Source organism: Pinus tabuliformis, chromosome 9 (genome assembly GCF_031772625.1).
Source record: "Pinus tabuliformis cultivar Carrire ecotype Pingquan chromosome 9, CPIR1, whole genome shotgun sequence".
NCBI classification, from domain to species: domain Eukaryota; kingdom Viridiplantae; phylum Streptophyta; class Pinopsida; order Pinales; family Pinaceae; genus Pinus; species Pinus tabuliformis.
The window spans coordinates 421,166,168-421,238,256 of NC_142307.1; the positions used below are offsets into that span (position 1 = coordinate 421,166,168).

At 40.7% G+C, this 72,089-nt stretch overlaps 5 protein-coding genes across 5 annotated transcripts; 1 reads left to right on the plus strand and 4 right to left on the minus strand.

The window, feature by feature from the left end:
* Window positions 1-9,358: 9,358 nt before the first annotated feature.
* LOC149148938 (uncharacterized) lies at window positions 9,359-10,171 on the minus strand. The gene has a single exon (XM_089442323.1). It carries the CDS (start codon window positions 10,169-10,171, stop codon window positions 9,359-9,361), a length of 813 nt encoding a protein of 270 aa, XP_089298449.1.
* Window positions 10,172-33,063: 22,892 nt separating this feature from the next.
* On the minus strand, window positions 33,064-36,588 carry LOC149148939 (uncharacterized). Its single transcript, XM_089442324.1, has one exon. The coding sequence runs from the start codon at window positions 36,586-36,588 to the stop codon at window positions 33,064-33,066; it is 3,525 nt and encodes a 1,174-aa protein (XP_089298450.1).
* A 114-nt stretch (window positions 36,589-36,702) lies between these two features.
* On the minus strand, window positions 36,703-37,275 carry LOC149148940 (uncharacterized). The gene has a single exon (XM_089442325.1). It carries the CDS (start codon window positions 37,273-37,275, stop codon window positions 36,703-36,705), a length of 573 nt encoding a protein of 190 aa, XP_089298451.1.
* Window positions 37,276-44,606: 7,331 nt separating this feature from the next.
* Window positions 44,607-44,951, minus strand: LOC149148941 (uncharacterized). Its single transcript, XM_089442326.1, has one exon. The coding sequence runs from the start codon at window positions 44,949-44,951 to the stop codon at window positions 44,607-44,609; it is 345 nt and encodes a 114-aa protein (XP_089298452.1).
* A 6,127-nt stretch (window positions 44,952-51,078) lies between these two features.
* Window positions 51,079-51,678, plus strand: LOC149148942 (uncharacterized). The gene has a single exon (XM_089442327.1). It carries the CDS (start codon window positions 51,079-51,081, stop codon window positions 51,676-51,678), a length of 600 nt encoding a protein of 199 aa, XP_089298453.1.
* The last annotated feature ends 20,411 nt before the right edge of the window (window positions 51,679-72,089 follow it).

The window sequence follows — 72,089 nt, forward strand, 5'->3', positions numbered from 1 at the left end:
GATCACTTCCATGAAACAAAAACTGTTGTTCATTGGTAAAAGGGGTCCATAACTAGGAGCCGAAAAGAAAGTGGCAGCTACAGCAAGAAATTTCATGGAAGCTGGCCGGGTTGCTATTGAGGCAAAGGCATTGAGCTTGGAGAATGAAGATGTCAGCCATAAAATGGAGAGGGCTTTGTCAGATTTGCAGAAGCTGGAGGAAGAAATAAAAGGCCAAGTTACTGCGTTGCAGCGGGCTGAAAATCTCATTATTTCAAAGTAAAGAGATGCAGCAATGGCAAGATGTGAGAGACTTAAATTAGTTGCTGCCTCTGCCAGGGAAGAAAGGTCTGCAACACTTGAGATTGAAGATATCGAGGAAGCAGGAAATTTGCTTGGAGAGGTAGAAGCTACAGAGTCTAAAGCTGACAAGCTTCAAGAGGTTTGCAACTTTGATGTTGACCAGAGAAGGAAGATGAAGCAGGGAGCAACTGACATGCCACCTAAACGGAGGAGCAGAGCATATGGACAACTCCATGACAAAGTCTGGGATCCAGGAGGAATTTTTTCTTCATTCCTTCTTGAAAGCACATGATCAGGAGATCATGAATGTTTTCAAGCGTGAGAGTCTGATGCAGGAGCATCTAGACTTGGGCCAGCAATGTGACAGGGTGGTCACATGTTGTGGCTAAATGCAAGACTTGAGGAAGACTTGGTTGTAAATTTGTGTTAATTTCATTAAGGGTAGGTAATTAAAAGCGGTCTAGTTTAGCTTAATGTTGAGTTATAACTGAATAACTAATTCTTTCTTATGTGGAAAGAAGTAGTTAGGTGGACTGAGGTAGAATTTAGGGAAAAAAGAATAGAACGGACCGGAGAGGAGACAGGGTTTTTTTTTTCCTGTAACCCTATGAACAGTTGAAAGGGCCATCGATTTTGAGTATCTGGCCATGAACAAGAAGCTAATTGTAATTGTTGTTTTTTTTGTCTCTGTAGAATTTGACTTTTGAGCCATATGCACATTATTGAATTCGATTTTGTATGAATTGTTTGGTTTTAATAACCTTTGTCTTGTGATTCTGCACATGGAGTTAGTTCTGAAATGTATGCAAGAGTAACCTCTGAATGAATCGGTTCTTGACCTTATATGTTTCATCTGTAAACTATAAGTGTTTTGTTTTTCCGGCGTAGAATCGCTGATGGGTGTGAGTATAGTCAGTGGTTATACATTCGAAGTCGGTGGTGTGTCGGAGAATAGCACTGGTTAAAAAAAAACCTGTGACCGATTTTGTTATAAGCTGAACAGAGTCGTTTTGGCAAAAGAAATCGATGTGTGTGAGAAAGCCATCGCTTGTTTGCTGTGTTGAAGGATATGGGGTTTGGTTCTTTGCTGGAATAAACGAGTGTGTATAGCCATCGACCGATTGTTGGATTGATCCTTATGGAGATTGACCACCAGTTGCCTCCATTCAAACGATTTTAGATGTAGTTGCCCAAGCGCTGGAATAAACCAATGCGTAGAGTACAGGTCTGAAACAAAGGATAGTGAGGTTTTAAAACCCAGTTTGGTTGTCAAATCGAAGGCGTTGAACAGTGAAAGTCTTAGCTACTGAGCGATTCTGTGGTGAGTGTGCGGAACTCTGTTTCAGTGCAGAGCCAGAGCACGTCCAACGGTGAAGACGAGAAGCCAAAGGTCTGTGTGTGGATATGCTCAAGCAGAACGGTAAGTTTAAAGAATTCCGGAAGGAGATGTAATGCTTTGGAAGGTTTGAACCGTAAGTAGGTTAATTGACATTTGGATTGTCAAGGTAGCGGCATTCGTTGATATTAGTATACATGAAATCGATGTGTGTGGTATGACTTTGCCGGGTTGAGTTTTTGAAGCATGGGCATAGTTTTTTATTGAATTTTGATTTTAAGTTCGAGCCATATGTGTTTTGTTGAATGATAATACAAAGGAGCTTCCGCATATGATGTTTTGTAAGATTGCTCGGACTTTGAAAGAATTACCCGGGCGATTATTCGAGAAGGGTTTCGTATATCACTGAAAACAGAGAGATTCTGGGTTTTGCAATGTAGACCTGCATCACAGATGTTAAAAATGTCAAATTAATTTTATTTTTCAACTTTATTTGTTTTTCTATTTACCAAGATTTTACTGTCTGAAAATCTTAATTATGAGCAATTTGATGAAACTAACATATATCCAAAAATGAATTTTATGATTTTTATTACATAGATTGTGTACCTATAATGAATGCTTATGAGAACTAAGCTGCTCCTATAATCAATGCGCACTCCCACTGGATCCTAGGAAATGGCAAAAAGATCAACATCTGGACTGATAAAATCATGAATATGGACCCAATTGAAGACAGAGCCTCCATTAGAGTGCTGCGATGCTGGATGGATAGAGAGGGGTTGTGTTCGCTGTGGGATATCTCTCTTTGGAGTGATTCTATTTGGGCAGGTTGGAAACGAATTGAGGTGCCGACCCATCTGACCAACGAATGGTCCACGTTGCTTGACCTTCTTCATGGCTTGGCGCCCATGCACATGAGGAAAAGAGATTTGAAAGGTTGGGGGCCGAATGCCAGAGGCTATGCTGTCTCCATGGGATATGCCAAGCTGAATGAGAGGCCATACGTCCCTCCCAACCCAGCACCTTGGCAGGGTGTCTGGCATTTCCCTTCATGGCCCAAAGTCGACTTTTTTGCCTGGCTTCTTTGCCATGGCAAAATCCTAACGTATGACATATTGTAGAGGAAAGGGTTCTACGGTCCCTCCATCTGCTCACTGTGCAACGAAAATGCAGAGACAACAATCCATTTAATCCTTGAATGCAACTTCTCTAAGCAGATCTGGTTCTCCTTTATTCACAATTTGGATCCCAACTTTTTGCTTCCTTGTTCCACTGCTGATCTTTTTTCTAATTGGGCAATCAGATATCCTGGCCCCCCTCCTAAAAACCAGATAATCAAAACTGCATGGGCTATCCTCCCAAAGGTTATTTGTTGGCAGATATGGCTAGAACGAAACAAAAGAATTTTCAGAAATTCTAATCAAAATCACAAGGTCTTAGAAATCAAGATTAAATGTCATTTAAAAGAGTGCTTGACTGATATAAAAGATGATTCTAATCTCAGCCAACAGGACATTGCTTGGGGATCATTCCTTGACTTGCAATTTCAACCAGCAGTTAGAAACGTCCCTCTTCTTAAAGACTAGCAAATAAGGAAATCTGAAACTGACTTTCAAGACTGGCTCAAATCGCATTCAAGGCACTCCCTCTTTTTTGATGGGGCAGCTAAGGGCAATCCGGGCAAAGCTGGTGCAAGAGGTGTTGTTGTAAATCCAATTGGGGAAAAAATTCATTCCTTTGCTTGGGGGCTTGGACACTCATCCAGCATTCAAGCTGAGGCTTTGGCCCTCTTTCAAGGCCTCAAGATCCTTAAAGAATTAAATATAAATGAAGCTAATGTTATAGGTAACTCCCCAGCTTTGGATCTTAAACTAGCAAGGCTGATTTCCAGAATTAAGGGCTTGGAAAACGCTTTTCAGAAGTTGAATTACTACCATGTGCTGAGAACTCATAATAAAGACGCGGACATTGAAGCCAACAAAGTTGTCCTCCTCTCTGCCGGGGTCAAGATGAAAGACGAAGAAGAATCATGGGAACCCATCCCATAAGCTGATTATTGCCATGTTTTACTGCTTGCTTTTAAATAAATTTGTTTGTATTTTCAAGTGGGGAAAAATCTCTGAAATCGAATCTATAGATTCCTTATCAAGGAAGAAGTCTTCAAGCTTCAGCTGCATTCTCATTCTTAGCAGTGAGATGCAACAAGATATAGACATCCTCAATGTAATCAGATTTTCGGCATTTAGGCCAAGATGAATATAAATACTCCATAACCATTTCTGTCAAAAAAAAATGAATGCTTATGAGAACTGAAAATATCATAAATGTTAATGAATATACACATACATACAATCAACACCCAAAGTGATATGGATCTTAGACAATCTGTTGCCTCGTCAATATAACAAAAAACAAACAAATTTTCTAATAAACGGCCAATTGAAGAAGAAAATGGGAAGAAAATTTTACAAAAAAAGCAAGAAGTGGAACATTGGCAAGGTATCCTTAGTTGCCCCAAAACTTGGGCATATGCAAGGTATCCTTAGTTGCTCCAAAAATTGGAGTATAAGCCAAGACATCCCTCTTTGAAAACTGTGATTGAATACTTATGTTTCCTTAATCACTTAAATTTTGAAATTAAAGAAAAAATTTAATAAATCCATAAATTGAAAATAATTAAACAAACATGAAAAATACCATTGAAAATGAACACATTCAATTTTGCTTTCTCAATGGCCAAATTCTAAGGTGGAGAGGAGATTGCATTAAAATACTACTCAAAACACCATCGAAGATGGAATAAAGATAATAAATTGTATTGTTATATAAGTCGTCTTAAGGAAACATGCTTGTAATGGAAGATGGAACAAGAAGTTATATTGCGAGAGTATTAAATAGTAATATAGTTAAGAAATCCTTCACTTACAAAAGATTATCTTTTCTTAAATCAAGAATTCAATATAAATAACTTATATTTAATTTTAGTATTTTTTCAGCTTTAACATTATACACAAAACTATGCCATATAATAACCAAGAGGCAGATGGCTTATGAATGGCTAGAGATGTTGTTGGCAGCATTTTGACCTCGAACTTTTTTATCATTGTCATTGTAAACAAATTAATGAGAATTGATTCAACCACATCTATAAGTGGTAACGTCGGCACCCAGGCACTTAATAAAGTTGTAAATGATATAACACGGTGATTAAGTTCTCATAATACACATTCTGGAATCTAATACATTTTTTTATATAAATGAGTGGCCAGAGTTGCATTCATATAAAATATTATTTATTTTATTCTTAATTATATATATATATATATATATATATATATATATATATATTATATTGTTAACTTTGGCAGAGCTGCTATCTATATTTCAAAATCAAAATTTACATCCATCATTATATGTTCTAGGTGGTTAACCTGCCCGAAGGAAACCAGGCAACCACCTGTCTGCATTAAATCCAGACCAAAATTTGAAAATGTTCATCTCTGTGTTTCTAACATATCTGCTCTTCCGAGCTCTACTCATTATCCTAGCTTTTATTCTAATACATCAAATATCAGTTTTTTGCATCAAAAAACACTAATAGATTTAACCTATTGCATCAGTCCTCATCTGAGGAGATTATCGGGGTAGGCGCCTTGGCGCTTGATCCAGGGATCTCGGTTCTTTGTTCCATCATCCATTTCATCTCCCTCAACATCTGTTCCATTCTTCCCAGGATGATATTGTTGCAAGGCCTGAATCTGTACCGCTGTTATTTCCTTAAGAAGCATTGATTTCATGTTTTCCAACTCTTCCTGGTTCTGATTCTGTAATTGCTCGTTCCGCTGCCTTCTTTCCTCCTCTTCTTCCTCCCGGACAACCCGATTCATTTCCATAGCTCCAAATGTTTTTCCATTTTTTTTTATTATGTCTATCGATTATGCCCTGCCTTTAAGTAATACCCTTCTGCTATAGAAAACATACCTTTTATTCGGGTTCCCCATCGGAGTATATCCTGCCTTGTTTTAACCGCAACTTTCTTGGATGCCATTTCTTTGTTATAATCTCCCCAGCTTACTATCTCTGGGTTTGCTACCCAGTCATTGTTTTGCTTCCAATTTTGCCAGTGTTCCCCTATGCTTGGTTTCTAGAAGTTTCCGACCAATTCCCCCTCTGTTCGCGAGGTAAATTCTTGGATTTCTTAAAGGGCTTCTTTATGGAGAAGCTTTTCTCGTTGTTGTCAGGGTTCCTCCCAGAACTTCGCTATGTCCCCCTCTCTTACCTCCCAAAAGCTGTAGTCTCTTATCAAATCTTTATTGTTGCTGGCCAAGTTCCATATTGCTGATCATTTTTCCTCTGTTTGGCTTCTCATCATGTCTTCTAGTTTCTCTGCTGCCTCGTATTTCTTCTCCCAAATTTTCTTCCATAGGTCCTATCCGCCTTGTGTCCACCTCCACCACAGTTTCGCAACCATCACTTGGTTGAGTATACAAGGGTCCCGCAAACGTAAGCCTCCATCTTTGATTGGTTTGTTGAGCCATTCCTATGAGAGTAATGCCCATTTTCGTATTTTCCTATTCCTTGCCATAAAAATTTCTTAAACATGTTTACTAATTTTTGACAAATAGATTTAGGAATAGCTTCACTAGACATCCGGTATATTAGGATGGATTCCAATACTGCTCTTAGTAGGATTATCTGGCTAGGGGTATTCAGGGACCGGAATGTCCAATTGTCTATCTTTTTCCTTATCTTTCCTACGAAAGGTCCCCAGTTCGCTACTTTGTACTGATACTCATTGAGCATTATGTCTAGATACTTTGCTGCGAAGCTTCCTACTCTGAATCCCATTGTCCTAGCCAAGAATCGTTGGGATGCTACCTGAGTGTTAAAGAAGAATATTTCTGATTTCTCATTGTTAATCTCTGTCCCTCAAGCTTTTGTGAACTCGGATAGAATTTTCAGGATTTGTCGGGCTTCCTTAAGAGTGGCTTGTTTGTAGAGCATTACATCATCTACGAATTGCTGGTGTGTTATAGAAATTTCATTACCCCAAATTCACGGTCCCTTTATCTGTTCAATGGCCAGGCACGCTTTCACCAGCCTGCCCAGACCTTCTGCTGCTAGAATGAATAAAAACAGGGAAAGGGGATCACCCTATCTAAGCCCTCTCATGGGATTAAAGGCTTTCGAAGGGGTTCCATTTAGCATAACTAACATCACCGGGGTGCTCACCATTGACATTATCCATTTCACCCATCTCTCGTCAAAGCCATGAGCTTGTAGGATACCCCCCAGATACTCCAAACTAAGACGATCATAAGCCTTTGCCAGATCCAGTTTTATTAGCATCTATTTGTTTTTATAGTTTTTCAGTGAGTGTATTACCTCTTGAGCAACTACTATACCATCTGTTATCTGTCTTCCCTTAACAAAACCAGTTTGCTCCTAAGCGATGAGGTCAGGCAAAATTGGTTTAAGTTTGTTTACCATTATTGTAGCCAGTATTTTATATATTACTTTACATAGAGATATTGGTCTGAATCCCTGGAGTTCTTTCGAGTTCTCCGTTTTCGGAATCAGAGCAAGGAAGGCGGCGTTTAGGATCGGATGCATGAGCTTTGTACATCTTGATTCTTCCACAAGTTCCACAAGGTCCTGGCTCATGAAACTCCAGGAGGCTTGGTAAAATTCGATAGTAAATCCATTAGGCCCCAGGGCCTTGTTCTTCGCCATTTTTTTATCACTTCTTATTTCGTGATCACCTTGAGTAGAGCCAAATTTTGTTCTCTGGTCACTTTTTTAGGAATATATTGGCACACATTAGTAATTTCCTCCTCCCCGTGTATATTAGGTTCTGTTAAGATCCCTTTGAAGTAATCTACCAGTAGCTTCTCCATTTCTTTTTGTTGAAATACCCTGTTCCCTTGACTGTCCTTGAGTGAAAAGATTCTATTATGCTGCCTATGATTTAGCATTGCTTTGTGAAAGAATTTTGAATTTTTCTCTCCTTTCAACCATTGGACTCGTGATTTTTGTTTCCACAGAATTTCTTCTTGCTTTTTTTTTTCATCTATTTGGTTAATCACCCTCCCTTCCTCTACCAGCTCCTCACTTCTTCTTCCCTCTATGATTTGTTGTTGGATTCCCTTTATTCTTATTTGTAGTTTTTCTTTCTCTTTTTGGATGTTACCAAATTCCTCTCTGTTCCATTTCTTTATTTTTCCTTTTAGCTCTTTTAATCTTATTTGAAACATATGCATTTTGTTTCTACCTTCCATGCCAGTTTTATTCTCCTGCCACCAAGTTTTCATCTTGTCTATGAATTCTGGATCTCTTAGCCAAAAGGCCTCAAACCGAAATAGCCTTATTTTGTTCTGAGAGTTCATAGCAATCTCCAGTTTAATAGGGCAGTGGTCTGACCCTATAGATGAGAGGATGGAAGCTTCATAAAAGATGTCATTTCCTATTAATTGTTCAGAGGCTAGGAATCTATCTAGTCTTGACGCTATTTGTTTGTTCTCGCCTCTTCTGTTGTTCTAGGTAAATTTTCTATTGATAATTGGAATGTCCACCAACCTTAATTCCATTTGCAAGTCTCGGAATCTCTCCGTCTTCGAGTCTTCCCTATGTACTCCTCCTTTCTTCTCTTCTTTAGATGTTGTCATATTGAAGTCTCTTGCCATGATCCACATATGTACTTGATACATATTCCCAAGTTTTTGCATATGAGTGAGGAATAAGCCTCGATCTACTAGGGTGTGGAGCCCGTAGACTGTTGAAACTAAAAACCATTCACTTTGCCCTATGAGTCTAAGCTTTCTTATAAAGATTATGGGCATTCCTATCCACCAGTCTGTTATGACTTCTGTTGAATTCCAAATGACTGCTATCCCTCCCGCACTTCCTTTAGCATCTGGTTACTTGCTCATATCTAGGTTTAATTTTATTTAAAATTTCCTCCATCTTTTGTCCTGAGATTTTAGTTTCTTGAAGCAGCATAATTTGTGGTTTGTATTTTCTCAACCATTCCGCTAGATGTCTCTGCTTCCCTTTACTGTTTAGACCTCTTATATTCCAGGATGTCAATATCATTAAGGGGTTTGGTTGAGGTTTTGAAACACCGCCGACAGCAGAACTCTTCCTGTGTTCATTAACATTCCCCCCATTAATTGTATGGAATCTTTAATATTTTTCTGTCCTCGTTTTTTTCCCTCCTTTTACTTGTCCTCGCTGGTCTGGTCGACTGTCCTTCTAATTCTCTTGATGTTCTTTAGTCGTTTTGTATTTTTCCTGTTTTGCTTGATATTGCTGGAATGTTTCCGCATAGTCTTTTCTGGTCCTCGAGGGTAAATCGCTCATCCAAGTTTCTCCATTCATTTAATAGCAGCTTTCTCAGGGCTTCTTCTTCTATACTTAGGTCTTCCCCCTGTTTATCTCCATTTGTCTCCATGTTTTCTGTCTGTTTTTCCTGTTCTTTGCCTTTTTTCTGGAATATCACTCGGTGCTTTCCTCTTAATATGGGTCCTTTCGCTACTAGAGCTGGTGTCTTTCCCTTTGTCTTCTTAGTATTCCATGGTTTGATCCCCATCTTCCCCTTCTTCTTGGAGGATTTCGAAGCTATTTGATTTTCCTAGGTTTGTTTGTTGTATTTTTTTTTCCTTCATTTGAGTTTTCTTTGGTAGATCTCTTTCTACTCTTCACCTCCTGGAATCATTCCGGGTCTGTTTGTTTTTTCTTTTACTGCTTACCCTTTCTCTCGTCTTCTTCTGTTGTTATGGGGCACTCTTTGACCAGGTGTCCATATTCATGATATTTGCGGTATTTAAAAGGTACATGTTCATAGTCCAGGATTTGTTGCCAAACTTCTTCCTGGTACTCTAACTCCACTGTATCTGGGATCGGGTTACCAATGTTCATGTATACACATATCCTGGCATACGAAGTATACCTTCCTTTTTTTGTAGTTTCCGCTATTTTCACAAAACTCTCTATCGTGTTTCCTATCCCTGCCAAAATTTCTGGGTCCCAGAAGTCCATTGGTAAACCAAATAATCTAACCCATTCCGGTGCTGCTAAATTTTTTTCCTTATCGGAGTTATAACATTCTTCCCAACCTCTCATGAATAGACCAGCATTATAGTAAAAATAAGGGTTGTTCTCAAACACTCTTTCTTTGTCTTGCAAGTTACAGAAGATTACCGTAAAGAAGCTTTTTGCTCCTAGCTTCAGCTCGATGTGTCCTAGTGGCTGCCATTTTTGCTGAATCCATCTGGTGAGGTCTTTTTCGAACAGTAAAACTCCAACAAACTTGCAGATCATGGCGTGATCCTTCATGTAGCTTTTGTACCTTTCTAGCTTATTTGGCGGGATTACGAACCGTGGTTTCTCCTCCACACATGGCAGACATTTTCCCCTTCTGCTCGCCTGCCAGGTCGCACCTAGGACAGGGCCTGCATTCTGCTTCTCTGCTGTTGGCTGACTGTTTTGTCCTTCTCCTGCCGCGGCATCTCGGTAGGAGGGGATCTCTCCCCTCCTGACCGCTTCCGTCATGACCGTTGCTCTCGGTTTCCCCGCTTGTCTTTTGTTGTTACTCTCTGGTTTCTACACCGTTAACTATCTTGGTTTCTCCCCGCCGTTTTACCTCCTGGTCACCATTAGGTTTTAGTTGCAGAGCTCCCTTATTCTTAACTATATTTTATGTGAATAATAATAATTAATTAATTTTATTTTAATATTTATTATTAAATAATCATATATTTAATATTTAATTTAAAGTACTCTGCAACTAAAACCTAATGGTGACCATGAGATAAAACAACGGGGAGAAACCAAGATAGTTAAAGGTGCAGAAACCTGAGAGTAAGAGCAAAAGACAAGCGGGGAAACTGAAAGTAATAGTCATGACATAAGAGGTCAGGAGGGGATATCCCCTCCTACCGAGACGCCGCTGCAGGGGAAGGACAAAACAATCAGCCGGCAACATAGAAGCAGAACGCAGGCCCTGTCCTACGTGCGACCTGGCAGGCAAGAAAAAGTGAAAAATGTTTGCCATGTGCAGAGGAGAAACCGCAGTTCGTAATACCACCAAATAAACTGGAAAGATACAGAAGCTACATGAAGGATCATGCCATAATATGCAAGTTCATTGGAATCTGGCCGTCCGAAAAAGACCTTACCAGATGGATTCAGCAAAAATGGCAGCCCCTAGGACACATCGAGTTGAAACTGGGAGCAAAAGGATTCTTTACAATAATCCTCTCTAACCTGCAAGACAAAGAAAAAGTATTTGAGAATGGCCCTTATTTTTACTATAATGCTGGTCTATTCATGAGATATTGGGGAGAATGCTATAACCCCGATAAAGAAAATTTTTAGCAGCACTGGTATGGGTTAGATTATTTGGTTTACCAATGGACTTTTGATACCCGAAAATTTTGGCAAGGATAGGAAATGCGATAGGGAGTTCTGTGAAAATAGCGGAAACTACAAAAAAAGGAAGGTATACATCACATACTAGGGTATGTGTATACATGAACTTGCTAACCCGATTCCAGATGCAATGGAGTTACAGTACCACGAAGAAGTTTGGTAGCAAACCCTGGACTATGAACATATACCTTTTAGATGCTGCAGATGTCATGAATATGGACCCCTAATCAAAGAGTGTCCAAAAAAGAGGAAGAAGAGAAAAAAAAAGGTAAGCACAAAAAAAAACAGATCAGGAAGGATTCCAGGAGGTGAAGAGTAGAAGAAGATCAATAAAAGAAAACTCAAACGAAGGAAAAAATGTACAACAAACAAACCCACGAAAATTAAATAGCTTCGAAATCCTCCAAGAAGAAGGGGAAGATGAGGATCGAACCATAGAATACCAGGAAGACAAAAGAGAAAGACACCAGCTCCAATAACGAAAGGACCCATACTAAGATAAAAACACAGAGTGATATTCCAGAAAAAGGCAAAAAACAGGAAAAATAGACAAAAAACATGGAGATAGAAATGGAGATAAACAGGGGGGAAGACCTAAGTATAGAAAAAGTCGTCCTGAGAAAATTATTAAATGAATGGAGAAACTTGGATGAGCGATTTATCCCCAAGGATCAGAAAAGACTCTATGCGGAAACATTCCAGCAATATCAAGCCAAACAGGGAAAAGGCAAAACAACGACTAAAGAACATCAAGAGAATCAGAAGGACAGTCGACCAGACTAGCAAGGACAAGTAAAAGGAGGGAAAAAAACAAGGACGGAAAAACATTAAATATTCCATCCAACTAATGGGGGAAATGTTAGTGAACACAGGGAGAGTTGTTCCGCTTTCGGCGGTGTTCCAAAACCTCAATCAAACCCCTCAATGATAATGACATCCTGGAATATAAGAGGTCTGAATAGTAAAGGGAAGCAGAGACATCTAGTAGAACGACTGAGAAAAGACAAACCACAGATTATGCTGCTCTAGGAAACCAAAATCTCAGGACAGAAGATGGAGGAAATTTTAAATAAAATTAAACCTAGATATGAGCAAGTAACCATAGATGCTAAAGGAAGTGCGGGAGGGATAGCAGTCATCTGGAATCCAGCAGAAGTCATAACAGACTGGTGGATAGGAATGCCCAGAATCCTTACAAGAAATTTTAGACTCATAGGGCAAAGTGAATGGTTTTTAGTTTCAGCAGTCTATGGGCGCCATACCCCAGTAGATCGAGATTTATTCCTCACTCATATGTAAAAGCTTTGGAATATGAATCAGGAACAGATGTGGATCATTGTAAGAGACTTCAATATGACAACATCTAAAGAAGATAAGAAAAGAGGAATACAGAGGGAAGACCCATAGATGGAGAGATTCCAAGATTTGCAAATGGAATTAAGGTTGGTGGGCATTCCAACTAGAAATGGAAAATTTACATGAAATAATAGAAAAGGCGGGAACAAACAAATAGTGTCAAGACTAGACAGATTTCTTGCCTCTGAACAATTAATAGGAAATGACATCTTCTATGAAGCTTCTATTCTCCCATTTATAGGGTCGGACCATTGGCCTATTAGACTAGAAATTGCTATGAACCCTCAGAATAAAAAAGGCCATTCCGGTTCGAAGCCTTTTGGCTAAGAGATCTAGAATTCATAAACAAAATGAAAACTTGGTGGCAGGAGAGTAAAAATGACATGGAAGATAGAAACAAAATGCATACGTTCCAAATTAGACTAAAAGACCTAAAATCAAAAATCAAAAAATGGAACAGAGGGGAATTTGGTAACATTCGAAAAGAGAAAGAAAAACTACAGATAAAATGGAGGGACTCCAACAACAAATCATAGAGGGAGGAAGAAGTGAGGAGCTAGGAAAGGAGGAAGGGGGGGTGATTAACCAAATAGGGGAAAGAAGAAAGCAAGGAGAAATTCTATGGAAACAAAAATCACGAGTCCAGTGGTTGAAAGAATGGGAGAAAAATTCAAAAAAAATTCACAAAGAAATGTTGAACCATAGACAACATAATAGAATCTTTTCACTCAAAAACTGTGAAAGGAACAGGGTACTTCAACAAAAAGAAATGGAAAAGTTACTGGTAGATTATTTTAAAGGGATCTTAACAGAACCTAATATACAAAGGGACGAGGAAATTACTAATGTGTGCCAATATATTCCTAAAAAAGTGATCAGAGATCAAAATCTGGCTCTACTCAGGGTGATCACGAAAGAAGAAGTGGAGGAAGTGGTAAAAAAAATGGTGAAGAACAAGGCCCCGGGGCCTGATGGATTTACTATAGAATTTTACCAAGCCTCCTGGAGTTTCATGAGCCAGGACTTTGTGAATCTTGTGGAAGAATCAAGATGTACAAAGCGCATACATCCGGCCCTAAACGCCACCTTCCTTGCTCTGATTCCGAAAACAAAGAACTCGGAAGAACCCCAGGGCTTCAGACCAATATCTCTATGTAATGTGGTATACAAAATACTGGCTACAATAATGGTAAACAGACTTAAACCAATCTTGCTTGACCTCATATCTCAGGAGCAAACTTGTTTTTTTAAGGGAAGATAGATAACAGATGGTATAGTAGTTGCTTGAGAGGTAATACACTCACTGAAAACTCTAGAAACAAAGGAATGCCAATAAAACTGGATCTGGCAAAGGCTTATGATCGTCTTAGTTAGGATTATCTAGGGGGTATCCTAAAGGCACATGGCTTTGACGAGAGATGGGTGAAATGGATAATGTCAATGGTAAGCACCCCGGTGATGTCAGTTATGCTAAATGGAACCCCTTCGGAAGCCTTTAACCCCACGAGAGGGCTTAGACAGGGAGATCCCCTCTCCCCGTTTCTATTCATTCTAGCAGTAGAAGGTCTGGGTAAGCTGGTGAAAGTGCGTCTAGCTAATGAACAAATAAAGGGATTGCGAATTTTGGGTAATGAAATTCCTATAACACACCAGCAATTCGTAGATGATGTAATGATCTACGGACAAGCCTCCTTTTAGGAAGCCCAAAAGATACTAAAAATTCTCTCAGAGTTTACGAAAGCCCCAGGGACCGAGATTAACAATGAGAAATTAGAAATATTCTTCTTTAACACTCAGGTAGCATTTCAAAGATTCTTAACTAGAACAATGGGATTCCGAGTAGGAAGCTTCCCAACAAAGTATCTTGGCATAATGCTCAATGAGTATCAGTACAGAGTAGCGAATTGGGAACCTCTCATAGGCAAGATAAGAAAAAAGATAGAAAATTGGACATTCCGGTCTCTGAATACCCCTAGCCGGATAATCCTTCTAAGAGCAGTATTGCAATCCATCCCAATATACCAGATGTCTAGCCAAGCTGTTCCTAAATCTATTTGTCAAAAATTAATGGCCATGTTTAAAAAAAAATTATGACAAGGACAACTAAAACTCGAAAATGGGCATTGCTTTCCTGGGAATGGCTCAGCAAACCAATTAAAGATGGAGGCTTAGGTCTGCGTGACCCTTATATACTCAACCAAGTGATGGGTGTGAAACTGTGGTGGAGGTGGACACAGGGCGGACAGGACCTATGGAAGAAAATTTGGGAGAAGAAATACGAGGCAGCAGAGAAACCAGAAGACAGGATGAGAAGCCAAACAGAGGAAAAAGGATCAGCAATATGGAATTTGGCTAGGAACAATAAAGATTTGATAAGAGACTACAACTTTTGGGAGGTAAGAGAGGGGGACACAACCAAGTTCTGGGAGGAATCCTGGCAACAGCAAGAAAAACTTCTCCATAAAGAAGCCCTCCAATAAATCCATGAATTTACCTCCCGAACAGAGAGGGAATAGGTCGGAAACTTTTGGAAACAAAGCATAGGAGAATACTGGCGAAATTGGAAGCAAAAGGATGACTAGGTAGCAACCCCAGAGACAGCAAGCTGGGGTGATTACAACAAAGAAATGACATCTAGGAAAGTTGCGGTAAAAACAGAGCAGGATATACTCCAATGAGAACCCGAATAAAAGACACGTTATCTATAGCAGAAGTTTATTATTTAAAGGCAGGGCATAATCGACAGACAGAACCAAAAAAATGGAAAAACATCTGGAAAATCAAGACTTGGCCTAAAATAACCTTCTTTCTATGGATTTTACACCATGAATGGGTACTAACCTGGGATCAAGTTCGAAAAAAAGGGATGCAGGGACCCCCACGATGCGCACTATGCCACGAATAGGAGCAGACGATGGAGCACTTAACAAACAGCTGCACCATCCGCAGCAACCTGTGGAGTAGTCACCAGCAACAGTTTGAAAATTGTCACAGAAACTACCATAATATAAAAAATACTTTGAAAAATTGGCCAAGAAAACCTTACCAGAACCAGGTCTTAAACCGCGTGTGGATGTTGTTCGTAGGGTTCATGCTTTGGAACATCTGGAAGGAAAGAAACAGCGTGATATTTAAAGAAGAAAAGAGAACCCCGACTGAAATATGGAAACAAACAATACAAAATATCAGAGAAACAATTTTAACAGAAAGGTGGAATGATGAAGACTGGAAGATTAACCAAACAGAGGAGAGGATTTTGCAGTGGTTACAATTAAAACAAAGCATGATAGACAGAACCCAAAGTAAAAGCCAAAATAGAGAGGTTGAAGAGATAAGCACTTACAGGCATCCACCGCAAGGCTTTGTCAAGCTAAACTTCGATGAGGCAGCAAAAGGCAACCCGGGAGAAGCAAGAATAGGGGGGCTACTTAGGAACAACGGCGGAAAAACTCTGAGAATTTTTTCGATGGATTGTGGAGAAGCAACGAATAATGAAGCGGAGTTACACGCGCTAAAACGAGGACTCGAAATTGCCATTCAGGAAAAGCACCAGAACCTTCAAATTGAAGGTGATTCGAAACTGGTAGTTGACATGGTAAAACAACTGCAAAACAAGACACCAGCGGAAAAGATTAGCAAGAGCTGGAGAACAGCATGGTTAACCAGTGAAATAGGGAAATTGATAAATAGAATAGACTATCTTATTCCCACACACGTAAGGCGAACAGGCAACAGACCGACAGACTGGCTAGCTAATTGGGGAAGCCGAAACAGGGGAAGGTTGATGGACCTCAGAGGAACAAAGCTCCCTCACTCGGAGGAGAAGGAGCAGTTGCAGAAACTCTTAGACATCGATAACAGTGGCAATAGTGATCCAAAGAGGAATGTTCAGGAAAAGGAAGCAAGTGGCAGATGCGGGGAAAGTACTCAGTCAGTGACGACAGATAGGACACACGTGAGAAATGAACGGAGTAAATGGAAAAAAGGGCAGGTGAGGGAGCAGGGCAGGGACGAAGCGGAGGCACACTCAAGGAATGAGATGGTGGAGGGCAGGTGTGGAGCCGGGCAAAGGGTCAGAGAAGGGATGGCAAGTGGCAGCAGAAGGACAGAGAGTATATGGCAGTTGCAGCCAGGAGGACGTAGGAGTTATGAGGAGTAAAGGAGGATAGAACGATCGAGGCACATCCTGAGAAAAGGACTTCGGAAAAAGTGCCGGGAAAGAAACAGGACAGGTGGAGGTCAGAAGGGATAGAAGGATAGGAATAAACCAAAGAGGGCCTAAGATGGCATTAGAAATTTTCATGTAGCAGAGCTCGAAGCAGGAGGGAACGAAAAAAGGTGGTAGACAGGAGCAGCGATCAGACAAAGGCTACGTCAACAGCGGGGAAAGGTGGTATGTTGATTCATTCTCCAGTTCAGTATTTTACGTTGTAGCTAGAAGTAGGAGTCTAAGTTATTTTCCTAAGGAAACCATGAGGCTGAAATTCGGAGGTAGACATAGCTTGTCTGTAGGAAACCTCAGACCCGGGAAGTAGTGTCCTTACTGGACCAGAGGAGCAAGCCAGAAAGCCCTAGCTCCGAGGAGATCTGCTGGTCATCTGGGGAAAATGAATCAAGGTCTCCTGAGGAAAGGAAAACCCAAACCCAGGATAGCTCTCAGGGTGGGGAAGGGAGGAATCTCTGGAAGGCGAGATAACCCTGTAAGCAGCCGAACCCCTGCTCCTTTCATTCTTGTAGAAAAGTCCAGAAGGATAAAGAGTAGGAAATCCCGGGATAAAAGGAGAGAAAGTCGTCCCCTTCGACAGCCGGAGAGAAGAGATGACCTGCACAGACCCTCAGAAAGCCAGCAACAAGGGCAACGAGGGGTTCCCGTGGCCATTTCGAGTGGAGGAAATGAAATGGGCCGAATTACAGGTCGGCCCTCGGTGCGTTCTGCGCCGTCACACCATTTTCAAACCCTGGGAAACTAGAATTCTGGCAAGGAAAGGGTGGTAAGTAAATGGATCAAAACTCAAATTTTAAACCGTGTTACTGACTTATGGTATCATGTCTTGCTAGGTAAGAAAGATTCAGTAAAGCACAACATTCAGTCAAGAAAGAACATGGCCCCGCGGAAAGCGAAAAAGGCTCCAAAACAGGAAGAGGGAACCAGCAAAAATTTGAAAAGGAGAGGAAGGAAATCGGAGGCCGAGCATATGATGAACATTATAAATGCTTACATGGCGGGGAACCCACCCGAAATTTGGGAGCAGATAAACGGTTGGGAGAGAGAGCTGAGATCAATCAGCTCGAACCAGGAGGTCCCCAGGGGAGATTGGGAGGCCATGGTGCCAGACCCAGGTAATTCGCGCAGCCGTAACTCACTCTTCAATAAAACGATCCAACATTATTGGATAATGAAGCATGTGGTAGCCAGAGCCATGGAAATGAATCGGGCTGTCCGGGAGGAAGAAGAGGAGGAGATGAGGCAGCGGAACGAGCAGTTATGGAACCAGAACCAGGAAGAATGGGAAAACATGAAGTCAGTGCTTCTTAAGGAAATTGCAGAGATACAGATTCAGGCCTCTCACAACAATCTTATCCCGGGAAGAATGGAACAGATGTTGAGGGAGATGAAATGGATAATGGAACAGAGACACGAGACCCCTGGATCAAGCGCCTGCCCCAATAATCTCCTCAGATGAAGACTGATGCAGTATGTCAAGTCCGTTAGTGTTTTTTGATGCAAAAAATTGAAATCTGATGTATTACCTTAGAATAAAAGCTAGGATAATGAGTAGAGCTCGGAAGAGCAAACATGTTAGAAACACAAAAATGAACATTTTCAAATTTTGAGCTAGATTTAATGCAGACAAGTGGTTGCCTGGTTTCCTTTGGGCAGGTTAACCACATAAAACATTTGATGGATGGATGTAAATTTTGATTATAAAATATAGATAGCAACTCTGCCAAAGTTAACAAAATATAAATATATATATATATATAATTTGAAATATAAATATTATTAATAATATTTATTTATTTTAATAAATATAATTTTATATTTCTTAAAAATTATATTTTTATTTGAAAATCTAATTATTAATAATATATTTATTTTAAAATTATATAAATAAATGTTATTAAAAAAATTATTTAAAATTATATAAATAAATAATAATTTTATATTTATATGTTCGCAAATAAATTTGTGAAAATTAATTTTCATGTGAAACAAAGATACTTATATCGAATCACATGTGGAGGTAAAAACAAATCAAAGCTTTGAGATTTCCAAAAGAGAGGAAGAAGGCCGTCTCAGATTTCATCACTTCATGATTTCTTGCATCTAGGGGCGCTGTGATATATAACCAAACAAAAATTGTTGAAATCACCAAATTGATAGCCGTCTATCTTGCAAGAGCCAGCCACTTCTCAATCAGGTCAGCGCAATCTTCGGTAGCATGCCCACTAGAGTAGATCGGGGAAGAATTTATTCATTCGATCTAGCCTCAGTAAAAGTAGAGCAAGAAAAGTGAGCATAGGTAATTGTACCGGAAAAGGGAGAAGTCATGAGACGGACCCGCATGGGCCGGGATTAATATTTATTTTTTTTATAAAATATAAGTATTACTAAGTATTATTAGTTATAATATAGATATAAATAAAATTTATGTTTATTAAATAATTAGATATATGAGAAGTGAGTTAATGGATAGATAAAATGTAGTGATTTAAAAATAGGTGAATAAAATAATATCTTAGTTTTTTCTAATTATATAAGAAATTTAATTTATTAATTAAAAAAAAATTATTTTATTTTAAAAAGATATAAATTTAAATTTACGAAAATAGAGTATATACATTTTTACTCTAGTAATCGGGGAAGAATCTGTCTTTTCAGGTAGGAGTAGGAGGCAAAGGCTTTGACTCAATCTCCAAACATAATAGCTAAATAAGAAATTGCTCAATTTAATTTTTTCTTTTCAATATCATTTTAATATAAGAAAGATAGTCATATAGATTCAAAAAGATAAATATTTGCAAAAATATAAAACCTAAATTTACACCTGAAGAAAAATAAAACAAAAAGCATGCATGTTCCTCCACATAGGATTCATTCTAGCAACCTAATCCTCCATTCTAACTATTACACTTTTATCAAAGCCCAATACAATTATATTGAAGAAAATGAATATCTACTAAAAGACAAAACCAAAACTTACCTACTCCGTAGTACTCCACCACAAGGACCATTCCAACTCACTTGCTCCTCCATTCCAAAATTAACTTTTATCATATTTAAATAAAATTGTATTCTATCGACCTATCTCTACAACATTATATATTCTCTATAAGTTAGGAATAACAGAAAAGAAAAAAAAATACTTAAACCTAAATAAATAAACTGAATTTAAAATTATTTATGCTATAACATACAAACTACACTGTAACACTACAGAACCGGAGTAAAAAAAAAAAAATTTACCTTAACAATAATAGAACTTAACATTAAGAATTCAAATGCAATAATAGATTTTTAATTTATTTACATATAATAGAAAATGTATTATTGCTAAGTTATATATATGCTAACCATAGCACATAACATTAATAATGTAATTCTGTTTCATTCTCGAGAACCAACATTAGGCTGACAAGCTCGTTCCTTGTTTTTTGGAATGTCTGTTATCGTTTATTTATGTTTATGATGTGGGCGCTGCCCTTCCTTTGTTTTTCAAGTACTGGAGTGTTTTTCGTTACCGAATTATTCATTCTTAAACTACATTGTTAAGATGGTGATCCTGCGATCTTCGATTGGTTGTTTAGTCTAGAGAGTACACGTATTGACTCAATTTTTGACCTGTTACAGTTTTCTTTATTTCCTCAGTAGCATTCTTGGGATCTTTGTATGCAAATATATATATTGTTTTCAATTTATCTGCGTAGGCTGAAATAAATATACACAGTATTTTGTTTTCCATTTAACTGTCACTTATGCTACAGGAATTGTTCCAGTATGGAAATCTATGATCTTTAATTAAATCTAGTTTAGTCTTTTCTTCCTTCTGTCAGTCGCACAGAAATTCGTTCTTAAATGTCATCAATGTGTTTACATTTTCCATCTCTACCAATGCCTGCATAATTACAGAAATTCTTCCAATGCCATACACAGTTCTAGGCCTGTCATAGACCCTAATTAATTTCACAGTATACATAAACCCTTAATAACTATTAAGTTTCTCAGTTAATCCATACCTGAACAGAGGCAAACCTCTCTATTGCGCTTGTCAACCTCCCGACCTTAGGAAGATCCTCCTCGATCTTCCACCCCCAAGCACTTCTGCAGATCTTCACTGTCTGCAAACTCTCTGGCTATACCAGAGTCACGCTATCTGGTCCTTACCAGACGTAGCGGTTCAGGAAGCTTCCGCCTTCCAGACACATGCCATCTGATCTTTACCAGACATAGCATTTTTTTCCAAAAGAGCAACTCTCTTTTCTTTTTCCTCCGCTATCTGGTCTCTACCAGACTTAGCATAACTTTCCCCCTTTTCCTATGGGGTCTCAACCTTCTCATGAAGGTAGTTAGGTTTTCTTTTTCCAACCACCTCAATAGCTACTAACAACAATTAATCAACATAATTAATTAAACAGTAGTAGCAATAATTAATCAACATAATTAATTAACAGCAGTAGCAACATAGTTATTTTAATTTCACCAAACATAACCTTAGTCAACAGTTAAATTTTACTGCCTTACTTAAAACATTATCGATTTACTAGGGGCGTTACATACAAAAATTTAGATTACAACATTGAACTAAAAATATACCAATTAAATTTAATTTAATTTAAAAAAAAAAAAAATTACAACATTGAACTAAAAAAACCAATTGAATTTAATTTAGATGATTTTGGATGATCCGAAAAAATATTGTTATCAATCCTATCCAAATTCAATTTCTATATAATTCAAACCAACTTATTACATAATAAATACAAAGAATTCTGCAAATGAAAAATACATAATTCTTAATCTTCTCAATGGATGTTTCTTATGTCATTTTTCAGCACCTAATGTTTTTGTTGTTTGGAATTTCTTTTAAGATTCAAATCATTAAAACAATTAAATATTTTCTTTTTTCTTAACAAATTCGCCAGCTCTGCCTGTTTCTTATGTGATTTTTCTACACCTAATGTTTTTGTTGTTTGGAATTCTTTTAAGATTCAAAATCATGACCTAAACAATTAAATATTTTCTTTTTTCTTAATAAATTCGTCAGCTCTGCCTTCTGTTACTCATTCTTTCAAGTTTCTCGCACAAGAACTTTACATTTGGATATATTTCAATTCGGTTTCGTTTTTATACTTGCGTGCATTTCTTATTTCTTTGTTTTTCAGTTTTTCTTCCCCTCAATTTAAGGACTGAGAGGTAACGATCTCGATTCTTTTAAGCTTTGGTATTTTATGGGTATTACAGACATGTCTCTTGTAAAATGCATTAACCATTTTTAGAACGGCTTTTCATTTGCTGTTCAAGCTGATCATTCAAGTGAAAATATAGTTATCTAGACTTCTAATAACAGACATTTAAGAGAGTTTATTCATTATAATTTATCCTCAGGAAACCAAATTTTCTCTTAAATTACGATAAATATCTGCAAAATTTTGAAATAGGCAACCAGTTACCTCAAAAGATAGAAGAAAATGTGCTTCCCTCAAATAAGTGAAGCATCACAATGCCACCTTGCCCACGTTAGAATTCATGTGAAACAGGTATTATTTCAAATTAATTTTCGATAAATGCCTGCAAAATGCTTGAGATACAGCAGCTACTTGAAACACCTGCGGGACACTAGTGTTAGTTTGCAAAAAGTTGCGATTTTAGACTAATTAGTGTGAAATAGCTTGTTAGGCTCAATAGATTCCTTTTCCTAAAACTAGTTCAGGTCCCAACTAACACTAGATTTTATTGAGCACCCAGAGGAATTGAAAAGCACTAGGAGACATTGAAAAGAAGAGGAATTTGAAAATCAGGCGGAGAGGTTGAAAAGAAATCAAGAGGTTGAAAATAATAGTTGTTGAATTCATTAATCATTTTTTTTTTCTCGGTAAAAGACTAAATCTATTAAGTAAAATATTGTACAGTCTGGAGAGGCAAAAGACCGTCTGACCGGAAATGATGGAATCATCAACCTCGGTCCCGGAAGAAAGAAACAATCACAGAGCTACAGGAAAAACAAAAGACCGACAGACCGGAAATGATGGGATCATCAACCTCGGTCTCGGAGGAAGAAACAAGCTCAACTACATCAACAGATTCGCTAGCAAAGACAAACTGTCAGGCTGTTACCCCAGCGGGGCAATGACTGCTCCACAATGTTTTTTCCCTTTCTTTTTGTTGACTTTTGTCCAGCCATCCTGGGGAGGATGGGCTAGAACAACTTGAAGACTGGAGTTCTCTATCATCGGGGACTCCTTCTCTGAATCCGAGGAAGAAGTCTCATGGGGACGTTTCTGGGAGATTGCTGAGACCTGGGAGATCCCCATGTTGATCGGTGGCGGTTCCATCGGCTGCTGCGTCTGATCTGGTTCTGGCTCTCTTTCCTCCTTCTCCTTACAAGGGGAGCTGGATTTTCCAGCTGGCTGCTGAGGACAAGGAGCCCAACGCTTGGGCTTAGAGTGAGCGAAGAGGCCCTTTTTCGCTCTTGCTGACAGCGCTGGGCAAGAGTGATGCAGATGCCCTGTTAGGTGACAATGACGGCATCTGAAGGCCGTGTTTTCGTACTCTAGAAACTGGGTCCAGATAAAGTCCTTGATCTTGAGATTGATGTACTCTGGCAATCCCTTGCTTAAATCAAGCTCCACACAAACTCTTGCATGTGTATAGAGCCCTTGCCTCTCTCTCTTGTAGTCTCCTGTGAGAAAGCTACCCAAGGTATTGCCGATTTGCCTGTATACTTCTGTGCGCCACAGGTGAATAGGGAGATTTGGAAGTCTGATCCATACCGGGGCTTTGGTGATAACCGCTGTGGCTGGGTCAAAGTCTGGAAACCATGGAGTGAGGAAGAGGCCAGCTTCTCCCATGAACCAAGGTCCTTCGTCGAGGGCCTTGTAGCAATGCTCGAGGTCGTCAAACAGCACTATGAAATATCCTTTTGCACAGAAATAAACCTTGCAGCGGTCAGTCCAATTATCTTTGATCCAGTCATACAGATCCTGTGAGCGCGGCCAGAGCCCATTGAATCTGCAGATGATGGCCCTTTCAACCAATTTCTGGGTTTCGTCTTCAAGATCAGGGTACGAGATCTCAACTGAGGGGACTTCCTCCACTCTGTCAACCAAGAAAGGCTTGGGTGAATACTGCAATGGCGGATCTGTCTTTTCAGACTGTTTGGCATGGACAACATCTTTATACGAGAAAGCTTTAGCTGAAGAAGGCTCTCCCACAGCTCCTCCTCGAAGCCGAAGGGTTAAGATAACAGATGCATCTTTCACAATGCCGTAAGAAGAAATGGGGAAGGGATCCTCAAGATGTTTACCTTCGAAGAGAAGCCTTTGAACTGCAGACGGGATCCCCAGTTTGATGTCCAATGCATGCTTGAGATTCCGCACTAGATCCGTCTGGCAAACCCAATGAAGCATAGTTTTGCCAGAAAGAAGCCTGATTTGAATCTGGAAGGAAGAGGAAGTTCCCGAGAGCCTTTTTCCCCAATCGATCTGTGGAGAGGAAAGGCAACTGCCTTGATAAATTATCAGATCCCGCAATTGTCTAGGTGGCAGGGGCTGCGTGCATCTGATAGACGCCATTCCTTCGTTTCTGGAAACTCTGGACAAAGGACAAGCCAACAGATCTGCACGATCTATCTTGTTCGCTGCTCCAGCCATCGAAAGGGGCCTACATAGGCGCGTCGTGGAGACAGGGGGCCGGGTCCAGGCTTTCCGGGAGTATTCGGCTAAGAGGATTACAAGTTCTTTTGGATCTGCAGCACCTGTGATGATGGCTTGGGAATCTTGTACGCCTGCGTTTGAGTGAAAGCCCTTTGGTCTTTGCCCAGTTCTCTCCGTCCCCATCGCAGCCGGAACAATCTGAAACCCTGCGGCGGCATGAGGCATGGAGGCATCATTGCTGGGGTTCAAGCCGGCGAACATGGCTAAATCATGCTGCTGATCTGCTTCTGAGAGATAATCCTTAAGTCTTAGCTTAGATCTCTCAAACCCCTTCTCACACAGAGCATGCCAAGAGCCGACGGCGGCCGAGGGCACGGAGACAGAGGTTCTAGGGTTCGCCATGTAAGTATCAGAATTCATTAATCATTTAATTTATATAATTATTTTAATTTAATTAAAAATTAAGGTGAATAGAGAGATTAGTGGATGTTATGAGGTTAGAGCGGAGAGATGCGGCTCTGGCGATCCCGCTTCGAGCTTTCCTGACCTAGCCTGACCCCCCCCGCGTGCCTGTGCCTGGCAGCGCCGCTGCTAGGCCCGCGCTCTGCTGATCCCCTCTCGGTCTCGGGCCTCCTGCCCTCTTTTTTCAATCCTTCGGGCCTCTGCCCTCTCCCTTCACCGGGGACTCCCCCGGTTCCCCTCTTGAATCCCTTGATCCCCTTCGATGCCTGAAATGAATCCTTCGTCTCAGGATCAGGATGACCTGGAAAAATCTTTCGCTTCTCTTATCCCTGAGAATGCAGCAAACAAAATTCGCCCTACAGCCTCTAAATTCATTAAGAAGTTAGACGAAATTCCGGAAGTCTCGCTCCCCCCTTCCCTCCCGAGGAGAGCAGCAGTTGCATTAGCAGAAAGAGGACTGGTAGGACAGTTCACGGGATTGTGGCCTTCTCCTCGTTCAGTTCAAAAATGGGTCTAGAGAAACTGGAACTCGATAGTGCAAGGGAAAATCGCAATCAGGTTCTGCGGGAGGGGGTTCTACACCTTCCTGTTTGAAACAATGGAGGATCGTAACCTCATCTTCAGAAACGGCCCCTATTTCATGGACTCTCGAGGCCTTTACCTTAACAGATGGACCCCTGACTTCGATCCTGAGATGGATGTTCCCAGCGCTGTCCCCGTCTGGGTTCCCCTGCCCCATCTGCCGCTTCATTGCTGGGGGGACGAATCTGTGAAGGCCATTGGGAATGCCGTCGGAAAATATATCGACAGATCTAAACCAAAGGAGAACATGCATGCCTGCGCGCGGATATGTGTTGAAGTAGATCTCGGTAAGGGACTGCCGGAAGCAATCAAACTCAAAGTTGATCAGTGGACGCACATACAGCAAGTGGACTACGAGCAGCTGCCCTTCAAGTGCAAGGTATGTCACGAATATGGGCATTTCGCCAATAGATGTAGCAAATCTAAATCAAATGTTTCTGAAGGCAATGTAGAAGCTCCGGAAGAAGATTGGGAAATAGTCAAAAAGAAAAAATCAAACCCCCCTCCTGGCCCCTCCTCTAAGCCCCCCCTGGAAAACCCCTTCCCCTCCTCCCAACCCTCTGGATCTGGGCCTTCCTTCCCCTCCTCCTCTAACCCTTTCAAATCCTTGTCTGCAGAGGATCCCCCATCCCCTCCACCATCCCCGCGAGGCCCCATGGTAACCCCCTCCCATATCTCCCCCCCCAGCCCTCCCCTCCCCCGACAGTAGAAAGAATCTTAACTAGGAACAAATCAAAGGAAAACAACCTCTCCACCGACCCCCCCAGAAAAGTTGGAAGGAAGTCAAATAAAGAGATAAGGGATGAAAACGCTGCAAAGGAAATGGCCACCGGGACCCAGCAACCAATGGAAACATACCTAGATAAAACTAAAGGAAGTGGGGAAAAATGAAAGAGAAAAGCGGGGCTTAGAACAAACAAGGTAAATAATGATTTTGGTCTCCTGGAATTGTAGGGGGATGGGCTCCTCCCTAAAAGCAAATGCAGTCCGAGACCTTCTAAAAGCTGAACACCCAGACATCCTCCTTCTTCAGGAGTCCAAAATCACGGACCAAGAATTTCAAAATCATATAAAGAAATACAGAAGTTATGAAGGAATAGCACTAAGCGCAGTGGGTGCATCAGGGGGCATTGGGACATTATGGGACAAAAACAAATGGAATCTCAAAGGTCAATTGCAGAACAGATGGTGGATAAGATCAGACATGCAAAATACAGCCTCGAAAGAAGAATTTTCAATATACAATATCTACGCCCCCAACCATTACAGAGACGAAGCTTCATGTTGGGATTCAATCACCTCGGATCTTTTGAATGTGCAGGGAAGGAACATTTTCCTGGGAGGAGATCTAATCCTTATAAGAAATGCTGATGAGAAGCTAGGAGGAAGCTTCTTTGCTGATCCCTCAAGAGATTCCTTAGAAGGAATTATTCAAGCCCATAACTTAGTGGACATCCCTCCGCAAAATGGACGCTTCACTTGGTCAAATAAGAGAACAGGCAGCAATAATATAAAAGAGAGGTTAGATCGAATTCTCATCCAAGAGAGAATAGTGGCAAGATACCCAAATATCCAAAGCAAAATAATCCAAGGCTACATTTCAGACCACAAGCCAGTGGCTTTGACTCTTGATAAAGGAAAGAATATGGGACCGCTCCCATTTAAATATAATAAGGCCTGGGACAGCAGCGAAGAATTCAGGAAACTAATCAAGGAACAATGGGCAAAAGAGGTAGTGGGATCTCCTCATTACATCTGGGAAGCTAAGCTCAAGTCTCTCAGAATTGCCATTAAACATTGGGCAAAAAACCACGCAACAGAGGAAGGCAAAAAAAGAATTGAACTCCAGGCAAAGCTGGAACAATGGAGCCAAGAAAAGAAAAAAAGTCAGGACACAGAAGAAGATCAAGCAAAAGAAAACGAAATATATAAAGAGCTGTATAAACAGAATAGAAAGGAGGAAGAAGAGCAAAGGCAGAAGTCTAGATGTCTTTGGCTCAAAGCGGGAGACAAAAACACCTCCTTTTTTCATAACTGCCTTAAGCTCAGGAGGGCAGGGAATCAAATTGAGAGAATTATGATGGACGGAAGGGAACTCAGAGAACAAGAGGAAATTAAGGATGCAGCGACCCAGCACTTCAGCGATCTCCTAACTGCTGATCCTCAATATATGGATAACTCAGACTTCCTTAGCATAATTGAAAATAAAATCTCAGAAGCCCAAAATGCCGATTTGGAAAAAGAAATCACGACAGAGGAAATTGAGGGGTCAATCTTCAGCATGGCTATGGACAAGGCTCCGGGGCCAGATGGGTTCACTGTGGCCTTTTATAGAAACCATTGGGAAGTTATCAAGAAGGATTACATCAGAATGGCTAAGAATTTCTTTACGAAATGCAAAATGGGCAGCAGCATCAAATCTTCCCACTTAGCCCTCATTCCCAAAGATCCTAATCCCCAAACCTTTGATAGATTCCGGCCAATATCCCTGTGCAATGTCTCTTATAAAGTTATCACTAAAATCCTAGCTAACAGATTAAAAAAGATCCTCCCCTCCCTTATCTCTGAGAATCAAGGAGGCTTCGTTCCTGGAAGACAAATAACGGACAATGTTATCCTTATCCAGGAGGCAATACACAGCAGCATAAATAGGAAGGAAAGGGGCATGATCATCAAGCTTGATATGGCGAATGCCTTTGACCGTGTCAATCATCAATTCCTTCAGGCAGCCCTAAAGAAATTTGGCATTTCCGAGACCTTCATCAGCTGGGTCATGGAATGCATCTCACTCACTTGGACAGCTCCCCTCATTAATGGCAGGCCCTGCAATTCCTTCAAAAGCTCAAGGGGTTTGAGGCAAGGATGCTCGCTTTCTCCCTTCCTCTATATCATCATGGCTGAAACGCTTAGTATACACCTGGAGAATTTGCGCAGGCTAAGAGAGATAACAGGGGTCACAATTGTTCGGGGAACCAAGGGAATAAATCACTCCCTCTTCGCTGACGATACTCTTCTAATTGGAGGCGCTTCCAGCCTCATGGCCAGGAGATTCAAGAGCACGCTGGATCTCTTTCTTCAAGCATCTGGAGGTAAGTTAAACAATAATAAGTGCATGATCTATACATGGAATGTCCCCAGGCATATCATTCAAAGAATCTCCACAATCTTGGAAATCCTGGCTCAAAGGAACTGGACATACTTCACTTACTTGGGGTTACCCTTAGCCAAGGAAAAGGTCAAAACCGAAATCTGGATCAAGATAATTGAGAAGCTGAGAGGGAAGCTTCAGAGCTGGGGGGTGTCTTGGCTTAACCTGGCAGGCAGAGCAATTCTCATCAAATCCATCCTTTCAGCCCTCCCAATCTATCAGTTTGCAACCACCCTTGCTCCGGCAAGCATACACAAACATATGGAACTTATCATTAGGAGCTTCTTATGGCAAGGAGGCAGGCAGGAATCAAAAAAATTCAGCCTAGTTAAGTGGGAACAGGTCATCTTACCCTTCGAAAAAGGAGGCCTTGCAATAAGAATCCCAAGACTCGCCAACATGGCCATGGGCTTCAAATTGATATGGAGAATTCTCAACGAAAATGGGGCTTGGTGGACAGAGGTTATCAAAAAGAAATACTTGAATGGGGCCAACTCCAACATCCTCTCAGAATCCATCATTGACAGACAGTGCACCCCGGTATGGAAGCTTATTAAAAAAATTCTCCCTCACTTCAAAGCCTGCATCTCAAGAGTCCCGGGCAATGGTAAAAACATCAACATATGGGCGGACAGAATAATGGGATCAGAGGCAAGGGAAGCCCTCATAAACCTCAGGCCCCTGCAACGGTGGATGACAGAGGGAAATCTCAAGACACTCTATGACATTTCCTCCTGGGACCAAAATAGTTGGATAGGCTGGAAGTCTATCTCCCCTCCCAATGATCTTAAGAACCTTTGGTCTGATCTCAAGATATCTCTCATAGGATCCGCCCCCATTAATAGAATGAGAGAAGATAAATATGTCTGGGACTCCAATGGTGGAAGCTACACAGTCAAAGAAGGTTATAAAGTCCTTCAAAGCGCCTCAGCAATAAACAACTGGCCTCTCCACAAAGTGGCTTGGAAAACTGAAAGCCTCCCAAAAGTCAAATACTTTAATTGGACCCTCCTCAACAGCAAAATCCTCACAGCGGAAAATCTAAGGAAAAAGGGTATACATGGCCCCTCAATCTGCTGCTTGTGTAGGGCGTCGGAAGAAAGCTGTAGCCACCTCTTTCTTGAATGCTCCTTTGCGCAGACTTGCTGGAAGATCATTACTAGCCCTTTGATCATAGGCGATCTCCCCACTCAGATGGCTCTCCTGCAGAAAAACTGGGGAAATAGCTATCCCCTCCCCAAAAAAGGCAAGTCCTTGGCTAAAAGGTTGTGGAACAGCATTCCCTCAAACCTGTGCTGACAGATTTGGAACGCCAGAAACAAGTGCATTTTCAATAACAAGGTCCCCAACATCTCCAACACAACAGCAAAAACAATCGCGCTCATCTCAGAGACCATTGAGGCGAATGGAATAACCCAGGATGAGACAAATTCGGAAGACCCAAGAGAAACAGAGTGGATGAGCAAATTCAGATATGAAGTAAGAATTCAAAAAACAGTAAGCACAGGCAAAGGAAAGTCGGATTGGAAGTTGAGAGGGACGAAAGAAGAAATTAGAGATTGGATACAAAAGCAAGGGAGGCCCTCCTTACATTTTGACGGGGCCTCAAAGAATAATCCGGGCCAAGCAGGAGCTGGAGGAATCATTAAAGACCTCCAAGGTAAAACAATAGTAACCTATGAATGGGGTTTGGGATCAATGTCTAATAATAAGGCAGAGGCCTACAGCCTCCTTCTGGGGACCTCTATTGCAAGAAAACTTGGTCTTCAAAACCTGTTAATTATGGGAGATTCAGCTATCATTATAGCGGCCATGGTTTCTGGAAGGGACTTCAATCAAATGGCTTTGAACAGCATCAAATACAGGGTTATGGACAATATCAAGGAAATCAGCGGGGCCATCTTCAAGCACGTTCTAAGAGGAAACAATGCAGAGGCCGATGAACAGGCCAACAAAGCAATCAGTAGACGGACAGGTCAGGTCAGAGAAAACAATGATGTCTATGACAAAGCCATCCCATAAGCTCCTCCAGCCGAGTCACCTCAGTTCGCACACTCCTCGAAATTGGTATCCCATCGAATCTCCTTATCCCCTGCAAAATCCTCTCGACTGCACAAACCAGTACTCCATAAATCAGATCCGCCCCCCTGCACCGATCCACACCATATCAAACAGCCGCTCCCATGAATATCAGGCCTCCTTAGCAGTCGTTCTCTGCCTCAACATGCCGAATCACCACCCCGGTACCATCTTCGCACGCTGTAAGATCTATCCTGAGGATCTTAGTCATGTCAAGATCCGTCCCTCCCAGAACTGGTCCAAGCGATCAAGGAACCTTCATCACTCTATTTATAGCAGCCCGGGTCTCAGCGACCTCTCACTCCTCTGCGCTGCCTGGACTCCTCAGTGCGTTCTTATCAAGCGTGGGCTCCCTCCTGAAGCGAATGGCAATCATCAGGAGCATGATTCTCGTCCCCTGAATGTGGTAACCTCCGGTTCCATCTCTGTTATTTTAAATTTTGCTAACTGGTGGTTTTTTGGTTTCAACAGAGCACATCGAGCCCCTCAGCTCCCATCTCATTTCATCCCTCCCTGTGCTGCTCCGCTCCCTCCTTCTCTGGCTTATCCTCTCTCACTCACCGCTTCCCTTCTTCAAATTGCGGATTCTTTTATTCAGTCCACCAAGATGGCGGATCAGCCTAATGCCCAGGAGCAGGCCAACAACCCCTTAGAAAGGATCTTCAACAACAGCGAGTGCACTATGTGCAAAACGCATACATTCATGATCAACCGTTTTGTCAAGCATTTTAATGAGCTGAAGGATGACTACCAGGCTGATAGCAGGTCGAAACGAAAGAAGCTGGAGAAGCGCAAGGCAGAGATCGAGGCGTTGAAGGAGAGATGCAGTCATCTTGAGGAAGCCATCGAGCATATCCGTTCTCTCACTCAGAGTTTCCAAGCAGAGGCTTCAACTAAAGCTAGCGCCAGGAAAGAACCTCTTCCTGACGATTCGGTCACTCAGAAACTTCCCTAGGAGCCATGGAATGTAAATTTTGTTGGATTGGCGGTTCTTATGTACGGCAATATAGCCGTTACTACTTTGCTTTCAGTCATACTAGAAGTAGCAATGAGGAAACAGGGTCTGCGAACCCGTTTTTGAACCTCATCTCTCAAATTTACTATATTTATGTACTAGAACTCTGTTCCCGTTGGTTTTTATAATACAAAAGTAACCGATTCTGTTAAAAAAAAAATTAAAATATATAAAAATAAAAATATATTTATTAAAATAAATACATTATTTTTTTTATTTTTATTTTTTTAAACAGAATCGGTTACTTGTGTATTATAAAAACCATCAGGAACAAAGTTCTAGTACATAAATATGGTAGATTTGAGAGATGAGGATCAAAAACAGGTTCGCAGACCCTTTTTCCTCATTGCTACTTCTAGGATAACTGAAAGCAAAGAAGTAACGGCTATATTGCCGTACAAAAGAACCGCCAAGCCAACAAAATTTACATTCCATAGCTCCTAGGGAAGTTTCTGAGTGACCGAATCATCGGGAAGAGGATCTTTCCTGGCGCTGGCTTTAGTTGAAGCCTCCGTTTGAAAACTCTGAGTGAGAGTTCGGATATGCTCTATGGCTTCCTCCAGATGGCTGCACCTCTCCTTCAACGCCTCGATCTCTGCTTTTCACTTCTCCAGCTTCTTCCGTTTCGATCTGCTATCTGCCTGGTAATCATCCTTGAGTTCATTGAAATGTTTGACAAAACGGTTGATCATGAATGTATGCGCTTTGCACATAGTGCACTCGTTGTTGTTAAAGATCCTGTTTAAAGGATTGTTGGCGGGCTCCTGGGCATTTGGCTGGTCCTGCTGATCCGCCATCTTAGTAATCTGTAGAAGAGTATCAGCAATTTGAGGAAGCGGGCCAATTCCTGGGAGGGGGAAAGAACCAGGGAGGGAAGCGATATGAGGGAGAGGATAGTCCAGAGAAGAGGGGAGCGGAGCAACACAGGGAGGGATGAAATGACTTGGGAGCGGAGGGACTCGAGCGGCGCTGCTACATCCAAAAAACCACCAGTTAGCAAACTTTAAAACAACAATGAGGAAACCTGAGATTACCACAGTCAGGGAACGAGGATCAAGCTCCCGGTGATTGCGAGCCGCTTCAGGAGGGAGCCTATGCTTGATGAGAGCGCAACGAAGAGTCCTTGCAGTGCTGAAGAATGAGAGATCGCTGAGGCCCGAGCTGCTATAAATAAGAAGATGAAGGTTCCTCAGGTGCTTGGACCATTTCTGGGAGGGTCGGCTCTTGACAAGACTGAGATCCCCAGAAAAGATCTTACTGCGAGCGGAGAGGGTACCGAGGAGATGATCCAGAGCGTCAAGGCAGAGAATGTCTGCTGAGGGTGCCTGAGACTCGTTGGAGTGGCTGATTGATGTGATATGAATCGATGCAGGGGGGCGGATCTGGTTTTTGAGGTACCGATTTGTGCAGTCGAGGAGATTTTGCAGGGGATAAGGAGATTCGATGAAAAACCAATTTCGAGGAGAGTGAAGCCTGAGGTGACTCGGATGGAAGAGCTTAAGGGATGGCTTTGTCATAGACATCATCATTTTCTCTGACCTGACCTATCTGTCTGCTAATTGCCTTGTTGGCCTGTTCATCGGCCTCTGCATTGCTTCCCCTTAGAACGTGCTTGAAGATGGCCCCGCTTATTTCCTTGATATTGTCCATAACCCTGTATTTGGTGTTGTTCAAAGCCATTTGATTGAAATCCTTTCCAGAAACCATGGCTGCTATGATAATAGCTGAATCTCCCATAATTAGCAGGTTGTGAAGGCCAAGTTTTCTTGCTATAGAGGTCCCCAGGAGGAGGCTATAGGCCTCTGCCTTGTTGTTAGACATTGATCTCAATCCCCACTCGTAGGTTACTATTGTTTTACCTTGGAGGTCTTTAATGATTCCTCCAGCTCCAGCTTGGCCCGGGTTATTTTTTGAGGCCCCGTCGAATTGTAGGGAGGGCCTCCTTTGCTTTTGTATCCAATCTCTGATTTCCTCTTTGGTCCCTCTCAACTTCCAATCAGAATTTCCTTTGCCTGTGCTTACTGTTTTTTGGATTCTTGCTTCATAGCTGAATTTGCTCATCCACTCTGTTTCTCTTGGGTCTCCCGGTTTCGAATCATCATGGGTTATTCCATTCGCCTCAATGGTCTCTGAGATGAGCGCAATTGTTTTTGCCATTGTGTTGGAGACGCTGGGAATCTTGTTATTGAAAATGCTTTTGTTTCTGGCGTTCCAAATCTGCCAGCACAGGTTTGAGGGAATGCTGTTCCACAACCTTTTAGCCAGGGTCTTGCCTTTTTTGGGAAGGGGATAGCTATTTCCCCAATTTTTCTGAAGGAGAGCCATCTGATTGGGGAGATCGCCTATGATCAACGGGCTAGTGATGAGCTTCCAGCAAGTCCGCGCAAAGGAGCACTCTAGAAAAAGATGGTTACAGCTTTCTTCCGCTGCCCTACACAGACAGCAGATTGAGGGACCATGGATACCCTTTTTCCTTAGATTTTCCGCTGTGAGAATTTTGCTGTTGAGGAGGGTCCAATTGAAGAATTTTACCTTTGGAAGGCATTCAGTTTTCCAAGCCACTTTGTGGAGAGGCCAGTTGTTTATTGCTGAGGCGCTTTGAAGGACTTTATAACCCTCTTTGACTGTGTAGCTTCCACCATTGGAGTCCCAAACATATTTGTCTTCTGACATTCTATTAAGGGGAGTTGAGCCTATGAGTGATATCTTAAGATCAAACCAAAGGTTCTTAAGATCGTTAGGAAGGGAGATAGACTTCCAACCTATCCAACTGTTTTGATCCCAGGAGGAGATATCATAGAGGGTCTTGAGATTTTCCTCTATCATCCACCGTTGCAGGGGCCTGAAGTTTGTGAGGGCTTCCCTTGCTTCTGAGCCCATTATTCTGTCCGCCCATATGTTGATGTTTCTGCCATTGCCCGGGACTCTTGAGATACAGGCTTTGAAGTGAGGGAGAGTTTTTTTTACAAGCTTCCATACTGGGGTGCACTGCCTATCAATGATGGATTCTGAAAGGATATTGGAGTTGGCCCCATTCAAGTATTTCTTTTTGATGACCTCTGTCCACCAGGCTCCTTTTTCGTTGAGAATTCTCCAGATCAATTTAAAGCCCATGGCCATGTTGGCTAATCTTGGGATTCTTATTCCTAGCCCTCCTTTCTCGAAGGGTAAGATGACCTGTTCCCACTTTACTAGGCTGAACTTTTTTGATTCCTGCCTGCCTCCTTGCCACAAGAAGCTTCTGATGATAAGTTCCATGTGTTTATGAATGCTGGCCGGGGCGAGGGTGGTTGCAAACTGATAGATTGGGAGGGCTGAAAGGATGGCTTTGATAAGAATTGTTCTGCCAGCCAGGTTGAGCCAAGACACCCCCCAGCTCTGAAGCTTCCCTCTCAGCTTCTCAATTAGCTTGACCCAGATTTCGGTTTTGACCTTTTCCTTGGCTAATGGTAACCCCAAATATATGAAGTGTGTCCAGTTCCTTTGAGCCGGGATTTCCAAGATTATGGAGATTCTTTGAATGACATGCCTGGGAACATTCCATGTGTAGATCATGCACTTATTATTGTTTAGCTTGCCTCCAGAAGCTTGAAGAAAGAGTTCTAACGTGTTCTTGAACCTCCTAGCCATGAGACTGGAAGCGCCTCCAATTAGAAGAGTATCATCAGCGAAGAGGGAGTGGTTTATTCCCTTGGTTCCCCGGACTATGGTGACACCTGTTATTTCTTTTAGCCTGCGCAAATTCTCCAGGTGTATGCTTAGAGTTTCGGCCATGATGATGTAGAGCAAGGGAGAGAGCGGGCATCCTTGCCTCAAACCCCTTGAGCTTTTGAAGGAATTGTTGGGCCTGCCATTAATGAGGGGGGATGTCCAGGTGAATGAGATGCATTCCATGACCCTGCTGATGAAGATCTCGGAAATGCCAAATTTCTTTAGGACCGCCTGAAGGAATTGGTGATTAACGCGGTCAAAAGCATTCACCATATCTAGTTTGATGATCATGCCCCTTTCCTTCCTATTTATGCTGCTGTGAATTGCCTCTTGGATAATAATAACATTGTCCGTTATTTGTCTTCCAGGAACGAAGCCTCCTTGATTCTCAGAGATAAGGGAAGGAAGAATCTTTTTTAACCTGTTAGCTAAGATTTTGGTGATGATTTTATAGGAGACATTGCACAGGGATATAGGTCGGAATCTATCAAAGGATTGGGGATTAGGGTCTTTGGGGATGAGGGCTAAATGGGAAGATTTGATGCTGCTGCCCATTTTGCATTTCAAAAAGAAATTCTTAGCCATTCTGATGTAATCCTTTTTGATAACTTCCCAATGGTTTCTATAAAATGCCATAGTGAACCCATCAGGGCCCGGAGCCTTGTCCATAGCCATGCTGAAGATTGACCACTCGATCTCCTCTGTCGTGATTTCTTTCTCCAACTCGGCATTTTGAGCTACTGAAATTTTATTTTCAATTATGCTAAGGAAATCTGAGTTATCAATATATTGAGGGTCAGCTGTTAGGAGAGCGCGGAAATGCCGGGACGCTGCCTCCTTTATTTCCTCTTGTTCTCTGAGTTCACTTCCTTCCATCATAATTCTCTCTATATGATTCCCTGCCCGCCTGAGCTTAAGGCTGTTGTGAAAAAAAGAGGTATTTTTGTCTCCAGCTTTGAGCCAAAGACAGCGAGACTTTTGCCTTTGCTCTTCTTCCTCCTTTCTGTTCTGTTTATACAGCTCTTTATACATTTCGTTTTCTTTGGCTTGATCTTCTTCTGTGTCCTGACTTCTTTCTTTTTCTTGGCTCCATTGTTCCAGCTTTGCCTGGAGTTCAATTCTTTTTTTGCCTTCCTCTGTTGCATGATTTTTTGCCCAATGTTTAATGGCAATCCTGAGAGACTTGAGCTTAGCTTCCCAGATGTAATGAGGAGAGCCCAAAACTTCTTTTGCCCATTGTTCCTTGATCAAGTTTCTGAATTCATCGCTGCTGTCCCAGGCCTTATTATATTTAAATGGAAGTGGTCCCATGTTCTTTCCTTTATCAAGAGTCAAAGCCACTGGTTTATGGTCTGAGATGTATCCTTGGATTATTTTGCTTTGGATACTTGGGTATCTTGCCACTATTCTCTCTTGGACGAGTATTCAGTCTAACCTCTCTTTTATGTTATTGCTGCCTGTTCTTTTATTTGACCAAGTGAAACGCCCATTTTGCGGAGGTATGCCCACTAAGTTATGGGCTTGAATGATTTCTTCTAAAGAATCTCTTGAGGGATCAGCAAAGAAGTTTCCTCCTAGCTTCTCATCAGCATTCCTTATAAGATTTAGATCTCCTCCAAGGAAAATGTTCCTTCCCTGAACAATCATAATATCTGAGGTGATTGAATCCCAACATGAGGTTTTATCTCTATAATGGTTGGGGGCGTAGATGTTGTATATTGAGAATTCTTCTTTCGAGGCTATGTTTTGCATGTCTGATCTTATCCACCATCTGTTCTGCATTTGATCTTTAAGTTTCCATTTGTTTTTGTCCCATATTGTCCCTATGCCCCCTGAGGCGCCCACTGCACTCGATGCTATTCCTTCATAACTTCTGCTTTTTTTTATGTTATTTTGAAATTCCTGTTCCGTGATTTTGGTCTCCTGAAGAAGGAGAATGTCTGGATGTTCAGATTTGAGAAGATCTCGGACTGCATTTGCTTTTAGGGAGGAGCCCATCCCCCTACAGTTCTAGGAGACCAATATCATCATTTACCTTGTTTGTTGTGAGCCCCGCTTTTCTCTTTCATTTTTTCTCCACTTCCTTTAGTTTTATCTAGGTATGTGTCCATTGGTTGTTGGGTCCCGGTGGCCATTTCTTTTGCAGCGTTTTCATCCCTTATCTCTTTGTTTGACTTCCTTCCAACTTTTCTGGGAGGGTCGGTGGATAGGTTGTTTTCCTTTGATTTGTTCCTGGTTAAGATTCTTTCCACTGTCGGGGGAGGGGAGGGCTGGGGGGGAGAGATATGGGAAGGGGTTACCATGGGGCCTCGCGGGGATGGGGGGGGATGTGGGTTCCTCTGCAGACAAGGATTCAAAAGGGTTGGAGGAGGGGGGGAAGGAAGGGCCAGATCCAGAGGGTTGGGAGGGGGGGAAGGGATTTTCAAGGTGGGGCTTAGAGGATGGGCCGAGAGGGGGGTTTGATTTTTTCTTTTTGACTATTTCCCAAGCTTCTTCAGGAGCTTCTACATTGCCTTCAGAAACATTTGATTTAGATTTGCTACATCTATTGGCGAAATGCCCATATTCGTGACATACCTTGCACTTGAATGGCAGCTGCTCGTAGTCCACTTGCTGTATGTGCGTCCACTGATCAACTTTGAGTTTGATTGCTTCCGGCAGTCCCTTACCAAGATCTACTTCGACACATATCCGCGCACAGGCATGCATGTTCTCCTTTGGTTCGAATCTGTCAATATATTTTCCGACGGCATTCCCTATGGCTTTCACTGATTCGTCCCCCCAGCAATGTAGCGGCAAATGGGGCAGGCGAACCCAGACGGGGACAGCGCTGGGGACGTCCATCTCTGGATCGAAATCAGGGGTCCATCTGTTAAGATAAAGGCCCCGAGGGTCCATGAAATAGGGGTCGTTTCTGAAGATGAGGTTACGATCCTCCATTAATTCAAAAAGGAAGGTGTAAAACCCCCTCCCGCAGAACCTGATTGCTATTTTCCCTTGCAGTATCGAGTTCCAGTTTCTCTCGACCCATCTTTGGATTGATCGAGGAGAAGGCCACAATCCCGTGAACTGGCCTACCAGGCCTCGTTCTGCTAAGGCGACTGCTGCACTCCTCGGAAGGGAAGGAGGGAGCGAGACTTCTGGGATTTCGTCTAACTTCTTGATGAACTTAGAAGTTGTAGGGCGGATTTTATCTGCTGCATTCTCAGGGATGAGAGAAGCGAAAGTTTTTTCCAGATCTTCCGGATCCTGAAGTGATGGATCCATGTCAGGCATTTGAGGGGATCGAGGGATTCAAGAGGGGAACCGGGGGAGTCCCCGGTGAGGGGAGAGGGCAGAGGCCCGAAGGCAGAAAAGAAGGGCAGAAGGCCCCAGACAAAGAGGGGATCAGCAGAGGGAGAGCGCGAGCCTAGCAGCGACGCTGCCAGGCACAGGCGCGCAGGAAGGATCAGGTCAAAGAAGCTCGCCGCAGAACCGAATCGCCAGAGCTGCCGTCCGTCATTTTTCTTCTCTTAAAATAAATACATTATTAATAATATTTAAAATTTATATTAAATATATAATTATTTAATAAATATTAAATTAAAATTAATTAATAATTATTATCTACCATAGCCAATAAAAAATAAATAATATTTCATAAAATACAGATATAGCCACCCATCTATATAAAAAATAGTATTAGATTTTATGTCACACTCTATCACAGAGGTAAATTTTTTTTTATTTCCTACTTACCAACTTACAATATAACATGCATATAAACCTTGTATTGAGATTTTCCGTGCATTTGACATATATGTGTATATATATAATGGCACGCACATCCTAATCAGCACGACTAAAACTCCACTCGACATATTGTAATGGTTATACTTTGGATTACATGCATGCATGGTTAATCGATTCCCCATACCCGTTTATTAAAAGGTATATATATATTAATTTTGATATGTGGCGGTCATGGGTTTCGAAGCCACGGTAAGTCCCGGGTACTGTGGACTGTTCACCTTATTAAATGCAACCTTTATGGCATTTACCAGGTGTTGTACTGAGTTGCCTTTTCGAGACGCGGATGCGGTGATGCTCTGCCGCTTACAGCGCTTGCTTGCTGTATGTCGTCCACCTGGCTAGATCAATGGTCAGCCTTTGCACCGCCATGTGCGGTGGCGTGACCCCAGACTCCAAGCGCTATGAGGCCGAGTACCTCGATCTTACCGTTTCGCGCTTGAAACTCTTCCCGGTTCCTCCTTACCAATCAGACGGTGGAGGGAAGCTCAGTCAGATCGAAGGTTGAGGTTATGCCACGAGGCAGGGTTTTGCAATGAAATATTTAAGAGTCATTTCATTTTCGACTTGTTATTGTTTCCATTTCGGAGCGACTGTATGCTACCGAAGTCTTCGGCGCGACTGTGTGCTGCCGAAGTCTTGGTGGCTCTCTGCCATACCGGAGTTTCACCCTCAGCCCAGAGCACGATGAGATGCTGCGGCCTCTCCTTTCGGCTCAGGTAAGGTCGTTTCAAAGACAATCCTAATGATTTCAGACTTAACCATTTCCGCTGCTAATTATTTTTGCCATTGTTCTCAGCCATTCCGATAAGGTTCACAGTTTAATTGTCTTAATGTTTCAGGAGGGTGCTTCAACAACCAGTCGGCGTTGGAAAAAGGTCTGGCTCTTTCACCCTCAGCCGTCCTGCTGCAGGTAAGAGCGGGTTGTTTCCCATAGGTCCTGCTTTCGTATTCTTTTCACAGGACATTGTCTGAACCATTGTTCCACTGAACAGGGATGCCGGGGTTCTTGTTCTTATAATCAATTCCTCCGCCATGCGTCCAGGGTTTCTTTACTGAGGAACTACATGATTCATTTTTCCTAGTTTGTATGGTTATTGTATCTAGTTGTTTTGTTTAATGCTCAAACTCAGGCGGAACTCCGCCTAGGCACGGTTCGCCGGTTAATTGTATATATGTGTACTGTTCTTAATCTAGTATCTGCCCGGCTTACGGACGTTGCTTCTTGGAAATATTGTTACGGTTTTATAATATTAATCCTTTATTGTTTCGGCTACAAACTTGTTTTTGTGATACTGGTATTTTGGTATAGCTAAGGCTCTGCATTCAAAATGTTCTCGGTGTGCATCGCTTTCTCCACAGCTTTTATTTGAACTCGTTTGTTATACGAGTCGCCATTCGATTTCTTGTCAGTTATATTAATTATTTGTAGTGGTCAGATCTTGGTTTTGTTTCGGCCATGGTGCCCTGCCGGCTAAGCATACGCTTACGCCCCCGCAGTAGTGACACCTTAGGGCCTGAATCTTTGCAAATAACTACGTGCATGCATAATATGTTGATCTTTCCTTTGTTACACGAACAGGAATCTCTTCCCCTGTAAGTTATATTTATAATATGCTTGTACATAATCTCAGACAGTTGTTTTACTTATGTATTAGCAGGGATACTGTTATCACACCAGAGTTTTTACTCTAGACTGCCGACGAATGTTCGGCCGCTCTTGCTTGTTTAATAGTTTAAGTTTTCCACTGTTCATTACTACTTGGATTCGGAATAAGAGACATATCTATGCTGTTATGGTTCGTTTTTTTTGTTTCTTTAAATATTATTCGCTCTAGAAATTATAGAGTAGGATTAACTAGTTCCTATCTGATCAATATTTGTTTTACTGACTGTAATACAAGTTCTCTGCTCTGTATATGTATTCAACGCTTGCATTCTTGAATAGGATTAAAAATACGGTCTATGCCGAGCATAAAGAGAGTTCTTTTTTTTTAAGAAAATAAGCAGTTTGTTTCCCTCTGTTTTGGTTTACTCACCACAGATAAATAAAGTCATTTCTCAGTTAATTAACTTAATAAGCCATACCTGTTTAGCCGCAAACCTGTATGAAATGCTTGTCAACCACCCGTCCGTAGGAAGATCCTTCTCGATCTTCCACCCCCAAGCACACCTGCAGATCTCGTCTGCAATTTCACTGGCTATGCCAGATCTCGCTATCTGATCCTAACCAGACATAGCAAATACAGGAATTCTCTTCCTCACAACATGCCATCTGGTCCCTACCAGACATAGCACTTTCTTTTTTCTTCTCCCATCTGATCCTAACCAAACTTGGCATTTTCCCTTTTTTCCTCTTGGTGTCTCAACTGCCCCCTCAAGGTAGTTAGGGTTTCTTTTTGTTTAACCACCTCCACAGTGATTAGCCACAGTTAATCATATACTCAAATTGAATAATACTAACACAATTAATTACCATAATGGTTAACAATACTTAACAACAGAGTTTTTATATTTCATCAACAAAGTTTATCTCACAGTTAAATTTACTAATTTACCAACATTATACCTCACGAGGGGCATCACATTTTAGGTATTAAATTTGAGATGTATTTAATAAGGGAGAACCTAATCACCGACTGTATCATTTACAACCTTAATGCATCGCTAGACTTGTATCATTTACAACCTTGATGCATAGCTAGACTTCTATATTTAGAGCGTGAAGAAGCTAAGGAAAGTGAAGGGTGGGTGCTTGCTTTTCCACTTATAGATATGGTTGAATGAATTCTCGTCCATTTGTTTTGTTTACATTAACTACTATAAAAAAGGTCTAGGTCAAAAAGCTGCTAACAACATGTACTTGGTAGGTCAACAAGCTGCTAACAACATGTCTAACTATCCACTTGGTTATTAGGTATGTAATTTGTATTTTTATTTATTTATTTAAAGATTTTTTTAGGGACTATTATCATATACACGTATGTAATTTGTATCGGTTTTTTTCTTTTTTCTTTTTTTTTTTTCTTGAAAAGATTTCTTTATTGAAAGTTATTAGGATTAAGTATGAATGTTATTTGTATTGAATTGATAGATACTAGAATTAAATATATATGTTATTTATATTGAATTGTTGGTTTAAGAAGGGATAATTTTTATAATTGAAAGATTTCTTAACTATATTGCTATTAAATAGCATGGATATATAGTCTATTGTTTCATTTTTTGTTAGGAGTATGTTACCTTAAGATGACTCATAAAACAATATAATCTATTATCTTTATTGCATCTTAGAAAGTGTTTGTGCAATATTTTAACCCAAGCTCTCCACTTATAATTTGATGATTGGGAAAGCAACATCAGATGGTGTTCATTTTCACTAGTATCTTTCATTTTTGTTAGATTAGTTTTAATTTATGTCTATTATTATTATTTTTTTATTTCAAAATTTATGTAACTTAAAAAGAAAAATAAACATATAATGAGAGTTTTTCATTGTAATTTAGAGGGTTTTGTGGTTGATTTGTTTTTCAGAGAGGAATTGAGAAGGCAATGCATGATGCCTTCCCTAGCTAAGGATGCCTTATCTATGCTCCAATTTTTGCTTTCAGCGATATTTACTTCCAGTTTTCCTCTTCAATTGGCTGCTTATTAGAAAGTTTGTTTATTTGTTTTTTTTTTTGCTGTGTATATTGGAGATTTGTCAAAATGAAATTAAACCAATTGTGATATGTGTAATTTTCTATAAGATCTAGATGGATTTGGGTGTTTATTATATGTATTATGCATATATTACTTCATATTGATGATATTTTCAGTTCTCATAAGCATTCACCATATTTTTGGTCGTGTGGGTACACCATCTATGTAATGGAAATCATAAAATATATTTTTGGATATATGTTATTGTCATCAAATTGCTCATAATTAAGATTTTAAGACAATATAGTTTTGGTAATAGAAAAACTAAAAAAAATTAAGAAACATAAATAATTTTCCTACGAATCTAGTTATATTATAAATAAATTTTACTAGAAGAGAATAGAATAACATTAATAAAGTTTATGTTAATTTTTTATATTATTTTTAGTTTATATTTAAATTTAGATAAGAAAGAAAATTTGTAAGCTACGGTATGACAATTTCTATTATATACAGTCAAAATAAAATATACAGTTGCGGGTAACCTCAACCCGCCCCGGAGGGAAACCGGGTCTGTTGGTTACCCAAAGTCTGAGTATGTCAACTTGCCAACCTATCTGGAGTATCATCATGATTAAATTCAAAACAACATCCTATCTGCATTCTGTCTCTTAAAGCCTAGCAGCGATTACATATCAAAATTTGCCCATACTATCTGGTTCTCTAATGCTTATAAGAAAATTCAAAAGATAACAGAGTAAAACATTCAGTCTACCATGATTTCTTGCTTGATTTCCTCCTCACGCTTTGCATTGGTTAATTCCTTCAGCATGCCGCGGATTTCCTCCATTCTGTTGTCCTGCTTCCGTATCATAAGCTGCAAATTTGTCATCTCCTTTTTCATATCCGGCAGGCCTTGAGCTATCTCTGTTATCTCTACAGCGACCTGCTCCATTGCTCTGGCTAACAGATGTTTCATAACCCAATACATATGCAGTGCCTGCTTATATAACGATAGTCACCCTCTTGTATTCCCAAGGTCCGGAATGAGGATGTTCCATTCCCCCATTTCAGGATCAGAGGCCTCTTCCAGGATTTTATTCTCCAGAGCATCTATAATCCCTCTGATTTCCTCATTAGTTCCTTTGATATATGCTTTCTTTGCTTCCTGAGCGACCTTCTCTGAGGAACGTCGTCCTCGTTTCTACTGGTTTGAAACCGGTGTCTCAGGCTCGAAATGGTCCTCCTGCCACGTTATTCCACGACCCCTACGTCTCCTGCCTTTTCCTCTTCTTGAAGCTCTGCCCTTATTGTTACTCCTACTGCTTTGCCCTACCTCGAAAGTCACCTTCACCCTGCACTCCTACTTCCCGATCTCCATTTTCGCTTCCCTGCAATTTCCTTCTTCTTCCTCCGTTCGCTCCTGCTTCCTCCGTGTATTCCTCCCTTCTCCCTCCTTCAACTGCCTTTCCTTCCTTCCTCCCTCTGCCATACCGTCTTGCTCTCTTTTAAGATGATGCCCAAGGTCTCTCTGCCAACCTGCTTCACTCTCCGCCACCTTTCCAGTCTTCAGAATGTCTGTCCTCCTTCCTTCTCCTGCTCTTGTAGGTATACCGCCACCTAACCCTTGCTGCATCAGATGATCATCGTCGTTCTTCTCCCCTGCCATTTTCATAATTCTTCCTGCTTCTTGTCTTGGTTTGTGTTCTGCTCTGCATGCCGTCGCTGCTAGCCTTATAATGATAGCCTTGAGGTGTGGCGAGTGTTGCCCATTACTACATCCCATCATAACGTTTTGCCTTCCACCTTTCTCCACCCGGATCGGGGTGTGTGTGTTAACATGATTATAACTATATTGTATCATTATTATCTTGTTTGGTGATTCGATTTAAGTTTTCCTATTTTGTCATAGCCAGCTGATTTGTCCATATGGTATCTACTTTTCCATCCGATTTGTTACATCCCCAGCTTGCCAGGTAGTCTGCTTGTCTGTTGCCTTCTCTTCTGACATGATGAATAACCTTATACTCAATACGTTTCATTGATTCTTCTATGTCCTGGATGAGACCCGTCATTCTCCAGCTCTTAGCCACCTGTTCCCATGACTTGCCATGATTTAGTTTTCTGATTGTCTCTATTACCAAATTTGAATCGCCTTCTATTTCTAGTTTCATATATCCATTTCTTATTGCGATCCTGATTCCTTGATATGCAGCCATGAACTCGGCTTCATTGTTACTCATTATACCTCCTCTGTCTGCATAGATCCATCTGGTTTGGCCTTGGCTATCTCTAAAGATCCCGCCATATCCAGCAGGTCCCGGATTTCCTTTTGATGCTCCGTCAAAATTAAGTTTGATGAAGCCATCCTGAGGGCGAATAAACACTGTTGGGCTTTGGTTCTTTGTACCATGTGTTTTTTGTTGTTAAGGGTGAACCATCCCAAGTTCCAGGTTTAGCCTTCTTAAAATACAGTTCTCTTCCTCCATAGTTCTCCAATCTTCCTGATCCCAAGCTTCCGATAGAATTGTTTCTCTTATTAGGTTTTGAGTTCTTTTCCATAAATCCTCAGGGGAGGTGGTCTTACCTTGGAAAATCCTTCTATTTATCTATTTCCAGATGTTCCATATGTTAAAACCCACTACCAGGTTCCATGCTCTTCTGACTATCGGGCTTTGAAATTGTCCATTCCCCCATTGGAATAGAGTTTGGACTATGTCCTGGGAGTTTCGGTTCGACTTTCCAAAGAGGCTTCTGGTCTCTTCCCATTGGTGCTGAGCTACCAGGCAGAAGTTTAAGATATGTTCCTGAATCTCGACATTTTGTTTACATAAACTACATTTTGGTGGTCCCCGGAACCCTCTTTTCTAGATTTGATCCCATGTAAGTATGCGTCTCCTGCCCACTAGCCAGACAAACATGGTGACCTTTGGCCACCACTTATTCTTCCATAATTCTTTCCACTCTTGTGTCTGATCCCCCTATGCTTGCTTGGACTTTATGGTATATGTTTCTTTGATTGTAAAAGTACTTTTTGTCGTTCCGCCCCATCTGAGAATATCTGGTCCACTTCTGTGTTTAATCCTTCTTGAATCTATCTCCTTAATTATCCTAGTTTTTAGCTCCTCATCGATGTTATTATCCCATTATTCGGGTCCTTTCCATTCCCTCCACGTCTCATTTTCTCCTCCTTCCTTCCAGTAGTCTTTGACATGGATTAAGCCTTTGGCCTTGGCTTCCCTGTAAATGTTTTGCAGCTCCTGAATTTCCACCATTCTTCCCCTCTGTTGCCAGGCTTCCTCCTAGAATTTTGTTGTCCTTCCATTTCTTATTTCCCAAAAAGCATGTCGATTTATGATGTCTCTGTTCTGGCTCGCCAGTTCCCATATCGTAGATCCTTTTGGCATCGCTTCCTTTCTCATAATTTCTTCAGCTGCTGTGGGCATGTTATATTTTAGTGTCCATATTTCCTTCCATAAATCTTTGCCTCCATTCATCCACCGCCACCAAAGTTTCGCCGCTAGGACTTGATTTAAGATCAATGGATCTCTTAGCCCTAACCCCCCTTCCTCCTTTGTTTTTGTTAAGCTGTTCCATGAACTTAGGGCCCATTTCTTCTGCTGTTTTGGTCCTCCCCATAGGAATTTCCTGTAGATTTCAATCATTTTGGCACAGACTACTTTCGGAACTGCCATAACCGATAGGGGATAGATTGGGATTGATTGCAATGTCGATTTAAGAAGCACCAATCTAGCTACTATATTCAGAGTCCTAAAGGACCAGTTTTCTAATCTGCTCTTAAGTTTCTCTAGAATGGGCTGCCAGTTAGCTATCCTTAGCGAGCTTATATCGAGCATGGTTCCTAGGTATTTAATGGGTAGCTCTCCCTTTCTGAACCCCATCATTCTTGTCAGGTGGGTTTTAACCATTTCAGGTGAGTTGAAAATAAAGGTGCTCGATTTATCCTTGTTTATTTCAGTACCAGAAGCTTCTGTGAATACCTCTAGGATCTCGACTTGTCTCATTGATACCTTACAGAATATCATGATATCATCTACGAACTGTTGGTGAGTGACGGGGATGTTGTTTCCCCATGGGCGCAGCCCTTTAATTTTCCTTTCTCTCAGCTCTTTCTTGATATACCTTCCTAATCCTTCAGCTGTTATTATAAACAAGAATGGAGACAGAGGGTCTCCTTGGCGCAAACCTCTTGAAGCATTAAAGGTTGCAGTTGGTGTACCATTCAGGAGGATGGAAAAGTTCGGCGTGGAGATCATGCTGAGTATCCATTTCACCCATAGGCCTGAAGAATTGATTCTAAATATTTCCAATTTAGGCGGTCGTATGCTTTTGACAAATCCAACTTGATCATCATGCTTGGTTCTTTTTTTTGTTTTAAGGTGTGTATAACTTCTTGAGAAACTACCAGGCCATCTAAGATTTGCCTTCCTTCCACGAACCCTGTCTGTTCTGGGGATATTATGCTAGGAAAGATTGGTTTAAGTCTTTTGACCATTAAGGTGGCTATAATCTTGTAGATAACGTTACAAAGGGCAATCGGCCGAAAGCCCTCTGCTGATTCTGAATGAGTCGTTTTGGGAATGAGGGTTAATAAAGTAGAGTTTAGTCTAGGCCATACCCTTTGATGTCGGCGCGCTTCCTCCACCACCTCTAAGATTTCTTCTCCTATGAATTGCCAACAAGCTTGGTAAAATTCCGTTGTATATCCATCCGGACCTGGGGCTTTATTTCTTTTCAAGCCCTTCACTGTTTCCTCCACTTCCTCTAGGGTTGCTGCCCTCATCAAGGCTAAATTTTGGTCTCTGGTTACAAGCTTGGGAATTTCCTTACTAATCCTGCCTATGGCCTCTATTCTGTTTCTTTGGGGTTCGGTGAGTATACCTTTGAAGTGACTTACCAACTCCTGTTCCATTTCCTCGTGCTGAGTTATGCATTGGCCTTCCGTGCTTTTAATTGGGAAGATCTTATTCCTCTGTCTGTGCTGGATCATGGCCTTGTGAAAGAACTTTGTGTTCCTTTCTCCTTCTCTGAGCCACTGAACTCGGGACTTTTGTTTCCATAAAAATTTTTCTTGTTTTCTTCGCTCCTCTAGTTGGCCTGTTACTATGCTTTCTTCTTTGCTTCTCTCTTCAGTTCTACCCTCCAGTGTATTCTTCTGTTGCAGCTCATTCATTCTCTGTTCTAAGCTTTGCTGCTTTTTGAAAATGTCCCCGAGTTCCTCTTTATTCCATTTTTTTATTTCCCCCCTAAGTTCTTTCAATTTAAGTTGGAATGTTTGCATTTTACTTTTCCCACTTTGTCTGCTCGTAGTCCACCATTCTTTTACTTTAGGTAAAAACTTTTGGTCTCTGAGCCGAAAAGATTCAAACCTAAATGATCTTCTTTTGGGCCTCTGTTTGAGGTCGATTTCTAACTTTATTGGCCAGTGGTCCGAACCTACTACTGGTAGGATCATGGCCTCTATATACACATCTTTCAACACGATTTATTCAAAGATAAGGAACCTGTCCAATCTTGAGGCTATTTGATTTGCCCCTCCTCTACAATTATTCCATGTATGGGTACCATTTATTGTTTGAATATCCACCATTCTTTGTTCTACTATCATATCTCTGAACGCTTCCATATATGAATCTGTCCTTCTCAATCGTCCCCTCTTTTCTTCTAAGGTCGTAATCATATTAAAGTCACCACCTGTAATCCATGGCTTCTCTGGAATAAGTCTTCCTATTGCTTTTAGGTTTTGAAAGAATCATTTTCATTCTGTTGGGGAATGAGGTCCATACACTCCTCATAAGACTATCCACTCCACTGATCCTATTACCTTAAAAGTTCCTGAGAGGATTCGAGGGAGGCTTATCCAATTTTCAAATTGTATTTCCTCTGGGTTCCATATGATTGCCAGACCTCCTGCACTGCCTGTAGCATCCTGCCCCATTATCTCATAGCTAGTATTACCCCTGCTCATTATTTCTTTCATTTTTTCCGTACTAATCTTAGTTTCTTGGACTATCATTATGCTTGGTTTGTCTATTTTTAATCTATCTCTCAAGTATCTTTGTTTACCTCTACTGTTAAGACCTCTAATGTTCCAGCTTGTAATAATCATTTTAATAATTTTGGGGGTATTTGGAATACCTCTGATAGAGGTATGACTCTTCCAGAGTTCACCACCATCTCTCCTACCTCCTGAATTGTCTCGCTTATCACCTGCCCCTCTTTCTTCTCCTTTGCCAGAGCTGCTCATTCCCATGTTCTGATTCCCTTGTGTTTCTATCTGTTCCAATTTGTTTTCTGTTGTTACCCCTACTTTTTCCTTATATTTTTGGAAAGCTTCTTTATATATTTGTTTCTGCTCCTCCGGAATGAATCTTTCATCTAACAGACTCCATTCCTGCAGCAGTTTCCTCATTATGCGCTCCTCTTCTCTTCCGTTATTGAGCTCAGTGGATAATTTAGATTATGATCTAGAAAAAGATGTGGAAAATACTAGAGTTAATTTATCCTTGCATGGATCATACTCAAAGGAGCTGCGGAATGAGGGTTTCAGAGGAAGAGAAGGTCTGATCAGACTTTCCTGCATGCATCTTTGGAGCAGAGAAGGAACACATGGAGCTCGGTTTCACCAGCGGAAGTTCAAATCAGAGATTTGCAAATCGTAGCAAAGGAGTGGAAATAGGAAGAAGCAAGTGCTGAAGGGATTAATGGAAGCAAACGCGGGGAGGGGAGAGATCCCCTCCTACAAGAGCATGGCAACGGGGGAGGCAAACAAGGAACGAACGCGGAAGGGGACGATGGCAAATAACGGCGAGAACCCATCAAACGGGACAAACTGGCAGACGGGTCTGAGGGGAAAATGCCTTCCTAGGGCATCGAAGAAACCCAGGTTCGTAATACCAAGCAACAAACTTGAAGAGTATAGGAGTTATATGAAAGATTATGCCTTAATATGTAAATTTGTAGGGTTCTAGCCGTCAGAGAAAGATTTATCCAAATGGATACAATAGAAATGGAAACCTAAGGGGCATGTGGAACTGACACTGGGTGTGAAGAGATTTTTTACAGTGATATTCTCTAACTTAGAAGCCAAAGAAAGGATTTTCGAAGGAGGCCCCTACTTTATGAACAATGTAGGGCTATTTATTCGGCACTGGGAAGACTGCTATAATCCAGACAAAGAGAAAATGCTATTTATTCGGTCTGGATAAGACTCTTCGGGCTCCCAATGGAGTTCTAGGATCCGGAGATTTTAGAAGGGATAGGGAATGCTATAGGGTCATTCGTGAAAGTAGCTGAATCTACAAAAAGAGGGAGATACACGTCCTACGCCAGAATATGTGCGTATATGAATATAACTGAACCTCTCCCAGATTTCATTGAACTGGAATATCATGATGAGATCTGGCAACAACCAGTGGATTATGAGCACATACCGTTTCGGTGCAGACGATGTCATGAATACGGTCATCTTTTCAGACAATGCCCATTAAACAGAACAGAGGAAACAAAGGATAAGAGGGAAGAAGAGAGGGCAATAGCAGAGGGACCAGGACGGGAGGAAGAGGGTTTTAAAGAAATACAGAACAAAAGGAAAGCAGGGAGCAGTAAACCCCAAAGACAAAAACCAAAGGAGAATATACCCCTGGAAACGCAGAACAAATTCAAAGTCCTCCAGGAAGAAGAGGTTGAGATGGAAAAAGAAGACAGTGACGAAGAGACAATGGAAAATTCAAAAGATTCAGGAAAACAGGCTTCAGGACAAAAGGATACAGAGAATGAGGAGGCAGAAGAAAAAGGGGAGCAGACGAATGAACAAACGCAAATGGAGATAGACCCACAAAAAGATAAAGGAGGAGAAGAGGAGCGAATAATGAGGAAACTGCTGCAGGAATGGAGGCTGTTAGATGAAAGATTCATTCCGGAAGAGCAGAAGCAAATATATAAAGAAGCATTTCAAAAATACAAGGAAAAGGCAGGGGTAACAACAGCAAATAAACTGGAACAGAGAGAAACGCAGGGAAATCAGAACATGGGAATGAGCAACGCTGGCAAAGGAGGAAGAAAAAGGGGTAGGCGCTTGATGAGCGAGACAATCCAGGAGGTAGGAGAGATGCTGGTGAACTCAGGAAGAGTTATACCTCTATCTGAGGTATTTCAACTACCCCCAAAACTATTAAAATGATTATTACAAGTTGGAACATCAGAGGCCTTAATAGCAGAGGTAAACAGAGATATTTGAGAGACAGATTAAAAAGAGACAAACCAAGTATAATGATAATCCAAGAAACAAAGATTAGTATGCAAAAACTGGAAGAAATAATGAGCAGGAGTAATACTAGGTATGAGATAATGGGGCAGGACGCGACAGGCAGTGCAGGAGGATTGGCAATCCTATGGAACCCAGAGGAAATACAATTTGAAAATTGGATAAGCCTCCCTCGGATCCTCACAGGCACTTTTAAGGTGATAGGCTCATCTGAATGGGTAGCCCTATCAGGAGTTTATGGACCACACTCTCCAACAGAACGTAAAGGATTCCTTCAAAACCTGAAAGCAATACGAGGACTTATGCCAGAGAAGCCGTGGATTATAGGTGGAGACTTTAATATGATTACAACCTTAGAAGAAAAGAGGGGGGGATTGAGAAGGATAGATTCAGATATGGAAGCATTCAGAGATATGATTTCAGAACAAAGAATGGTGGATGTTCAAACAATAAATGGCACCCATACATGGAATAATTGTAGAGGAGGAACAAATCAAATAGCCTCAAGATTGGACAGATTCCTTGTCTCTGAACAAATCATGATGAAAGATGTGTACATAGAGGCCACGATTCTACCAGTAGTAGGCTCAGACCACTGGCCAATAAAGTTAGAAATCGATCTCAAGCAGAGCCCCAAAAGAAGACCGTTCAGGTTTGAATCCTTTTGGCTCAGGAATCAGTAGTTTTTACCTAAAGTAGAAGAATGGTGGACTACGAGCAGACAAAGTGGGAGAAGTAAAATGCAAACATTCCAACTAAAATTGAAAGAACTTAGGGGGAAAATAAAAAAATGGAATAAAGAGGAATTCAGGGATATTTTCAAAGAGCAGCAACGCTTAGAACAGAGAATGAGTGAGTTGCAACAGGAGAATATACTGGAAGGCAGAACTGAAGAGAGAAGCAGAGAAGAAGGAATCGTTATAGGCCAACTAGAGGAGCGAAGAAAGCAGGAAGAGATCTTATGGAAACAAAAGTCCCAAGTATAGTGGCTCAGAGAAGGAGAAAGGAACACGAAGTTCTTTCATAAGGCCATGATCCAGCACACACAGAGAAATAGGATCTTCTCAATTAAAAACTCGGAAGGTCAACGCATAACCCAGCATGAGGAGATAGAACAAGAGTTGGTGGGCCACTTTAAAGGTATTCTCACTGAACCCCAAAGGAGCAGAACAGAGGCCATAGGCAGGATAAGCAGCGAAATTCCAAAGATAGTAACTAGGGACCAAAATCTAGCCTTGATGAGGGCAGTAACCATAGAGGAAGTGGAGGAAATAGTGAAGGGCCTGAAAAGAAACAAAGCCCCAGGTCCAGATGGATATACAGCGGAATTCTATCAAGCCTATTGGCAGTTCATAGGAGAAGAAATCCTGGAGGTGGTGGAGGAAGCGCGCAGACAACAAAAGGTATGGCCTGGACTAAACTCTACTCTGTTAACACTCATCCCTAAGACAGCTCACTCAGAATCAGCAGAGGGCTTCCGGCCGATTGCTCTCTGTAACGTGATCTATAAGATTATAGCTACCTTAATGGTCAAAAGACTAAAACCAATCCTCTCCAGCATAATATCTCCAGAACAAACAGGGTTCGTGGAAGGGAGGCAAATCTTAGATGGCCTGGTGGTCTCCCAAGAAGTAATACATACCTTAAAACAAAAAAAGGAACCAGGCATGATGATCAAACTGGATTTGTCAAAAGCCTACGATCGTCTAAACTGGAAATATCTAGAATCAATTCTACAGGCCTATGGGTTTTGCAACAGGTGGGTGAAATGGATTCTTAGCATGATCTCCACGCCTAACTTTTCCATTCTCCTGAATGGTAATCCATCAGCAACCTTTAACGCTTCAAGAGGACTGCGCCAAGGAGACCCCTTGTCTCCATTCTTGTTTATAATAGCGGCTGAAGGATTGGGAAGGTACATCAAAAAAGAGCTAAGAGAGAGGAAAATTAAAGGGTTGCGTCTATGGGGAAATAACATCCCTGTCACACACCAACAGTTCGTAGACGATATCATGATATTCTGTAAGGTCTCATTGAGAGAGGTCAAAAAAGTAAAGGAGATCCTAGAATTATTCATGGAAGCTTCAGGTACTGAAATCAATAAGGACAAATCGAGCACCTTTATTTTCAACTCACCTGAAATGGTCAAATCCCATCTGACAAGAACGTTGGGGTTCAGAAAGGGAGATCTTCCTACTAAATACCTGGGCACCATGCTTGATGTAAGCTCTCTGAGGATAGCCAACTGGCAGCCCACCCTGGAGAAAATGAAGAACAGATTAGAAAACTGGTCCTTTAGGACTCTTAATATAGCAGCTAGATTGGTGCTTCTCAAATCGACTCTCCAATCAATTCCAATCTATCCCCTATCGGTAATGGCAGTACCGAAAGGAGTCTGTACCAAAATGATTGAAATCTTCAGGAAATTCTTATGGGGAGGGCCAAAACAGCAGAAGAAGTGGGCCTTAATCTCATGGAACAGCCTAACAAAAGCAAAGGAGGCAGGGGGGCTAGGGTTAAGAGATCCATTCATATTAAACCAAGTCCTAGCAGCAAAACTTTGGTGGCGCTGGATGAATGGAGGCAAAGATTTATGGAAAGAAATATGGACACTAAAATATAACATGCCCACTGCAGCCGAAGAAATCATGAGAAAGGAAGTGATGCCAAAAGGATCCACGATATGGGAGTTGGCATGCCAGAACAGAGATATCATAAATAGGCATGTTTTTTGGGAAATAAGAGATGGCAGGACAACAAAATTCTGGGAGGAAGCATGGCAGCAGAGGGGAAGAATGGAGGAAATTCAGGAGTTGCAAAACATTTACAGGGAAGCCAAGGCCAAAGGCTTAAATTATGTCAAAGACTACTGGAAGGAAGGAAGAGAAAATGAGATGTGGAGGGAATGGAAAGAACCTGAAGAATGGGATAATAACATCGATGAGGATCTAAAAGCCAGGATAATAAAAGAGATGGACTCAAGGAGGATTAAATATAGAACTGGACCGGATATCCTCAGATGGGGCGGAACTACAAAAGGCACCTTCACGACCAAAGAAGCATACACCATAAAGTCTAAGCAAGTGCAGGAAGAACAGACCCAAGAATGGAAACAATTATGGAAGAACAGGTGGTGGCCAAAGGTTACCATGTTCGCCTGGTTAGTGGGAAGAAGACGCATACTGACATGGGACCAAATCCAGAAAAGAGGATTCCTAGGACCACCAAGATGTTGTTTATGTAAACAAAATGTAGAAACTCAGGAGCATATCTTAAACTCGTGCCCGGTAGCTCAACAACAATGGGAAGAGACCAGAAGCCTCTTTGGAAAGACGAACCGTAACCCCCAGGACATAGCTCTAACTTTATTCCAATGGGGAAAGGGACAATTTCAAAGCCCGGTAGTGAGAAGAGCATGGAACCTGGTAGTGGGATTCAATATATGGACCATCTGGAAAGAGAGGAATAGAAGGATTTTCCAAGGTAAGACCAATTCCCCGGAGGAGTTATGGAAAAGAACCCAAAACATGATAAGAGAGACAATACTAACGGAAGCTTGGGATCAGGAAGATTGGAAAACCACGGATGAGGAAAACTGCATTCTAAGGAGGCTAAACCTGGACCAGGGGATGGTTCACCCACAACAACAAAAAACACAGGGTACAAAGAACCAAAGCCCAGTCGTGTTCATGCGCCCTCAGGACGGATTCATCAAACTTAATTTTGACGGAGCGTCAAAAGGAAATCCGGGGCCTGCTGGATATGGCGGGATCTTCAGAGACAACCAAGGTCAAACCAGGTGGATTTATGCAGACAGAGGAGGGATAATGAGTAACAATGAAGCCAAGTTCATGGCGGCCTATCAAGGAATCAGGATTGCAATAAGAAATGGATACATGAAACTAGAAATAGAAGGTGATTCAAATTTGGTAATAGAGACAATAAGAAAACTAAATCATGGTAAGTCATGGGAACAGGTGGCTAAGAGCTGGAGGACAGCGGGTCTCATCCAGGACATAGAGGAATCATTGAAGCATATTGAGTATAAGATCATTCATCATGTCAGGAGAGAAGGCAACAGGCCTGCAGACTACCTGGCTAATTGGGGATGCAACGAGCAGGACGGGAAAGTAGACACCATATGGACAACTCAGCTGGCAGAGACAAGATGGGAGAACCTTAACCGAATCACCAAACAGGATAATAATGACACAACACAGTTATGATCATATTAACATACACACCCCGATCGGGGTGGAGAAAGGTGACCTGCACAAGGTTATGATGGGGTGCAGTACAGGGCAGCATACGCCCCACCTCAGGGTAATCATTTTAAGGACTGTAGCGACGACATGCAGAGGAGATCGAAAACCAAGACAAGTAACCGAGAGAATTATGGAAATGACAGGGGAGAAGAACGACGGCGATCAGTTAGTGAAGCAAAGGGTAGGTGGCGACATATCTATAAGAACAGGAGAAGGCAGCGAGACAGATAAGGCGAAGATAGGAAAGGTGGCGCAGAGTGGAGTAGTTTGGCAGAGAGACCTTGGGTATCGTCTCAGAAGAAGGCAAGAAGGTATGGCGGAGGGAGGTAGGAAGGAAAGGATGTACAGGGAGGGAGAGGTGAGGAACATACGGAGGGAGCAGGAGCGAACGGAGGAAGAAGAAGGAAATTGCAGGGAAGGGGAAATGGAGACCGGGAAGGAAGAATGCATGGCGAAGGTGAATTTCGAGGTGGGGCAGAGTAGCAGGGGGAGCATTAGGGGCAGACCGTCCAAAAGAGGTAAGGGAAGAAGGCGCAGGGGGCGAGGGAGAACGAGGCAAGCGGACCGTTACGAAACTGAGACTCCGGTTTCTAACCAGCAGAAAAGAGGACGCAGGTCCACTGAGCAGATCGCTCAGGAAGCAGAGAGAACTTACAACAAAGAAACCAACGAGGAGATCAGAAAGATTATCGATGCTTTGGAAGAGAAAGTCCTGGAGGAGGCTTCTGATCCAGAAATGGAGGAATGGAGCACTCTCCTGCCGGACCCTGGGAATACAAGAGGGCGCCTTTCGCTATATAAACAAGCATTGCACATGTACTGGGTGGTGAAACACCTGTTAGCTAAAGCCATGGAGCAGGTCGCCGAAGAGATGACGGAGATCGCTCAAGGTCTACCGAATATGAAAAGGGAGATGAATAATCTGCAGTTCATGATCCGGAAACAGGACAACAAAATGGAGGAAATCCGCGGCATGCTGAAGAAGATAACCACCGCGCAGCACGAGGAGGAAATCAAGCAAGAATTCATGGTAGATTAAATGTTTTGCTCTGTTCTCATTTGATTTCTCTTCAAGGCATAAGAGAATCAACTTTTGTAAGCAAGTCTTTTGATCTGTTATAGCTGATAGGTATATAGATATAGTAAGTAGATAGAGTGATGCCCTGGTTTTAAACATAGTGATGCACCAGCTAAGTAGACAAGTTGATAACCTCAGACTCTTGGTGACCAACAGACCCGGTTTCCCTTCGGGGCGGGTTGAGGTCACCAGCAATTGTATATTTTGTGGTTGTATATAATAGAAAAAAATGCACCGTAGCGTAAAATATATATAAATATATATATATATATAAACAATATATTTATTTTAAATTATATAAATATATAATTATTTATATTTTAAATTTATTAAATAAATATGCCAAAAATAAATTAACATCTAAAACAAAAAAATATAGATTAAAAACAAATCAAACCCTTATGAGATAAAATAGAGGAAGAAAGCCGTTTTAAATTTCATCATTTCATGATTTCTTTTATACAAAGGCCCCTTGATATATAACAAAAAGCTGTTGAATTCACCAAATTGATAGTCTTGTCTTGCATGAGCCTCCCACATCTCAATCAGGTCAGCGCAATTCTTCAATACCACAAATTGGGGAATAACTTATTCATTGGATGTAACCTCCGTACAGCAGGAAGAAAAGTGCCCTTATGTAATCGTAGCAGGAATCGGAGATCGTAGCAGGGATCGGAGGAGAAGCTGATGAGACGGACCCTTAAGACAGCACTCGCCGGGCCGGTTGTTTTTATATATAATATTAAAAACAAGATATTTAAAAATCTAAGACTTTTCTCTTATACAATATATTTAAAAATCTAAGACTTTTCTCTTATACAATATATTTAAATTTATTTTAATATAAAAAAAAAATACATTTAAATTAATCCCACAATAATTTCACTCCTAACTTTTTGGTTTAAATACACATGCATATACATAAACTAAATACGTCCACTGGTTGCCTCTTCCAGCTTATCTTAACTGTTTAAAAGCAGACATAATAGAATATCACAGTGGGGTTTATCTCCATTTTGACAAAAGCCCTCAATATACTAGAAATCCCCAAATTCTCTGACAAACTGCCAATTGAAGATGAAAATGAGAATTGAATCTTACCGAGACGAAGAATTGGAGCATAATCAGACCGCCACTCGAATATTTAAAAGGGAAATTCCTCGGCTCCCTCCTCGACACCCCTCTGCGTTGCGAACGAAACATAACCGTGCAAATTTCTGATTACATGTTCATATTCGATTCCGAAGCTACAGAAATTTTATGCTCATTACAGAAAAATTTACCCGACCTCTGAATTGAAAAGATACAGAGCCTAAACGGACAGATCTCACGATGCTTGAGAGGCCCGAAGGCGCCACTAATTTGAGATTCTAAGGCTATCTCTAAATACCTGAAACATTAATAACACACATGCATGCTACTAGCACAAGATTTTATTGAAGATTTAATTATTATTTTTTTTCATCAGAAGAAATCATACCTGGAGTAGTTTTTAGGCGCTCTGGATTGAATAATCCTACCCTCAATTGGACCACAAGACTAAACTCGCAGTTTTTAGGGGGATATAATTTTGCTCTGGATTGAATAATCTTACCCTGAATTGGACCATAGGACTAAAGTCCCCCTTTAAACCGTTAGACCACATCGGCGTGACTGCACTATCCTATTCGACTAACTTATCACCAATCCAACACCAAGGTCAACTCCAACTAAAGTGACTTAATGATCTCAAATGACCTCGTGACAATTTCCTAAGTTTGCAATACTGTTGATTGATTCTGTGTCGACAGGAAATTCCATCAACCAAAAACAAAGACTCACCTGCTTCACTCTTGGATCCAATGAATGAAGAAAAGTTGGGGGGAGAAGCATTGAACCGCCCAAGAAGGGCAGAAGTTGCCCCTGCCACCATTCTGAATAACTTCTCGCCAATGAACTCCTGAACGCTTACCATGGGCAACACTCCTTCCCCCTTCTGCCTCTGTTCTCTTCGTCTATAACAGCCGATACCACTGCTCTGCTGCCATGTCCCCTCATTGCCCAAGATCTACTGCTACATTTCCTCGAATCGAATGTGAATGTCGTTCTGAAAGGGATCTTTCCCACCGGGTATTTTGGGCAGAAGCTGCTTTGATTAAAAGAAGGCAAAGAAGTGAGCATGGGTAAGTTCCACGGAGCATTACACCTTAACTGAAATGGGGGGGATGCAATCCATTGGCAAACGAAATTTGCTTATTCGTCATTGTTCATTCTTCCTAAATTTCATGCATCCGAAGTGTCTCTCATTGCACAAAACACTTTTCACGATGCGAGAAAGAGAATAGACACTGATCTGCGTCCTCTCACGGATTAACAGCACCTACACGCCTCTAGCAGAAGTTTCAATTATCACATTAAACCCGGGCATAAATAAGAATCCCTAAATTAGAAATGATTGTCCATACCAGCAGTGCAATATCGGGCATTTGAATCTAAATTTCTTATATAATTTTATGTTTCCGTATCACGTATAGTGAATGGGAATGTTCTGTAAAAATGAACGACAACTCAACAAGAAATAGTCAACTTCAAATTAGCCAAATGCAAAGTGAACAGAGATCTTAAGAACACCTGTCACAATGGACAAAGGGAGAAATACCGCTTTATGTACCTGCCAACAGTTCTATGCATCTGCAACGTGGCCATTCTAAATAAGCCCTTCTTCAACTCAAATTTCCAAGAAAGAACACAATGAACGTACTCTTTATCTTACCTTTAGAAGAGAAAAACAGTTTCTCGGAAAGCTAAATAAAGATCAAAATAGCTTTTTAGGATCTCAGAAAGCTAAATAAAGATCAAAATAGCTTTTTAGGATATTGCAGACATGTCTCCCTCAAAATTCATTTTCTGGGAAAGGCTTCTCATTTGCTATTCAAGCTGATCATTCAAGAGAAAATATAGTTATCTGGACAAAACAGACATCTAAAATAGTGTATTCATCATAATTTATCCTTACGGGAAACTTGAAGAGAAACGCGAAATTCTTCAACAGTTGTATGATTCCACCTTTCAAAGTGTCAATTAGTAAATCACGAGTAGATTCATGTTAATTGTTGGTCCTTTGGCAAATTTGCCCTTAGATCAAACTACGATAAATACCTACAAAATTTTGAAATAGGCCACCAGCTACTTCAAGAAAAAGGAAAGAAATGTGCTTCCCTCAGTCAAGCATCACAGAGCCACCCAGCCCACGCTGGAAGTCATTTGACAAAAGGTGTTATTTCAGATTAATTTTCAGTAAAGGCCTGCCAAATGATTGAGATGCAACACCAATGATTGAGATGTAGAAGCTACTTGAAACACCTGCGTGATACTAGTGTCATTTTGCAAAAGTTGCTATTTCAGAATAATTAATGTGAAATGGCTGGTTCAGTTTAATAGATTCTTTTCCAGTTTAATTAAGATAAAATTAACTGAATTCTAGATTTAACGCTCGATTTTATGAATCACTCAGAGAGATTGAAGAAAAAGTAAGATGTGAATTCACTCAGAGAGATTGAAGAAAAAGTAAGATGTGAATTTTTTTTAACGATAGCTTTTATTAAGCACTCAGAGAGGGAAGAAAAATTAAGATGTGAATTTCTTTAAAAAGAATTTAAGCTGTAAATTTATTTTGGTACAAAAAATTTACTTAGTTTTATAATATGTATTTAATTATTTTTTATTTTATTTTTATATATACATAATTTATATGAAGAATTTACTTAGTTTTTATAATATGTATTTAATTATTTTTTATTTTTATGTATACATAATTTATATGAGATTACATAATAAATTTTAAAATCTAATATTAACATTTTTACTAAAAAAAATGATTTTAAAAATGGATGACTATTAAATTTATCAATTATTTAATTTATATAACTACTCTAACTTATATTATAAATTAATTTTATTCTAATTTAATTATAAATTAAAGATAATATAAAATTTTAACATAAATTTTGTTCATACTATCTTTTTTTTAAGTTAAAATTGTATATATAAGACAATTTGATTCGTAATTATATTTAACCAATTATTTAATTTATATAAATACTTTAATTTATATTATAAATTAATTGTAATCTAATTTAACTATAAATTAAAGATAATATAAAATTTTAACATAAACATTTTTCACACTTTCTTTTCTTCCTATACTACTTATATATAATACAACCAAATTCATAATTATATGTAATGCGGATGTTAAAGATAGCAAATTAATTTTGCTTCCCAACTTTATTTGCTTTTCTATTACCAAGATTTTACTGTCTTAAAATCTTAATTATGAGAAATTTGATGAAACTAACATATATCCAAACATAAATTTTATGATTTCTATTACATAGATAGTGTACCTACAATGAATGCTTATGAGAAATGAAAATATCATAAATGTAAACTAATATACACATACATACAATAAACACGCAAAGTGATATCTCAATTGCCTCTTCAATCACACATAATAACATATCACAATGCGTTTTAATTTCATTTTAACAAAAGTCCTCACTATAACAAAAAAACAAACAACCTTTTTAATAAATGGCAAATTAAAGAGGAAAATGGGAAGTAAATCTTACTAGAAGCAAAAATTGGAGCATTGGCAAAGGTATCCTTAGTTGCCACAAAAATTGGGCATAAACAAGGTATTCTTGGTTGCTCCAAAAATTGGAGCATAAGCAAGGCATCCCTCTTTGCATCACAAATTAACCACAAAAACCTTCTCAATTGCATGTTTATTTTTCTTTCTGAAATTACATAAATTTTGAAATTAAAATTTTTTTTTAATAAACTTGTAAATTGAAAAGAATCAAATGAACATAAGAGATACAAGTGAAAATAAGCACATTTAATTTGCTTCCCCAATGGCTAAATTCTAAAGTAAAGAGGAGATTGCATTAAAATACTACTAGAAACATCATCCAAGATGCCATAAAGATAATAAATTGTATTGTCTTTTTTTTTTCAGAGAGAAAATCCATATATGGCTGAAGCCCTCATGATTACAATATGGCCGAAGCCAGTCAGAATACGGCTGAAGCCGGCAGATACGGCAAAGCCGTCACATATCTGCCGAAGGGAGGACCTCCGCAGGGTTCGAACTCAGCTGGGGGAGCGAAAGCCATCCGCCCCAGCCGTAATATCATGCACGCTGGGTGATAAATCATCTTTCAGAAACATACTCATAATGGAAAATAGAACATAAAGTTATATAACCATGATATTAAATAATTATTTTAATTTCATATTTATTAAATAAATAAAAATTAAAAATTAAAGTAAATTTAAAATAAAGATACTTATATGGAATCACATCAGATTTAAGCATTTCATGATTTCTGGCCTCCCAGCCCCCGGGATATATAACCAAATAAAAATGGTTGAATTCACCAAATTAATAGCACTCTATCTTGCCAGAGCCTCCCACTTCTTAATCAGGTCAGCACAATCTTCGGTAGCAGGGCCACTAGAGTAAATCGGGGAAGAATTTATTCATTTGATCTAGCCTCGGTATAGCAAGAAAATGCCATTATGTAATCGTACCGGGAAATGGAGAAGTCGATGAGACTGAACCACGCAGACCGGGATCGCAACACAACATTGTAAGTGGAGAATTAAAATAATGTGAATAAAATTAATATAAAATATTGGAGTTGTTTTTAGTGTGATTTTTTGGAGTTTTTGTTACCTGAATCTAAAGGAAAAATTTGTGGTGAAATTTTGATTTATGTTATTTAAACTAGTTTTTTTAACTGTATATATGGATTTACCACCATGGAAAACTCCTAGGGTATTTCTATCGTGTAGGGGTTACCCATCAAACATGTGATTTCAATGAATTCTTGCCAGATTTTAGAGAAATTAGAGCGGAAAAACCCATGGGAAAATGTTCCAAAAAATCACAAGAAAGACAACTCCTTAACACATTTTATAAAATATAAGTATTACTAAGTAATTATAATAAAGATATAAATAAATTGGCATGTTTATTAAATTATTAGTTATATCAAAATTGAGTTAATGGATAGATAAAAAAGTAGTGATTTAAAAATAGGTAAATAGAGTAATATTTGAGTTTTTTTAATTATGGAAGAAATCTAGTTAAAAAATTAAAATTTATTTTAAGAAGATATAAATTTACAGATTGGACGTTTTTATGATTCATATATAAGTTAAGATCTTTCGGAGAAATTACATAGAAAACTTAGGGTCTACTCTATTTCTATCTAAGTTACATTTTTATAGAGTATATACACTTTCACCTTATTTATTGGGGAAGAATGTGTACCAAGGAGGCAAAGCTTCAAACATAATAACTAAATAAAAAAATGCTCAATGTATTGAATTCTCTTTTCTTTTCTTTTCAATGCTATCTCATCGCCTCCATAATTTAACTGCAAACCATCCCAAAACTACCTAGAAAAACCACCTTACTCTAAGAAAGATAAACACAGAGACTCAAAAAGATAAATATTTGCAAAATTATAAAACCTAAATTTACACTGAACAAAAATAAAAACAAAAAACATGCATGTTCCTTCACCATAAGGTTCATTTTAGCAACCTAATCCTTCATTCCAACTATTACACTTTTATCAAAATCCAATACAATTATAGTGAAAAAAAAAAACAAATATCTAAAAAAAAGACAAAAACCAAAGCATACCTCAAAAAAGATAAAAACCAAAAGCATACCTAGTACTCCACCACAAGAACCATTCCAAGAGACTTACTCCTCCATTCCGCAATATTATATACTCTCTTTAGAGTAAGAATAATAGAAAGGAAAATAAATACTTCAACCTAAATAAATAAACTGAATCAAAATATTTATACCGTAACATACAAATTACAAGAATTTTAATTACAACATTGAATTAAAAAAAAGGTCAATTAAATTTAATTTAGATGGATGGGTAAAAATGTTGTTATCAATCCCATCCAAATTCAATCCCTATATAATTCAATCCAACTTTGGATTCAACGGGACACTAAATAATTACATAATAAATGCAAGGATTCGGCAAATTAAACTAGATAATTCTTAACTTTGGATTCAACGGGACACTAAATAATTACATAATAAATGCAAGGATTCGGCAAATTAAACTAGATAATTCTTAATCTTTTCAAGGGATGTTTCTTATGTGATTTGCCTGTAGGTCATGTTTTTGTTGTTTGGAATCCTTTTAAGATTCAAAATCATGACCGAAACAATTAGATATTTTATTTTTTCTTAATAATTTCATTAGTGTTAAGTATGAAGCCAAATTCACGTAGGATTTTAGATCTTTCTAGATCAGAGCTTTCTAGATCTCCAGGATTCTAGATCTTTCTACACCGCCATTAGTTTCTAGATCATTCCAGATCTCCATCTGAATCACATATAGGATCTTTCTACACCGCCATTAGTTTCTAGATCATTCCAGATCTCCATCTGAATCACATATAGGATTCTAGATCCTTCTTTTGCCTCTATAAATTTGTAATTTCTCTGGCCATGGATTGCAAACCAAGGCCCAACCCTGTTATGTAATGCAAAGTGATTTTTGTTCTCTAGTGATTGCTTTATCTATTCCGTTGTTTCTGATTGAGTAATTTTGTTGTTTCTCCATTTGTCTGTTTCTGAGTATAAATCCGCTGTGTGTTATGTATGCTCTGATCTAACAACTGGTATCAGAGCTAGAGTCGAATATCCACTGTGCAAGCCGCTTAGTGCCATCGCCTTACTCGTTGGTTGTTACCCCTGGAGGTGTTGAAGATCAGTCCAGGAAATTGCTGAAGAACGCTAGAACTAAAAGGCAGTTGTTGCAAGAAAATCTATGTTGAAACGTATTGTTCGAGTTTGAAAAGTAGTGTTCGTAAGTTTTTTTTACATCAAGCTTGCATCTATACGTAAGTTTTTTCTCAAACCAACATATGTATGTGTGAAATCTGAAAAGGTTAAAACATTATATATGTTTTTATATTTATTATGAAACATATATAATTATATGTTGGAATTTTGAAAAGTATATTTTAAAAAGGAGCAGGAATTTTGAAAAGGGTATTTTAAAAGGAGGAAGGTCATTATTACTAAATTTTAAAGAGTAATAATTAAAGTTTTATTTTTAAATGAAGATTTTGTGTTTTGGGACATGAATTTGATTAAAAAAGGAGACAATAGTTACAGATATAAGTTGAGTGCGGCTAATTTTGCCCCATGGAAATCATAGATGGAGGATATACTAATTTTAAAGGATCAATATTTGCCGATTGAGAGCACAACAAAGAAACCCTCATCAATGACAAATGAAGAGTGGAATAAGCTAGATAGAAAGGTGATTGCAACAATCCGCAAATATTTAGCAAAGAATGTTTATTTCAATGTGTATGGAGAAAAGACGGCTAAAGGATTAAGGAAGAAGCTCCATGATCTATATGAGAAAAACATGGCATCAAACAAAGTGTTCTTGATGAAGAAGCTTTATAATCTCAAAATGAAGAAAGGTGCTTTAGTTGCTAAGCACTTGAATGCATTTAATATTATTACTAATCAGCTTGTCTCTGTTAAAATCATTTTAAATGATGAAATTAGAGCTATTTTGCTAATGTGTTCTATGCCAGACAGCTGGGAAAATTTAATTGTAGCTATAAGCACTTCAACAACTACAGGGACCCTAATTGACGATGAGTAAAAATATCATTACATGTGTTTGAGCTGCAAAGGAGCCAAGGGAGATTTTAGGGTTTCCTATGTGCTGATTACTGTGCAGGGCTGGAAGCAGTTACCTCTCGTTTCGCAGCACTGTATCGCAAAGGTCAAGAGCTGACCGACCGAATGGGGGCAGAGGGGTCCAGTGGGACCCCTACTTTCAAACAGATAATCATGCAGAAGCAAAGACAAAATAAGTATGAAGGGGTCAGGATCTCAGGGCTTGACAATAACAAGCAGAATGGCAGAAGAAATAAGGAGAAAATACAAGGAGAAACTGACAAGCCAGACAGCACAACGGAAGGCAATGGCACAGAGGGTGAAAGCCTGACAGGAACAAAAGACAAAGTAACCTCAATAATTAAATCATCAGAAAACGAGGAGCGACAAGCTGAAGAAGACAGGGAGCAAACTGACAACAGGCAAGGAAAGCCGGAAAAGGAAGGGGAGACAAGCACAAGACCCAATATATACTCTGCATCAAATGGGGTCTGCAAACCCAAAAAGACCAATAACCTCAGGGTAGTAATAACTGACCCAGAGATTCAGGCTTACAGAGAGCACATGGCAGAGCATGCTGTCATTTGCAAATTTATGGGCATTTGGCCATCTGAAAGGACTCTTTGTCATTGGATCAGACAACAATGGAAGCCGAGAGGGGATGTTAAGCTTCATCTGGGAGCCAAGGGTTTCTTCACAGTTGTATTCTCCAACCTAGAAGATAAGGATAGAATTTTTGAGGGTGGTCCATACTTTCTGGCTTCAGCTGGCCTGTACATGCGACCATGGAAACCAAACTTCGCCCCAGAAAAAGAATCTTTCACCCAAGTCCCAGTTTGGATTCGTTTGTTCTCTCTCCCAATAGATTATTGGGGTCTGAATGCCTTGAAACAAATTGGTGACCAGTTGGGAACATTTATCAAGGCCTCGGAAGCAACATTACAAAAGAGATATACATCTTATGCCAGAATATGTGTTGAAATGGATGTTTCCGGGGCACTGCATGAGGGGCTCTGGCTGGAATACAGGGACGAGGATTACTTTCAGGCCATAGATTATGAACAGATTCCCTTCCGGTGTCGCAAATGTCATGAACACGGGCATTTGATGAGAGATTGTCCTCTGATTCGGAAGGAAGTAGAAACCGAAACAACACAAGCCCACAAAGACAAAGAAACCTTCATAAAACCCAAGTCTAGACAGAGAGCAAATAGAAGGAAGAACATTAAAGGTAACACAGAAAGAAACAACCACAGCAACCCTTTTTTGATCTTAGATCTTGAAACAGATTCGGAGGATAAGCACAAAACCCTAGCATCAGATGCAGGGCAGGATGAAAAGGAAGAACCACCCAGGGAAGGAACGGATGAAGGGGACCTCAACAATGAAGTTCAAATGCAGGAGAGAACAGAGGAAACAGAAGAAGAAACTGACATGCTCACCAGTGATGGCGGAAGCGAGGATCAAGAATGGGAAGAGGCGCTAGCCAGGGAGGGGATGAACCTACCAGTAATTGCTGAGAACTGGAAGGCCCGAGGAATAGAGAATGCACCGGAAGAAGAAATCAGGAAGGTAAACGACCTGTTCATAGCAAGGCAAAAAGCAGAATTAGAAAAGCAGAACAGGAAGCTAGGTATAGTGAAAGGCAACAGCTTCCATTCGAAAAGTCTCTTATGGAAATCATCCAGCTCAAAGCAGAAGAAAAGAAGAGGCCGTAGAACTAGTGGTGAAGTTCTACAGGAGCTAGGCATGATAATGATAAATTCAGGGAAGATGAAGGCGCTTAGCGCCTTCCAGTCCTTCCAATGAAAATCAGTTAAATATGAAGATCATCTCGTGGAATGCAAGAGGGCTTAACAGCCCGGCAAAACACAGGATCTTAAAGAGAAAAATCCAGAAATACAGACCAGAGATCATGTTTTTACAAGAAACTAAATGCAGCAGCTCTAGTATCAACAATCTTTGTAGAAAGCTTGGAAGAAATTTAGAAGTTTTAGAGATTGAGAGCCAGGGACGAGAAGGAGGCCTGGCAACTATTTGGGATACAAGAGAAATCCAGATTTTATCAGCTGAGGCGAACAAACACTTCATAGCGGTGGTTTTTCAACCCACAGGTAACTCTGGTTCCTTCCTTTGCATCAACATTTATGGTCCTCAGAAATTAGAAGATAAAATAAATTTTCTGAATTCAATAACCAAACTTATTGAAAGATATCCAAGGTCTAAGTGTATATTGGGGGGTGATTTCAATATGATAACCACCCTTCTGGAAAAAAAAGGGGGTCTGAGGAAACTTAATAGGGATGCGGAAGCTTTTACAAGTTTCATTGAAACTGTCAAAATGGTAGATATATACCCCAAGAGTGGCATGTTTACCTGGAACAACAGAAGGGGGGGAGATAGGCTGATAGCTTCTCGCTTAGACAGATTTTTAATCTCAGAAAGCATTATAATGGATGGCATAACAGCAGAATCAGATATCCTTCCCAGTGGAGGGTCGGATCATTGGCCGATCTCGCTTATTGTTGAAGTTCAGGGGACTCCAAGGAACAAACCTTTCAGATTTGAAAAATTCTGGTTAGACCACCCTAACTTCCTCAAGATGGTTGAGAAATGGTGGGCTGAACCTTTGGAGGCAAGAGGATCCAAAATGTTCAATCTCCAAAAGAGGCTGAAAGCAACCAAAGAAAAGATCAAAGAATGGAACCGAACGGTTTTTGGAAATATAATCCAGGAGAAAGCCATTCTAGAGGACAAACTGGAACAGATTCACAGAGAAGGGGCAGCAGGCAACCACAGTGCCGAAGCGATGGAACAGGAAAAAGTTCTTTCTCAGCAATGGCACAGAAGATGTATTCAAGAAGAGATACTTTGGAAACAGAAATCTAGAGTCCAGTGGCTCAAAGAGGGGGAGCAAAATACGAAATTTTTTCACAGGTCGGCTCTAGACCATAGAAGTGCTAACAGGATTCTTGAGTTGAAAAACAATGCAGGGGAGATATTAAAAAATCACAATGATATATCTGCTCTGCTCTCGGATCACTTCAGCTCAATTGCACAGGAACCGCCCACAAATAGAGAGGAGGCCATTAAGGAAATTACAGCAGCCATTCCTAAATCCATTACCTCAGATCAAAATTGGGCCCTTTGCAGAGAAATCTCTCTGGAGGAGGTGGAGGAAGCAATCCAGAGTATGCCTAATGATAAAGCACCAGGTCCAGATGGATTCACCATCAACTTCTACAAGGCTTGCTGGAACACTGTTAAACAGGAGGTATGGGAGGTAGTTGAGGATTCCAGACGCTCAGGTACTATTCTAAAATCCCTCAACTCCACCTTTTTAGCGCTCATTCCTAAGGTTGAAGAAGCAAAGACACCTGATAAATTCAGACCTATTGCCCTTTGTAATGTTATCTATAAAATTATCTCAAAAGTCATAGCTAACAGACTAAAGTCGATTCTTCCTGGTATCATCTCGGAAGAGCAGTCGGGTTACGTTGAGGGTAGACAAATTCTAGATAACATCTTGCTAGCGCAGGAGATGATTCACTCACTTCATTCGAGAAAAGAAGCAGGAATGCTGATGCAATTAGATTTATCAAAAGCATATGACAAAGTTAGCTGGAAGTACCTTGAAGCTGTTCTGGAGGCATTCGGTTTTTGTAGGACCTGGATCAAATGGATACTTGCTCTCATCAAATCTCCAAGATATTCAATCCTTGTCAATGGTGCTCCCTCAGCTCCTTTTACTCCTTCGCGGGGAATAAGACAGGGGGATCCCCTATCCCCTTTCCTATTCGTTATCCTAATGGAGGGCCTAAGCAGAATCATAGCCAAGAAAAAAGCTGAAGGATCTATAAAAGGTCTGCAACCAATTAGATCGTTACCAGCCACAACACATCAACAGTTCGTGGACGACACCATGTTACATGGTACCCCCACAGTGAAGGAGGCTATGGCTTATAGGGGTATCCTTGATCTCTTTAGCCGAGCCTCTGGCATGGAGATTAATTTTTCCAAATCCACAATTTTCTTTTTCAACACTCATCCGGCAATTCAAGCTCACTTATCCCAGCTTCTTGGATTCAGGATTGGTTCCCTGCCTTCGAAATATCTAGGGGCCCCCCTGACTTTGAAACCTTGGCAGAAAACTCACTGGGAGAAGGTTCTTGCCAACATGGAGAAAAAGTGCAGGCACTGGACGAACAGAGCCCTAAACCTGGCGGGTAGACTTATCTTAACCAAGGCAGTGTTGCAGGCAATCCCGCAATATTTACTTTCTATTCTTCCAGCTCCCAAGGGTATCTTGCAACAAATGAGAAACATACAGAGATCCTTCTTATGGAATGGGAATGGGGATAAGAAGAAATGGGCATTGGTGGCTTGGAACAAGCTTTGCCAGCCAAAATCTAAGGGGGGGCTAAACTTAGTTGATCCGTCTGTGGTCAACAGAACCTGTGGAGCTAAGATATGGTGGAAATGGATCAAAGAACCCAATTTACCTTGGGCGAGGCATTGGAAGGAAAAATACATTCCAGACTGTGATACTCAGGATCTCATAAGACTACAGGAAGTCCCGGAAGGATCGTCAATATGGAACCATGCCAGAAATAACAGGAGCTTAGTACAGGAGAACAGCTTTTGGGAGATTCGCAATGGAAGGCTTGCCATGTTCTGGGAAGATGCATGGCAGCAATTCCCTAAACTGGATACCCCAGAGCTTTCTCTCCTCAAGAGAACAAGTCAAAACGAGGGTCGATACAGAGTCAATCAATATTGGACCCAAAGCAGCAGGGATCCGATATGGAGGGATTGGATCAATTTAAACCCTGGGAATACAGAGGAGAACAACGAGAGCTTTCAGCAATTCAATGAGAGAATCCTCAAAAGAAAGATTCGAAAAACTGAGGAGGATGATAAGCTAAGATGGGGTTTAAAAGGTAATGGTAATTTTTCATTAAAAGAAGCTAGGGATTTAATTGAAAAGGAAGAACAGGTAGAAGCCGTGCCATGGTATAGCAAAGTGTGGGACAGCCTATTCTGGCCGAAAGTCAGGACCTTCCTCTGGCTTTTAATGCGAAACAAGACTTTAACTTGGGACAACCTATGCAAGAAAGGTTTCAGGGGACCCTCAAGATGCCCTATGTGCCTCGTCGAAGAGGAATCTATAAACCACCTGTTTAATGCTTGTGAATGGGCAAATCAGTTATGGAGTTGGATGGAAGGAATTATCAGTAGTTCTGACCGGGATAGAGAATCCATTCACAGAACCATCCTGAACTGGAGAAAAGACTTCTCCAATATTCACAGAGTCAACAGCATATGGAAGTCTATTCCAGGCTTCCTACTATGGTCAATTTGGAAGGAACGTAACCGCAGAATATTTCAAGACGAACACAGGAACATAGAATTCTCTAAAGATAACATAATAACTAACATTCAACAGCTAATTCAAACGAAATGCAAAAAGGACTGCAACGAGAAACCTTCAGCTCAAGACTTACGCATTTTGAAGTGTTTTCGTCTGGAAGCCACCAGCAGCATCGCAGCTTCAAGACACAGAGCGCAACCATCCTCACAGATCGACAAATGGCAGAGGCCGCCGGAAGGTGGAATGAAACTAAATTTTGATGGGGCCTCGAGGGGCAATCCCGGCATGGCAGGAATTGGAGGTGCATTACGTAACCAGCATGGAGAAATTCTGCACATATATTACAGAGCGCTTGGGGAGAGCACAAATAATGAGACGGAATTTGCAGCGCTCGAGCATGGTTTGAGAATTTTAAAATCCCTACAAATCTGCAATGTAATTGTGGAAGGGGATTCATCTCTGGTTATTTCAACAGCTAAGAGAATTCAGGGAGGAACCAAGGCGAACAAAGCCACAAAACATTGGCGGCTCGCCAAGGTGACGGAGAATATCGCAGAACTAATGGCTGGAATGAGAGGTTTAGTCTTTCATGCGGTAAGGCGTAAGGCGAACGGGTTGGCGGACTACCTTGCGAATTGTGGCGTGGACAATCAGGACAGGGGGTGGGACAGCTGTTGGGAGGAAGTGGACTGCCCGAACCTGAAGACGAGATGCTTACAGCTGGCACAGCAAGATCTACACGACACCGACCGGGCTTGACCGGCGTCGGTGCCTGCATCCGGGACCGCATTCCTGATGTTTCCGGTAACAGATTGGGCTCTCATCACGGGAGCTGGACGACTAGACAGATGCGGCGGTGGTCATTATGGCAAGAGAAGGCCAAATATGGAAATTATCAATATGGTTCATGCCACGAGGGACTCCGTAGAATCCGCTTGCGAGGAAAGGACAGCTGGCTCAACCGTAACGGGAAGGCATGCAGCTACATTTATGTTAGGTCAGGAAGGAGATGTGGGTCTTGTGCGGATATCTTTCGTATTAATAACGAAAGTACCTCCACTCTGCAGCGAAAGGAAAAGCGCATTATGGGAAACTCCATGGACAACAGCTATTTAACGGAGAGCCGCAGCTCTGGTTCGTTCACCTCTGTTTATAGCACTGCGAGAGACTACCACTTTCCTGCCCGTAGAAGGATTCACAGCGACAAGTTCAGAGTGTATAGTATGGAGGCGGGGAGCTGTAGATGTTCGGCGGCCCAGCATGAACTTCGGACTGCGCAGAACATGTATGAGACCCGAGCAGCAACCAGGAGCAAACGCAAGATCGCGGAACTGGAAGCTGCTGTGAAAGAGGAAGAAGATCAGCGACCGGGGGGGATCATTGCGGAGGAGGTTGATTGGTTACATGACCCGGGCACTCCTTCCAAAAGAGCCACTCAGTATGTTCGGACGAAAGCGGAGAGTTGGAGAATCAAAACTCTCCTTGCGAAGGCCCTGGATTCAAAGGAGGACGGGAAGCAGCAAGCTGGGAAGGGGAATTCCACTACGGAGGAGCAGTTAGCAAAATTCCATGAAATCCATGATTCGCTGGATCGAAGAATTTCTACAGTGCATGATGCTGTGGAAACCGTCAACAAGAAACTGACCCTGCTC

Coding starts and splice junctions, on each gene's coding strand:
- LOC149148938 (XM_089442323.1), bottom strand. CDS start 10,171: ATGACGGAAGCGGTCAGGAGGGGAGAGATCCCCTCCTACCGAGATGCC.
- LOC149148939 (XM_089442324.1), bottom strand. CDS start 36,588: ATGGGACCACTTCCATTTAAATATAATAAGGCCTGGGACAGCAGCGAT.
- LOC149148940 (XM_089442325.1), bottom strand. CDS start 37,275: ATGGGCTCCTCCCTAAAAGCAAATGCAGTCCGAGATCTTCTCAAATCT.
- LOC149148941 (XM_089442326.1), bottom strand. CDS start 44,951: ATGAGTAACAATGAAGCCGAGTTCATGGCTGCATATCAAGGAATCAGG.
- LOC149148942 (XM_089442327.1), top strand. CDS start 51,079: ATGGGGCAGGACGCGACAGGCAGTGCAGGAGGATTGGCAATCCTATGG.